The 72,089-nt window shown below is 42.4% G+C and overlaps 2 protein-coding genes and 3 long non-coding RNA genes across 21 annotated transcripts; 3 read left to right on the top strand and 2 right to left on the bottom strand.

The window, feature by feature from the left end:
* The first annotated feature begins 11,606 nt into the window (after positions 1–11,606).
* Positions 11,607–19,980, top strand: LOC127307952 (uncharacterized). 10 transcript variants are annotated; one of them, XR_011743539.1, is made up of 9 exons: positions 11,607–13,202; positions 13,275–13,382; positions 13,460–13,525; positions 13,648–13,721; positions 13,979–14,041; positions 15,396–15,449; positions 15,539–16,367; positions 16,453–16,618; positions 17,378–19,980. It is a non-coding gene; the product is annotated as an uncharacterized lncRNA (long non-coding RNA). The 10 variants fall into 10 exon arrangements; XR_011743542.1 differs by having other exon boundaries at positions 13,648–15,449; positions 15,539–15,634; positions 16,167–16,367; XR_011743536.1 differs by having other exon boundaries at positions 13,648–14,041.
* A 1,145-nt stretch (positions 19,981–21,125) lies between these two features.
* Positions 21,126–26,380, top strand: LOC127308000 (uncharacterized). 2 transcript variants are annotated; one of them, XR_011743550.1, is made up of 9 exons: positions 21,126–21,671; positions 21,976–22,029; positions 22,120–22,179; positions 22,619–22,697; positions 22,880–23,382; positions 23,474–23,568; positions 23,722–23,762; positions 25,307–25,485; positions 25,980–26,380. It is a non-coding gene; the product is annotated as an uncharacterized lncRNA (long non-coding RNA). The 2 variants fall into 2 exon arrangements; XR_011743549.1 differs by lacking the exon at positions 22,619–22,697 and adding an exon at positions 22,281–22,356 and having other exon boundaries at positions 22,880–22,963; positions 23,242–23,762.
* Positions 26,381–44,040: 17,660 nt separating this feature from the next.
* On the top strand, positions 44,041–51,071 carry LOC127307908 (uncharacterized). Of its 3 annotated transcripts, XR_011743553.1 has the most exons (9): positions 44,041–44,301; positions 44,441–45,480; positions 45,625–46,134; positions 46,622–47,341; positions 47,493–47,764; positions 47,859–47,963; positions 48,681–49,214; positions 50,067–50,176; positions 50,746–51,071. It is a non-coding gene; the product is annotated as an uncharacterized lncRNA (long non-coding RNA). The 3 variants fall into 3 exon arrangements; XR_011743551.1 differs by having other exon boundaries at positions 47,435–47,963; XR_007856010.2 differs by having other exon boundaries at positions 47,493–47,963; positions 50,746–51,070.
* Positions 51,072–56,033: 4,962 nt separating this feature from the next.
* Positions 56,034–58,591, bottom strand: LOC139832786 (uncharacterized). Its single transcript, XM_071822646.1, has 2 exons — positions 57,362–58,591; positions 56,034–56,491 (listed from the first exon to the last, which is right to left on the bottom strand). Exons 1-2 carry the CDS (start codon positions 58,574–58,576, stop codon positions 56,474–56,476), a joined length of 1,233 nt encoding a protein of 410 aa, XP_071678747.1. The 5' UTR covers positions 58,577–58,591; the 3' UTR covers positions 56,034–56,473.
* Positions 58,592–66,043: 7,452 nt separating this feature from the next.
* On the bottom strand, positions 66,044–69,469 carry LOC127308025 (uncharacterized). 5 transcript variants are annotated; one of them, XM_071819143.1, is made up of 9 exons: positions 68,928–69,469; positions 68,367–68,595; positions 68,185–68,277; positions 67,981–68,082; positions 67,662–67,874; positions 67,064–67,104; positions 66,673–66,772; positions 66,371–66,512; positions 66,044–66,284 (listed from the first exon to the last, which is right to left on the bottom strand). In XM_071819143.1, exons 2-5 carry the CDS (start codon positions 68,416–68,418, stop codon positions 67,810–67,812), a joined length of 312 nt encoding a protein of 103 aa, XP_071675244.1. In that variant the 5' UTR covers positions 68,419–68,595; positions 68,928–69,469; the 3' UTR covers positions 66,044–66,284; positions 66,371–66,512; positions 66,673–66,772; positions 67,064–67,104; positions 67,662–67,809. The 5 variants fall into 5 exon arrangements, with proteins under 5 accessions (XP_071675244.1, XP_071675238.1, XP_071675245.1 ...); XM_071819137.1 differs by having other exon boundaries at positions 68,367–68,639; XM_071819144.1 differs by having other exon boundaries at positions 66,371–66,492; positions 68,367–69,469.
* Positions 69,470–72,089: the final 2,620 nt, after the last annotated feature.

Consider the following 72,089-nt stretch of genomic DNA (forward strand, 5'->3'; position numbering starts at 1 on the left):
GAGGCGGCGCAGGAGGGCTTCTGGGGGGCCCACACCATAGGGCGGCGCGGCCCCCCCTCTGGCCGCGCCAGGGTGTGGTGTGGGGCCCCGGGGCTTCCCTCGGCGGCTCTCGGGTGTTACGGATGGTTCCGGGAAAAATAGGAACCTGGGCGTTGATTTCGTCCGATTCCGAGAATATTTCGTTACTAGGATTTCTGAAACCAAAAACAGCGAAAACGAGAACCGGCACTTCGGCATCTTGTTAATAGGTTAGTTCCAGAAAATGCACGAATATGACATAAAGTGTGCATAAAACATGTAGATAACATCAATAATGTGGCATGGAACATAAGAAATTATCGATACGTCGAAGACGTATCAGCATCCCCAAGCTTAGTTCTGCTCGTCCCGAGCAGGTAAAACGATAACAAAGATAATTTCTGGAGTGACATGCCATCATAACCTTGATCATACTATTTGTAAAGCATATGTAGTGAATGCAGCAATCAAAACAATGTATATGACATGAGTAAACAAGTGAATCATATAGCAAAGACTTTTCATGAATAGCACTTCAAGACAAGCATCAATAAGTCTTGCATAAGAGTTAACTCATAAAGCAATAATTCTTAGTAAAAGGTATTGAAGCAACACAATGGAAGATTAAGTTTCAGCGGTTGCTTTCAACTTGTAACATGTATATCTTATGGATAGTTGTCAATGCAAAGCAATATAACAAGTGCAATAAGAAAGTATGTAAGAATCAATGCACAGTTAACACAAATGTTTGCTTCTTGAGGTAGAGAGAGATAGGTGAACTGACTCAACAATAAAAGTAAAAGAATGGTCCTTCAAAGAGGAAAGCATCGATTGCTATATTTGTGCTAGAGCTTTTATTTTGAAAACATAAAGAGAGCATAAAAATAAAGTTTTGAGAGGTGTATGTTGTTGTCAACGAATGGTAGCGGGTACTCTAACCCCCTTGCCAGACAAACCTTCAAAGAGCGGCTCCCATTTTATTTTATTTTTGGATGGCACTCCTTCCAACCTTTCTTTCACAAACCATGGCTAACCGAATCCTCGGGTGCCTGCCAACAATCTCATACCATGAAGGAGTGCCTTTTTATTTTAGTTTTATTATGATGACACTCCTCCCAACCTTTGCTTACACAAGCCATGGCTAACCGAATCCTTCAGGTGCCATCCAACAATCACATACCATGGAGGAGTGTCTATTTTTGTTAATTAATTTGGGACTGGGAATCCCATTGCCAGCTCTTTTTGCAAAATTATTGGATAAGCGGATGAAGCCACTAGTCCATTGGTGAAAATTGCCCAACAAGATTGAAAGATAAACACCACATACTTCCTCATGAGCTATAAAACATTGACACAAATCAGAGGTGATAAATTTTGAATTGTTTAAAGGTAGCACTCAAGCAATTTACTTTGGAATGGCAGGAAATACCATGTAGTAGGTAGGTATGGTGGACACAAATGGCATAGTGTTGTTTGGCTCAAGGATTTGGATGCATGAGAAGTATTCCCTCTCGATACAAGGTTTAGGCTAGCAAGGTTGTTTGAAGCAAACACAAGTATGAACTAGTACAGCAAAACTCACATAAAAGACATATTACAAGCATTATAAGACTATACATCGTCTTCCTTGTTGTTCAAACACCTTACTAGAAATTATCTAGACCTTAGAGAGACCAATTATGCAAACCAAATTTTAGCATGCTCTATGTATTTCTTCACTAATAGGTGCAAAGTATATGATGCAAGAGCTTAAACATGAGCACAACAATTGCCAAGTATCACATTACCCAAGACAATTATAGCAATTACTACATGTATCATTTTCCAATTCCAACCATATAACAATTTAACGAAGAGGAAACTTCGCCATGAATATTATGAGCTAAGAACACATGTGTTCATACGAACCAGTGGAGCGTGTCTCTCTCCCACACAAGCATGATGTAATCCAATTTATTCAAACACAAACAAAAACAAAAACAAACAGATGCTCCAAGTAAAGTACATAAGATGTGACGGAATAAAAATATAGTTTCAGGGGAGGAACCTGATAATGTTGTCGATGAAGAAGGGGATGCCTTGGGCATCCCCAAGCTTAGACGCTTGAGTCTTCTTGATATATATGCAGGGGTGAACCACCGGGGCATCCCCAAGCTTAGAGCTTTCACTCTCCTTGATCATGTTGCATCATACTCCTCTCTTGATCCTTGAAAACTTCCTCCACACCAAACTCGAAACAACTTATTAGAGGGTTAGTGCACAATAAAAATTAACATATTCAGAGGTGACACAATCATTCTTAACACTTCTGTACATTGCATAATGCTACTGGACATTAGTGGATCAAAGAAATTCATCCAACATAGCAAAAGAGGCAATGCGAAATAAAAGGCAGAATCTGTCAAAACAGAACAGTTCGTATTGACGAATTTTATCGAGGCACCAGACTAGCTCAAATGAAAATGCTCAAATTGAATGAAAGTTGCGTACATATCTGAGAATCACTCACGTAAATTGGCATAATTTTCTGAGTTACCTACAGAGAATTAGGCCCAGATTCGTGACAGCAAGAAAACAGTTTCTGCGCAGTAATCCAAATCTAGTATTGACTTTACTATCAAAGACTTTACTTGGCACAACAAAACACAAAACTAAAATAAGGAGAGGTTGCTACAGTAGTAAACAACTTCCAAGACACAAATATAAAACAAAATACTGTAGCAAAATAACACATGGGTTATCTCCCAAGAAGTTCTTTCTTTATAGCCATTAAGATGGGCTCAGCAGTTTTAATGATGCACTCGTAAGAAATAATATTTGAAGCAAAAGAGAGCATCAAGAGGCAAATTCAAAACACATTTAAGTCTAACATGCTTCCTATGCATAGGAATCTTGTAAATAAACAAGTTCATGAAGAGCAAAGTACCAAGCATAAGAAGATAGAACAAGTGTAGCTTCAAAAATTTCAGCACATAGAGAGGTGTTTTAGTAACATGAAAATTTCTACAACCATATTTTCCTCTCTCATAATAACTTTCAGTAGTATCATGAGCAAACTCAACAATATAACTATCACATAAAGCATTCTTATCATGAGTCTCATGCATAAAATTATTACTCTCCACATAAGCATAATAAATTTTATTAGTTGTTATGGGAGCAAATTCAACAAAGTAGCTATCATTATTATTCTCATCAAGTGTTGGAGGCATAGTATAATCACAACAAAATTTACTCTCCATAGTAGGTGGCACTAAAAGACCAATATCATTATAATCATCATAAATAGGAGGCAAAGTATCATCAAAGAAAATTTTCTCCTCAATGCTTGGGGGACTAAAAAGATCATGAAAATCAGCTTCCCCAAGCTTAGAACTTTCTATATTATTATCAACAATGGTGTTCAAAGCGTTCATACTAATATTACTACCAGCATGCAAATAAGATTCCATAGGTTTTTTAATTTTCGCATCAAACAATCCATGTTTTAAATCAGGAAATAGAATAAGAAGATCATTCTTGTCCATTATGCCAAACTAGTGTAAACAAGAAACAAAAAGATGCAATTGCAGGATCTAAAGGAAATAGCTTCGAGTACTTACGGCACCGGGAAATAGCTTAGTAGCCGAGATCCGGAGTGTGAGTACCTTTTACCTTTCCTCCCCGGCAACGGCGCCAGAAAATAGCTTGATGTCTACGTTCCCCCTCCTTTCCTGTAGACAGTGTTGGGCCTCCAAGAGCAGAGGTTTGTAGAACAGCAGCAAGTTTTCCCTTAAGTGGATCACCCAAGGTTTATCGAACTCAGGGAGGAAGAGGTCAAAGATATCCCTCTCATGCAACCCTGCAACCACAAAGCAAGAAGTCTCTTGTGTCCCCAACACACCAAATAGGTGCACTAGTTCGGCGAAGAGATAGTGAAATACAGGTGGTATGAATAAGTATGAGCAGTAGCAACGGTGCCAGAAAATAGCTCGCTGGCGTGTAGTCGATGGTGGTAGAATTGCAGCAGTAGTAACACAGTAAAACAGTAAACAAGCAGCGATAGCAGTATTTAGGAACAAGGCCTAGGGATTACACTTTCACTAGTGGACACTCTCAACATTGATCACATAACAGAATAGATAAATGCATACTCTACACTTTTGTTGGATGATGAACACATTGCGTAGGATTACACGAACCCTCAATGCCGGAGTTAACAAGCTCCACAATAATGCTCATATTTTAGTAACCTTTAGTGTAAGATAGATCAAAAGACTAAACCAAGTACTAGCATAGCATGCACACTGTCACCTTCATGCATATGTAGGAGGAATAGATCACATCAATATTATCATAGCAATAGTTAACTTCGCAATCTACAAGAGATCATGATCATAGCATAAACCAAGTACTAACACGGTGCACACACTGTCACCTTTACACACGTGCAGGAGGAATAGGACTACTTTAATAACTTTGCTAGAGTAGCACATAGATAGTAGTGATACAAAACTCATATGAATCTCAATCATGTAAAGCAGCTCATGAGATTATTGTATTGAGGTACATGGAAGAGAGATGAACCACATAGCTACCGGTACAGCCCCGAGCCTCGATGGAGAACTACTCCCTCCTCATGGGAGCAGCAGCGGTGATGAAGATGGCGGTGAAGATGGCAGCGGTGTCGATGGAGAAGCCTTCCGGGGGCACTTCCCTGCTCCGGCAGGGTGCCGGAACAGAGACTCCTGTCCCCCAGATCTTGGCGTCGCGATGGCGGCGGCTCTGGAAGGTTTCTGTGGTTTTCGCCGAACGCATCAGGGTTTTTGCGACGGAGGCTTTATATAGGCGAAGAGGCGGCGCAGGAGGGCTTCTGGGGGGCCCACACCATAGGGCGGCGCGGCCCCCCCTCTGGCCGCGCCAGGGTGTGGTGTGGGGCCCCCAGGGCTTCCCTCTGGCGGCTCTCGGGTGTTCTGGATGGTTCCGGGAAAAATAGGAACCTGGGCGTTGATTTCGTCCGATTCCGAGAATATTTCGTTACTAGGATTTCTGAAACCAAAAACAGCAGAAAACAGGAACTGGCACTTCGGCATCTTGTTAATAGGTTAGTTCCAGAAAATGCACGAATATGACATAAAGTGTGCATAAAACATGTAGATAACATCAATAATGTGGCATGGAACATAAGAAATTATCGATACGTCGGAGACGTATCAATCACTCACGTAAATTGGCATAATTTTCTGAGTTACCTACAGGGGGATTTTTCCCAGATTCGTGACAGCAAAGAAATCTGTTTCTGCGCAGTAATCCAAATCTAGTACTTACTTTTCTATCAACGGCTTAACTTGGCACAACAAAACACAAAACTAAGATAAGGAGAGGTTGCTACAGTAGTAAACAACTTCCAAGACACAAAATAAAAACAAAGTACTGTAGGTAAAAACCATGGGTTGTCTCCCATAAGCGCTTTTCTTTAACGCCTTTCAGCTAGGCGCAGAAAGTGTGTATCAAGTATTATCAAGAGATGAAGTATCAACATCATAATTTGTTCTCATAATAGAATCAAAAGGTAACTTCATTCTCTTTCTAGGGAAGTGTTCCATACCTTTCTTGAGAGGAAATTGATATTTTATATTACCTTCCTTCATATCAATGGTAGCACCAACAGTTCGAAGAAAAGGTCTTCCCAATATAATTGGACAAGATGCATTGCATTCAATATCCAAGACAAAAAAATCAACGGGGACAAGGTTATTGTTAACGGTAATGCGAACATTATCAACTTTCCCCAAAGGTTTCTTTGTAGAATGATCAGCAAGATTAACATCCAAATAACAATTTTTCAGCGGTGGCAAGTCAAGCATATTATAAATTTTCTTAGGTATAACAGAAATACTTGCACCAAGATCACATAAAGCATTACAATCAAAATCTTTAATCTTCATCTTAATGATGGGCTCCCAACCATCCTCTAACTTTTTAGGAATAGAGGCTTCGCGCTCTAGTTTCTCTTCTCTAGCTTTTATGAGAGCATTTGTAATATGATGTGTGAAAGCCAAATTTATAGCACTAGCACTAGGACTTTTAGCAAGTTTTTGCAAGAACTTTATAACCTCAGAGATGTAGCAATCATCAAAATTCAAACCATTATAATCTAAAGCAATGGGATCATCATCCCCAATGTTGGAAAAAATTTCAGCAGCTTTATCACAGGCAGTTTCAGTTTTAGCTTTAGGCGGTTTCTCGCGCTTTGCATTAGAAGTGGAAACATTGCTAACACCAATTCTTTTATTAGTATTAGTAGGAGGTGCAGCAACATGTGTAGCATTAGCATTACTAGTGGTGGTAATAGTCCAAACTTTAGCTACATTCTTCTCTTTAGCTAGTTTTTCATTTTCTTCTCTATCCCATCTAGCACGCAGTTCAGCCATTAATCTTATATTCTCATTAATTCTAACTTGGATGGCATTTGCTGTAGTAACAATTTTATTATGATGATTCTCATTAGGCAAAACTTTTGATTTCAAAATATCAACATCGGCAGCAAGACTATCGACTTTAGAAGCAAGTATATCAATTTTCCCAAGCTTTTCTTCAACAGATTTGTTAAAAGCAGTTTGTGTACTAATAAATTCTTTAAGCATGGCTTCAAGTCCAGGGGGTGTGTTCCTATTATTGTTGTAAGAATTCCCATAAGAATTATCATAGCCGTTGCCATTATTATAAGGATATGGCCTATAGTTGTTACTAGAATTGTTCCGGTAAGCATTGTTGTTGAAATTATTATTTTTAATGAAGTTTACATCAACATGTTCTTCTTGTGCAACCAATGAAGCTAATGGAACATTATTAGGATCAATATTAGTCCTATCATTCACAAGCATAGACATAATAGCATCAATCTTATCACTCAAGGAAGAGGTTTCTTCGACAGAATTTACCTTCTTACCTTGTGGAGCTCTTTCCGTGTGCCATTCAGAGTAGTTGATCATCATATTATCAAGAAACTTTGTTGCTTCACCAAGAGTGATGGACATAAAGGTACCTCCAGCAGCTGAATCCAATAAATTCCGTGAAGAAAAATTTAGTCCTGCATAGAAGGTTTGGATGATCATCCAAGTAGTCAGTCCATGGGTTGGGCAATTTTTAACCAGAGATTTCATTCTTTCCCAAGCTTGAGCAACATGTTCAGTATCTAATTGTTTAAAATTCATTATGCTACTCCTCAAAGATATAATTTTAGCAGGGGGATAATATCTACCAATAAAAGCATCCTTGCATTTAGTCCATGAATCAATACTATTCTTAGGCAGAGATAGCAACCAATCTTTAGCTCTTCCTCTTAATGAGAAAGGGAACAATTTTAATTTTATAATGTCACCATCTACATCCTTATACTTTTGCATTTCACATAATTCAACAAAATTATTGAGATGGGCAGCAGCATCATCAGAACTAACACCAGAAAATTGCTCTCGCATAACAAGATTCAGTAAAGCAGGTTTAATCTCAAAGAATTCTGCTGTAGTAGTAGGTGGAGCAATAGGTGTGCATAAGAAATCATTATTATTTGTGGTTGTGAAGTCACACAACTTAGTATTTTCAGCGGTAGCCATTTTAGCAACAGTAAATAAAGCAAACTAGATAAAGTAAATGCAAGTAAACTAATTTTTTTGTGTTTTTGATATAGCAAACAAGATAGCAAATAAAGTAAAACTAGCAACTAATTTTTTTGTATTTTGATTTAGTGCAGCAAACAAAGTAGTAAATAAAACTAAGCAAGACAAAAACAAAGTAAAGAGATTGAGAAGTGGAGACTCCCCTTGCAGCGTGTCTTGATCTCCCCGGCAACGGCGCCAGAAATTTAGCTTGATGGCATGTAACTCACACGTTCGTTGGGAACCCCAAGAGGAAGGTATGATGCGCACAGCAGCAAGATTTCCCTCAGAAAGAAACCAAGATTTATCGAACCAGTAGGAGCCAAGAAGCACGTTGAAGGTTGATGGCGGCGGGATGTAGTGCGGCGCAACACCAGGGATTCCGGCGCCAACGTGGAACCTGCACAACACAACCAAAGTACTTTGCCCCAACGAAACAGTGAGGTTGTCAATCTCACCGGCTTCTTTGTAACAAAGGATTAACCGTATTGTGTGGAAGATGATTGTTTGCCGAAAACAGTAGAACAGGATTGCAGTAGATTGTATTTCAGTAAAGAGAGTTGGACCGGGGTCCACAGTTCACTAGAGGTGTCTCTCCCATAAGACAAACAGCATGTTGGGTGAACAAATTACAGTTGGGCAATTGACAAATAAAGAGGGCATGACCATGCACATACATATTATGATGAGTATAGTGAGATTTAATTGGGCATTACGACAAAGTACATAGACCGCCATCCAGCATGCATCTATGCCTAAAAAGTCCACCTTCAGGTTATCATCCGAACCCCCTCCAGTATTAAGTTGCTAACAACAGACAATTGCATTAAGTATTGCGCGTAATATAACTAGTGACTACATCCTTGAACATAGCACCAATGTTTTATCCCTAGTGGCAATAGCACATCCATAACCTTAGAGGTTCTTGTCACCCCTCCAGATTCACGGAGACATGAACCCACTATCGAGCATAAATACTCCCTCTTGGAGTTACTAGCATCAACTTGGCCAGAGCATCTACTAATAACGGAGAGCATGCAAGATCATAAACAACACATAGACATAGCTTTGATAATCAACATAACAAGTATTCTCTATTCATCGGATCCCAACAAACGCAACATATAGAATTACAGATAGATGATCTTGATCATGTTAGGCAGCTCACAAGATCCGACAATGATAGCACAATGGGGAGAAGACAACCATCTAGCTACTGCTATGGACCCATAGTCCAGGGGTAGACTACTCACACATCACACCAGAGGCGACCATGGCGGCGTAGAGTCCTCCGGGAGATGATTCCCCTCTCCGGCAGGGTGCCGGAGGCGATCTCCTGGATCCCCCGAGATGGGATCGGCGTTGGCGGCGTCTCTGGAAGGTTTTCCGTATCGTGGCTCTCGGTACTGGGGGTTTCGTCACGGAGGCTTTAAGTAGGCGGAAGGGCAGGTCAGGATGGGGCACGAGGGGCCCACACCCTAGGTCGGCGCGGCCAGGGCTTGGGCCGTGCCGCCCTATGGTGTCGCCACCTCGTGGCCCCACTTCGTTTCGTCTTCGGACTTCTGGAAGCTTCGTGGAAAAATAGGCCCCTGGGCGTTGATTTCGTCCAATTCCGAGAATATTTCGTTACTAGGATTTCTGAAACCAAAAACAGCAGAAAACAGCAACTGGCACTTCGGCATCTTGTTAATAGGTTAGTTACAGAAAATGCACGAATATGACATAAAGTGTGCATAAAACATGTAGATAACATCAATAATGTGGCATGGAACATAAGAAATTATCGATACGTCGGAGACGTATCAGTGGCCCCCATTGTTGTTGGTGTTGTTTCGACGGTAAGTTTGAGTAGTTGGCTTGTTGTTTCTTGGGGCAAATCCTCCAGCTGAATTGTTGCGGTACTTCTGGGCATTGCTGGGCCGTAGTCGCTCTTGTGGCGCCAAAGAGTTTCATCGTCATTTCTGTGCCTCCTCGCGCAGCGACAGAACCTCGCACGTCACCGGTAGACCAAGTGGCTCCTACATCTGGGGCAGCCAATCCCGTGAAGCCGAAGAGACAAGGTGGTCTGAGGCTCCTTGGAATACGAAACAAAGCAATAATTATTAGGGAAATCCTCCCGTAGTCAGTGGGAGCAGTTAGTAGGGAAATTAAACGTACTTGACCTCAGCAGTCACCGGTTGTGCTCCTCTGGACGGTGAAAACAGGGAAGAAAATAGCGGTAACATGGTGGAAACGAAAAAGTGGCGCCAAGTTTTTGAGATTAGAACGAAAAGCTCTAACATTGGCATTCCATCTAGTCTATAAATACTGAGAGGGGTGTGACTTACGCGTGCGTCGCGTGTGACTTAGACTTTGACTCTTGCTCGGAGAGGAGAGGAGAGGAGATAGGGCTTACTCCATCCTTCTTTTTGTTGATCTCATCGTTGCTGGCCATGGAATGAATAGAAGAGGAGCCATTCAACAGCTAAGTAATCAATCTCGTACCTGTTTTCGTCGGTAGATTTGTTTCTTCTGCTCCTGCTATTACACATAGTCTCTTCTGATGTTATAGATTGACTAAGGGGAATGGGATCCGGCGGCAAGCTGATGGTGTGGTGGACTATGGGCGTGTGGGAGGTTCAGATGCGGCAGCGTCAAGGCATCTTGGTATGCATGCATGAAGGAAACTGTGGCGCTAGCTCTAGCTCTGAATCGGCCAGTTGTTCTTTTCTCTTATATATCTTCTTGAAACCATATATAGGAAATTAGCGCATCTTGGGTCTCAGCTAGTCCCCTTCTGTAAATTTTTATGGTTTTGGCGCAAAAAGTTACCCGAAATAGATGGACCAAAGATGGCCTTTATCCCTTTTCGTATCACGAGAGGCATATCATATCAGCTTCCTCCCTTCCCGCTTCGCGCCACCTCCGAACCTCGCCCAATCTCGCCTTGTGTCATCGTCTCGCCACGCAAACACCACCATGACCTCTACCGAATCGACTGCCCCTTGTCGCTCTCACATCTAGGGAGGGTCCCGCCGTAGTCGCTCTTGTGGCGCCAAAGAGTTTCATCGTCATTTATGTGCCTCCTCGCGCAGCGACAGAACCTCGCACGTCACCGGTAGACCAAGTGGCTCCTACATTTGGGGCAGCCAATCCCGTGAAGCCGAAGAGACAAGGTGGTCTGAGGCTCCTTGGAATACGAAACAAAGCAATAATTATTAGGGAAATCCTCCCGTAGTCAGTGGGAGCAGTTAGTAGGGAAATTAAACGTACTTGACCTCAGCAGTCACCGGTTGTGCTCCTCTGGACGGTGAAAACAGGGAAGAAAATAGCGGTAACATGGTGGAAACGAAAAAGTGGCGCCAAGTTTTTGAGATTAGAACGAAAAGCTCTAACATTGGCATTCCATCTAGTCTATAAATACTGAGAGGGGTGTGACTTACGCGTGCGTCGCGTGTGACTTAGACTTTGACTCTTGCTCGGAGAGGAGAGGAGAGGAGATAGGGCTTACTCCATCCTTCTTTTTGTTGATCTCATCGTTGCTGGCCATGGAATCTAAAGGTGTATATGATGCCCCCCATAGGGGGTCTCACAGCGCTTTGGATTTTCGGCCGTCAGATCGAGCTGACGTGGCGCGATCTCCGCCGTCGATTTCGTCCAGGGCGTGAGGCCCTCCCACAAACCCGCATTTTATCCATGGGTCGTGTGAAAGCCCGCTCGGCCCAGCCTCTCGCGTCGCGCGTGGCTGCAAGCTGAGGAAAAAGGGCAGTCGCTCCCCTTCTCCTCCCACGGCGCCGCTCGCCGCCCCTCTCCTTCTCCTCCCAGCGCGCCGCCGTCTTGGCCGCCGCGGCACGAGCAGGTGGTGGCCGGCGAGCAGCAACAGGAGGAGGTGCTGCTGCTACGTCTCCGGACGAGCAGGTGGTGGGCTGCGGGAGCACCGCCACCGAGCACTGGAGTAGGGCGAATCTAAAGGTATAATAGATGCAACCCCATAGGGGTCTCACAGCGATTTCAGCTTCTAGACCGTCGGATCTTGTCAGCAGTTGTCAGCCAGTGAATCTCGTCCGTTCCTTTTGGGCAGCAACCCGTCCTCTGGTTGGCTGCGTGGGCGTTTTCCCACTGGTTCCCCTCACTAGAGAAAGCCATGGAACGGTGCTGGTATACCCACTATGGCTGTATCTAGGTCCCACGTTCGGTTGGGTCCGCTCGCCAGTCGCTGCGTGTGGATTTTGGGTTAGTCGTGCCTAGCTTTGACCCGTGGAAAATATCTTCTCGCCAAGGGGTCATTTGGGTTTTTCGTCTCTCTACATCCTATCCCCACTCCGCCGATCTCCCCAATCCCCGTGTCCCGCAGCTCCCCCAATGCGCGCCTCCTCCAATCCCATCCTCCTCCAATTACCTCACGCCGCCGGCACCAGTTTGCCGCGCCGCCGCCGTCGGGAGGAAGCACTAGACTACCTTTCCCCCAACTCGCAGCAGCCGCCTGGCTCTCCCACATTCATCACCTCCCCTGATTTCTTCCTCCTCCTGGCCCAAACCATTAGCCTCCATGTTGCTGTTGCACTCGTCCCCGTCGAGCTCCGCCTCCTTCAGCTTGGTAAGGGATAAGGGAATCGGCCGTTGGAGAAGGATTCGGCGGTGCCATGGTGGGGATTCATGGCAACCTCACAGAGGCGGGAGCCGCTACCGGCGATGGAGAGGTGGAGCTCCACCGGCAATGGCATGTTCAGATCGTTAGCAGAAGGTTCGTCTCTCTCTCTCTCATAGGATCCCGTTTACCCTGCATCAGTTTGGAAAGAAAGACTCTGGTGGTCAACCTCGTGTAGATCTATGTGTGGATTTCCTGAATTGGTTTTGGTGTCCATCTGCTTGCTCCTCAGCACACTTAGCAGAGATCTATGGTGACCGACAAGGAGGAGAGGGACAGGACGGGGAAGAAGCCCCGCATCCTCAATGATGAAGAAAATGGGGAGGATGCAAAGATTGGCTTCATCCAAGAGCTGCAGGTTTCTCTCTCTCTGGATCCCCTTCTTCCTGATGAACCAACTTGGTGCAGATTGTTGTATCCTTGGCCGGGAAAGGAGATGTGTGAAGGTGCTTTTGCACATATTTGGGTTTGGCATGTGATTAGCTGTGTCCACTTCGACAGCAGTATGAGGAGTGAGGTGTGCAATTGCTCCTAGGTCCTAGCGGTTCAACTCAGAGAATTGCGGCTGCAACAGGCACGCCGAGCCTGATGGAGAGGGCTTGTTGTCGGATGATTTGGTTAGTGGGGTGGTCGACCAGCCTGGTGCCGAGAAGGCTCTACATATCATATCCTCTCCTACATCGTTCTTCATGGTGACGGTTGAAGAAGCAAAGGTGTCGGTTATGCTGCCAGTAGCAGCAGGTGAGTTGTTCTGCTGCCAGTAGCATCAGGTGGATCACTAGCGTTGCTGGTTTGGCTGGAGATGGCAGGGGCACGAGGAGGAGTGAGTGGTCGTGGCCAGCGTTCGGCCACTATCAGCGCAGGCGAAGGTGGAGCAATGGTGGAGATTGCGGCATTGCATGAAGTGAACTCTAAATGTATTTTCTATGAAATAATTCCTTTCTACATGAGTACTTTGCATACATGACCTAAAATAATACCTGTTGCAGGCTATTATGTGCCATCAGCCTTCTCATGCCCACCAGAATAGAAAGTTTGATGTTATCGTACAAACACAAGTTCCTCCATGTTGAAAGTTGCTTCAGGAAGGATAACAGGTTTGCTGCTAATTTTTCTCATCTATTGTACATTGCTGGTCTGCTGCAACTTTAATCATAATTTGGGTGCATTCCAGGTTTGCTATGAACTTTGTCAACAGTTAAATTCATGCCTATTGAACTTGCTTCATGAAAAATAGCAGGTTTGCTACTAATTCTGGTCTTCTTGGTGCATCACAGTTGTGTTGATTTTCTTAATGCATTGCAGGTTTGCTACCAAATTTCTAAAAAGAATTAATCCCTTTATGAATTACCATCCGTGCAGGTATTACCTGAAACTAGGGTATTCAGAGAACACCTAATATATATGTGGACCAGTACTTGTTCTGGTGATACAAGGTAAAGTTATTTTTCAGTAACCCTTTCAGAGTAGCTTTTATGCTTTTCTAAATATATGTGGACATCTAAAGAATCAGTGTTTTATATATTTCTTAGTTGTAATCGTGCATCATTGTATTTCAGTACCATAGTAATCAGTTTGTTGTTTAATTTTTGCTACATAAATATATGTTATATATATGACCTAGCGCTCGCAGATTATAAATTCAGAATCTTTTTGTACTGTTCATTCTCTTATCTTCTTCCAAGTTTTCCAGAAAAATAGTCTACTTTCATGTCTCGAAGGAGATACCCAAGCTTCCCAAGAAGGTTTCATAGAGGTGAGGTATTTGAACTAGAGATCTGATTATATGCTTTTATACAGTCCACAGCCAGTAGCAATGCAAGTTTTGTGTCTGCATTTTTTTTTCTATATTTCCATAGAGTTATACTTTAGTAGTGCGTCTGCCTTATGTGCCATTCAGTGTTGATGATCATAGTATGAAGAAAATGACAATTCTTTTAGTATGGATTAGTTAAATTAAACTCATAAGAATTTATTTCAAAACATGTCTGACAACATTTTTAGTAGCTGCTCGGTGCCTCCAAAGATAAACTCATATGAATTTATTTCCATTCACACAAGAAAATGAGGCATAATCTGTTTATCTTCATGTATGTAGGAAAAAAAACATGATTGCTTGATTGCATAATGTGTCTTTGCGAACAAATCTGTTACCATGTTATGCATGAAATTATTTGTAACTGCAGTTCAGATGTGATAGTACCAGGAGCACTTCCGTCAGTAATCACAAATGGTTTAGTTGTACTATTTATATGTTAAAAATCCTGTTCTATATCTTGCTTGCTCACTCTTTGGCTAGGCTCATTTTTTCCCTTGATATATAGATGCATGACTCTGCATAGAACTCATTACAGACCCTACTGTATCTTCCATAATTACTGCAGCCCATATACAAGGTCATGGATTTGTTGTCCATTATTTGACTATCTTGACATAGCATTAGATTCTAACGAATTATAATTGAATTTATGGTTTTCTCTGTTGCTAGGTCTGGGCAACCTATCTGATAAGTTATTTGAGGAAATGCCCATGAGAGATTAGAATGCGAGTATACACACTAATAATACTATGCTTTATATCAAGTTATCAACTATGTTTGCTCAAATGATCCAAGAAATGAATGAACAACTGGAATGCAAAATATTTGCTTGAAAGCAGTAGAATTTTAATAAATAATTTACCTCCTCTAGGTATAATCTAAATCACTGGTTTATAAAATGGTTAAAACCCAAAATCCAATATCAAAATTGGTTGGTGTGTAGCTTCATTATGTGCAACCTGATTGCTGTTCTACCATGGTGATGACGTGAAATAGACCACCTTTTACTAGGCTTTATTGTTCAATAGGTATACGTAAAAGGATATTAGTTTCTTGAGGCATTAATTCTTGCTGACAGTGGTGAGTTGAGAAAAGTAAGACATGTGGGCCATGAGCTCCAAGGTAATTTTGGGGGAATTTACAGTGTGTGAACCCCGCCCATTACTTATTGCAGTTATAGGCTATCTTTCTATGTAGGCTATTTTTGTGCCAGCTTTAAGCATTATTTCTCTTTGTGTTGTGCCTATAATGTGACAATATATGACACTCTACGGTCTCCACTATTATGCAGATCAGTGTCTTATTGGAAACAAATGCCCCTACAGAAAACTCAATTGGCAAATAGGCATATATTCTATTTTATGACTCCTTTCTCATTATATTTCAATTGTTTTTTTAACTGATCTACTCTTTTAACGTGGTTCCATTTTGTAGGTTCCGATAAATTTCTGTCTGCCATGTCTGTCTGTCTGCCGAGTGATATTGAAACTTGAATTTTCAAGTTTGGTGGTTCGGATTTTAGAATATGATGTGGGTGCTTATCAGTGATCTATGCCTTGAATCCGTAAAGCATATTGTTTGGCAAGTAAAACTGGGGATACTCCCATATTTTCTTAATTTTCATCCAATTATTTGTTGTATTCTAATGTAGTTTTGCAGATTGAGCTAGAATTAATAATCTATCACCAAACCTGAGTTCTGGAGCATGTTTGTTGCTAGCAAGACCAAAACATGATTCAAATGAAACTGTAAACTAACTTACAGATAACCTCCTTTATTTCTTCATCGCTTTGGAAACTCAAGTTGTAAGTGCATAGTTATTTACTCGGTGAAAGAAATTTAGGTCTTCCTTCAGATTTCTTTTTTGCTTTCTCACTAATTATGTCATGACTTACATCATGGTACTTCTGCTAGGTCTTCTAGGACCAAATCTACATTACATTATTTACAAGTGGCTGTTAATTAATATCGTGTACGACTGTGCTGAGTCTAAATTATAGTCAGATCCAAATGCATTGTTTCTTGTTACCGTTCTGATGCCCCTGTTTTTTACGGCTTGCAGACATTATAATTTCATTGGTTTACCCCATTAGGAGTTCTTGATTTGGCAAAAGTACTGTTTGGTCCTTCTCTTGTATTCATGTGACCTGGTACGTTATCCATCGAACAGCAACATCAAAGATGTCCAGGATTCATCCGTGCCGAGAGCTCTCCTCCTGGTTTGATCTGGAGAGGTATTTTTTCAAAATGGGAATCTAGAGAGGTAACTTGCATACTATGTACATTTTCTCATGCTTATATGTAATAAATCGGTTTATTTCTTAAGGTTTTCTTAATTGTCATGTCAGCTTGGTTCAACTGTAATTGATGATCCAAATGAACCACCCACATCATCTACCACAGCTTCAACAGATAAGAGGTGATAAGATTGGGCGAGATAGAAGAGATCATGAGAAACATGATGAATATTACTGCGCCGCTCTTCACCTTCAACTGCGACCTCGCTGAACTCAGGTGCCTCTACTATCTTATATGCATTGTCTGTTGAAGCAATTTCAAATATGGATCACTTCCTTGATGTACCCGTGTTTAAATTTTAGTTGTCTATTGGGAGCAGAACCCCAGTATTTTTCACCGTAGTGGCAGATTGTTTGATTCTTTGTTCAAGAGGTGATATTTTGTAAGCAAGACGCCCAGCCCTTTGTTTTCTTACTGGCTGTTAAGTTTGGTCAATTTTGGCAGTAATGTCATACGCTAGGACCAACTATTTCTGCACCTCACGGACCGCTCTAGGATTCTTATCTTCACTACTATGAAGATGCGGATGTGGTACAGCAAACTACAACGGCATATTGTATCAATGGAACTGCCGTTTGAATTCGCCAATCGATATTTTATTTTTAAAAAGGCCATGCTATCTATATTCACACAAAAAGTTACGCCATAGTTCATATATATGAGTGTGGCACTACAGTTTCTGCAATTGATGTTCCAGTTCGAACTTTTTCGCTTGGGAGAAGGGCTATAAACAAGGAACGAGTTATACTGATTTAGGCCAAATGTTTTCTTCATTAAAATTTATCTTTTTATTGTGTTTTTTTTTCTTTGAAAGAATATATGTAGCTAAGGAAAATATTATATTGCATATACGACATGCTTGCTATGTCCGTATCTTTGTAAATTCAACAAAGTTCTTTGATATAAAGATGATATTGATGTGTGGTGTGTCTTCATGTCCTGTGCTAATTCAGGTTTTCTATCAAACATTTGTAGACGCATGCCGCTGTCGCAGAAAGCTCAGGCTCAGCAAGATGCGCAGGGCAAGAAGACCTAGGTTAGGAGCATGTATGTTATCCTGAGATGCTTTAGGCATATCTTTTTATCCTCATACCTAGACTGTAAAGAAAAATCTAAATGCTTAAAGCGGTCTCAAAAGAACCTTGCAAATATTACGCAAGCTATCACGGAAGATGATGCTTTCCTAGCGGTTATATGCTCATTAGGTTGTCTCTGTATGCTTCCTACAAGTTATAAAAAAATAATAAAGTTCTGCAACCGCTGATTTACTAATTGGCCTTTGCAAGTTCGCATACGCTGGCATTCCGTTGTTTTTTTCTTCAAGGCTATTATATACTATGTGCCATGCTCTAAAATAGATACTTTCTCCAATCTAAATTAATTGACTCAACTTTATTTAGATACAAATGTATCTAGACATGCTTGTTGACTAGATACATCTGTGTTAGACAAAATTAAATCAATTAATATGAATCAAAGAAAATATTAAAATTGTTATCTTTACCGTCTGTTTTGTTTCAACTTCACGTCTTATAGAGTTTCACCATGGGGGAAGGCAGTGAAAAAATCAACGGCTCGGATCGGCTGGTAGATGAATTCGATGTAAAGTAATATGTTTATGCAATTATACTTTTTATGTATGTTTTATCTTTGAGGAGTCTAAAAATGTATTTATATTATGTGGAGGCAAATTTTCTTTTGATATTCTCACTTCCACAGCTGATTGGAACTCATGGTCTCACCTGTTTATCTATTGGCCATGGTGAACCCGATTCGGATCATCCGACTGTTTTATGCAACTTTGTTGCATGCAGCCCTGTTATCAAACCTTGACTCAATTTATGTAGATTGTACTTAGAAATTCCATCATTATGTTATGGACTTAGGAGTTAGGACAGCATTAGTATTAGATGAACAATACCTGTTTTTATCCATTTATGTTGAAATCTATGCTACAACATTAAATTTATACACCCTCCATCAGACGTCTTCAGAAGATAGTGTCAAATAACCTAACTCCAAAATGCAGTTACATGTACACTCAGTGGCAACCTTGACCTACACAACTTGACACATACCAAGACTTGAAGCTAACTAGAGTTAGATTTTGTGTGGACACTTTGCCAAATTGATTAAGTTCTTTTGAAGAGAACTGAAACAATTCCAAGTCAGCGTTAGAAATACCAGTCAGATGAGTAACTAAAATAAGCAATATATCAAACTCTATCGTCCTTTTAAGATTGTATCTTGCATATACAGAATAAGTTGAGTCAAAGGGTAATGCACATCGGTCCAATGACCCATGTCATTTTTTAACCTTTCATTTGTTGATCTCCTGTTCCGGAGTCAAAATTACCACTCCAGGGATGCCCTTGCAGCCAAATATTTATTTAATAAATGATGCGTGTATTTTGATTGGGTCACTGCGGTTGTTCATGGTCTGTAGCTGTGCAATGACCTTTATGATTCAATGTAACAATTCAGCCATGTACTTCTTGGCTTACAGCATAAGGAATTATTTAGGCAGCTCTAGAGTTTGGCATGCTCCATCATTTTGAATTATTTACCATCAGTCTTTGGTCATGTGTTTACAGAAGAAGAGCAATCATAGATCCTTTATGTTCTTAAGTAAGTATATTAATCTATCTTCCTACATATTTTTTTAGTGAATCCTTGTTGCATAATACTGGTAACATATATGGTTTGTATGAACTGACAAAAGATTGTGAAATTATCTTTCTGCTCTAGGTTCAGTGAACTGCACATTAGTGTGTCGTGGAAGAGCAATGTGCTTTGCTCTAAATTTGTACGGCTGATGCTATATGAAATATATTTCTCTACATTCTATATGTCTACTTATTTGCCCGAGTACTTATTTTCCATGTTATATTAATGATGTTTAACATAGTGTTTTACCATCCATTTGTGAGCTGATAATTCTTCTGTGTATCCAGTAAACTGAAACGGATAAGTGTTTGTGCTTCATTTGATGTTTCCTTATCATTATGCTTAATGTAGTGTTTTCTTATCATATTTAATGTGGTGTTTTCTTATCATCATATTTAATGTAGGTATCGCAGTCCAAGGGAGTTTGCAAAATGTTGTCAAGTTAGCTTGCCACTACCAACACCGGAACTCACTCTGTTAGGCTCTTTGACCGTGCAGTTGTGCTTCTTTGGAAACTCCATATTAGCAATGTCACTGGCATCTTATCTGATTCCTGCAAGAGGCCTTTTTTCTTATAGACTATCATGTTGTTCTGGGGAAAATCTGAACATACTCTTCACAGCATATAGAGGAAATGCCCGTTGCATGGTCTAAGGGAAGTGACCCTGGTGAAATTTTTATTTCGTGTAGATGACATGCTTGCTGAAATTATACTTTTTTTCCTCCGGTCGGTGAAAGTCTATACATTTCAAACAGACCAGTTCACAATTCTTTTCCATCACTTTACAAAACAATCGTCCAAGTGAATTAGTGTAAGCTACTTTGTCTTGGAACAATTTTATTTCTACTGTAGTACATTTCTCTGTTTCCTACACGGTTGCTTAATATGTTCTCTATTTCACACACATACGTCCCAGCACGTGGTTGCACATAACATCTCCATTGTATTTGCTGACTAATGAATGATTTGTATGAATGCTCAACATGGTGTTTGACCATTTTGGTTATTATAAAGTGTTCTACAAACCGTTAATCAGTACGAATGACTGGGGCGTGCTCCAACCCAACCAGGTGATAGAGGTCATCATTGTCTCCCATGTTCGCAGTGAGAAGGGTACTCCGTATTTGGATCAGAAGCTTGCATCCAGAAGATATTTAGGAGAACTTAATTCCAAGCTGCGCTGTGCATGTCAAATGCAACATCATTTTGAGTTACACCCTATTTATAATTAGAGACCAAACATTAAACGAAATAATCAGCTCAACTCTAACTAAGAAGGGACTGTAAAAAAAAAACTAACAAAGAAGTATACATGTTCCAGCAAGAGAGAACAATCATGCAACAACCAGGTTTTAAAATACATGCTAACTACCTTCCGTATGTTTCTTATGAACTAACCATGCCATTCGTGATTTCGTGTGTTTTATCCTAATTTCATCTGTTTGACCTTGTTCTGTGAAACCTAAAAAAAATGTATTATCATTACCTGCCTGATTTTTATCATTATCAAACTAACTGTAAATTGGTGTGAATTCTAAGGGGTCGTGCGCCAAGGCGCACATCTAAATCTAGTCTAAAGGTGTATATGATGCCCCCATAGGGAGCCTCACAGGCGTTTGGATTTTCAGCCGTCCGATCGAGCTGACGTGGCGCGATCTCAGCCGGCCGTTCGTCTAGGACGCTGAGGCCCTCCCGCAGACCCACTTTTTATCCATGGGTCACTAAAAAACCCGTCCGGCCCGGAAGGTCGCGCCTGACTCTCGTCCGCTGGAAAACCTAGTGCGCCGCCTCCAGCTCCTGCGATTCTCCCTCTCCTCCATCTTCTCTTTCGGCTTTCCCTCCCAGTCCACTCCGCTGGAGTAGCGCCGCCGGTGGAGTGCGGGCTGCCGGCGAGCCGGCGAACAGCGCAGCGGCCAGCCCTCAGCGAGAGCGCCGCCGCCGATGGAGCGCGAGAACACCGATGGAGCGCGAGAACCAGCCGAGCGCGCGCGGGTGGCGCCGCCGGCGGAGCGCCGTCGGCCGGTGGAGCGCCGGCCGCCTAGCCGCAGGTACTCCCTATGTCCTCCACCCTCCTCAGCCCCACCTATTCTTCTCTTTGTATCCTCCGGCAGGCTCCGCCTCCTCCAGCCGCTTACTTTTTCCCTAGGCACGGGAGCAGAAGGTGGAGTAGGTGTTGATGTGTAGTCGCAGAGATTCCCAGTAGGTGCAGCCAATCGATGCCCAGCCCCGAGCGTCCAATCCCCTCCCCTTCGCGTCCTCCCCATGCCCATCCTGCTTGGCCGCCGCCGCCATCGCTGCCGCTCGCGCCCAGCTACTGATCTTCTCCATGGCTCGAAGAAAGAGATGCTACGAGCAGCAAGGCAATTTGGCTGGAGCAGATGGAGCACGACGTGTGGAAGCTAGCAGGAAAGATGAATACCGATGGGGGCTCTTCCTCCACCGCCGCCCTCCTCCCCCTTGCCGCCGAGATCGTGCCGCCACAGCAGCTCGCGGGTGAGACGTAACTCAGCAGTGCGTGGCTTCGGTTTGGCCGGAAAGACGCCGGCCAACAGAACAACGGCCGGCCCTCCTCTGCCTCTTCATTTTTTCGGAGACCTACAGGTTATTTCTCTTCTCTCCTAGATCTCTCTATCCTCGAGGCTGAGCTAAAAGTGGAGATGTAGCCCCTAGAACATATCATCTTAGTTTGTCCAGATCTATTTTTATGTGCGCGTGCAAAGTGTTTGACGAAAATCCTAGCTAAGACTAATGTTGGTAATACCTTAGATGCATCTAGCCGGTTGCAGTTTTGTAGTTAAGGTACCATGATGTTAAGGAGAGAGATTTATATGCGCTTAAGTTGGTTACTTCTATCCGATTTCACTGACCGATCAACGTATTGTTCTTTGTTGCTTGGTTCTGCTAGGCATGGAGCACATGAATGATTGAGCAAAGAAACATGTCCATGTAATGACCAAAGGCGAGAAATTATCTGAGTTTTTGTGTAAAGATGGTCTGACAAAGCAGTTATGCCCTCTCTTTAATTCGAATTATTTTGTTTGATGTGCAGCTTCTGTTTTCTAGAGATTTCCCCCCTTCGACTATTGTGGAAATGTTTTGTGCACGCAAGGTATCCATCCTCTTTCTTATATTCTCTAAATTGCTACAATGTTTTCAGAACTTATAGACCATAACATGGTGGAGACACATAACAGGAATGTTTGTTTACAGATCTTCAATAACAGTTCAAAGCTTGGATGAAGTTTTATGTATATTATGATAGGAAGGTGCTTCAACGAATTATTAGGTCTGCATTTTTGTGGAACTCATCTTACTTCTGCTCCATTTATTTGACTACTTCCTTTGATTTGCTTGTGTGCACATAATTGGTACTCCACTCTTTTCTGAAATGGTTGCCCGTCATTTTTTTTGGTTAAGGTTGTTTGTATGCTTCTTTCAACCAATAGTTGGCATATAGCCTCCCTTTCTTTATGACACCATTTTTGTGCTTTCGCTTGGTTATGGGGCTTTATATGCAATTATAGTCAATTTTATTATGGTGGCAGTAGGTACTCCAAATACCTTTTGTGCTGGTTAAGAGCAGGGCCAACAGTGTATTTAGAACATCTGCGCGCATATTATCCTTAGGTAAGAATAGGATGTATCTGGTTATTTTCAGCTATGACGAATAATTAAAATTGAGCACTTTCTTGAGTTTATGGAGCTGAGGCATTTGTGTCTCTTATGAATCTGATGGGCTTATTTTCTAATGAATATTTTAGAAATTACATCTCACGGCAATATACTCATATCTATAAATTTTATGTCAGGAGCATACAGGCGAGACAACATCACTTAATGCCCTCCAACAACTAATGCAGAAGCTTACAGGCCTTGGATTTGGAAACGACAAGGTATTAATACAATGCTTACTATCCATGTGCATATCATCAATGTAATATTACAATGTATGTTGATGTTTTGAGGAAATGAAGACTGGGGTTTCCTACACGTTGTCAAGCCGAGTTTAGATCTGCTAATGTACATGCTGACATGAAAATTGAAATATACCTGGAGATTTATTAATATTAATTTAAGATATTAATCTGCTGCATAGTTAGAGTTTCATCGCGTATGGTCAATAGTTGGCCTGACGAGTGTAACTTTTGGCTTCAAATTGTTACTTTGTTAGGCCCTGCATTCAAGTGGTGGAATTCACACATGTAAAGTGATGGATCCTCTTAGTTCTTCCATATAAAGGCGTGTGATGGTTGGTCTGCCTGTCTCGCAGCGCTTTGCATTCTCTAGAACCTGATACCAGCTATAAGTCAGTGTAGGACCTCTCTTCTAATTGACATGCCCTGTAACTCCTTTTGTTGATGCAATCTAAAAGATTATTTACAAGGTTTTGTTTCCTGATGAAGTGCACTCAATTATCAGTCTAAGAGAGATCTGGATATCATAGAGGGTTATTGTTGATCCATGGATACAGTCCAACATCCATGATTAAAAGAGAATGGTAAGGTTTCGACTTCAGTTACACAAATCTCATTTGCCTTTCTCGGGTAGGTTTGTTGGTGCTGGGCACCATTCTTTTTCCTACTTACTCTGGCTTGGCTACAGCTTGCAACACATCTATTTTTCTGGTTGTTGACGTATTACACTAATGCAGTTGTTCCTTTACGGTGTGTGGGAGACGCTACAGTCTATCAGGTGTGTGTCCTTCCCGCAAAAAGAAGCACGTACCTATTTGATCTATGAAAGAAAGCACATTACCTGCTCCCCATTTTTTAGTGCAAAGGTTGCCTCGATCAAGGGGATTTGTCAAAACAATGTCTATGCTGAAATAGGACCTGGTTTGCTAATCCGTATACTATATAGCATAGATGAATCATCCCCCGTTGATCACAGTCTTTAACCTTGCTTCTGTAATATGACAAGCTACGCCTGTCAATAGTGAGATAGCTATCTCTCTTAGTAGTTGCCTAGATATTTTAATTAATTACATGAAGCCAACTTTGCTTGTTCGAAGATGTGTTAGAATAAGGTTTCCTCTTAAATATAGCTTATTATCCATCTATTTGATTTTCTGCAATCTTTTTAATCTATGGTTAAGCAATCTATGGTTGAGCAGAGATAAGAAAATATCAGAATTGAGTTGTTTCAAATTAGCCCATGTCATGGCTTCACCTCGCTTTCCCATGAAAGTGAGACACCTCTGTCAGTTCTAAGTTCTATATTAGACCTGATTTGACATTTGGGACATTGTCAGTGACAAGAATGTCCTCCTTAGTGAAGTGTGTCCCAAGTAGGAAATCAGCTCGTTGTTGTGACTAATTGCAAGCTCTCCAACATATCCACTCTAAAATATATCATAGCAGTTGCCTTCGTGTAGAAAGAATTATAAATAATGTATTTATGTACTTTTGGCATGCAGTTGTATCAATATTCCTCTCCTTTAGATATATGATTTACACATTTACTGTTTAATTTTACCTACTCTAGCCTTAAATTCTAATCTTGTGGGATCACAAATTTATATTGGACTGCCTCTTTATTTAGTCTTCAAGTAGCGGCAACTCTCCTTAGTATATAGTACAAGTGTGTTTGCTTCTTATGTCCCTGACAAGTGTTTGGTTGATTACTAATGGATATAGCTAATTTTCTCTTTTTCAACACCCCTACTTAGTCCCATAGTCCTCTCCCTTCTTGTACATCAGTGTATTTTATTTGAGCGTTTTCCCCTCTCTTTGCCTTAGATAAGGAGATAAGCTAGATGTAGATGTGGAGATACAAAGACAGAACCATAAGCTCGATGACACTATTGGATTTAAGTTATACTTTGAATGCTTCTTTCCATTTTGTTATGCATATGCACAATGATTGAAGTTCCCAGATCCATAATGATTTACCGTTGTTTTTAGGATTTACGATGCAATGAGATGTAATTAGAAAATTAGTTTGTTGAAATTATCTACATCTCCACTCTATACAAACTAGACCCAGTACTTGCAGCTAGGAAATGAGTTACTTGATGCATGTGTTAGTCCGAAGGTTTGTATTCCGGGTTGAGCACTTCATCTCAACAACTCAAGGCAAAGGCTTATGGCTTTATGCACTTTGTTACCACCTGCAGGTTAGAAGAGGTTCAGATTGTGTGCACTAAGACATAATCAAGTCGTTTTTTTTTTTGAATGCTTTCTTTGTCAAGTGCAAATACTTGCTCTTCATGACATTTCGTCCATGTCTATTTACAGGAGGTAGAAACTAAATTTTTTAAGGAAGATAATTGATACCTTCAGTGGCACACTTGGAGTATGAAAATGCCTCATTTGGATCTATGCCCCTCCGTTACTGCCCAACAGCTGGTGAATTTTTTGTTTTAAGGAGGACCGGTACTGCGTTCACCAATATATGTTCTACCTCCATGTGTCCGGTAACTGTCAATCAAGGCAATTAAATTAATCCTATTGATAAATTTTACTCTCTGTTCACACAAATAAGACCCATATTCGAATGGTGTGCCATGAGGTATTGGCAAAAAATTATTGAATTTAATGATTACTCACTAAAAATGTATTGCCAAAAAAGGAAGAATTTCATTGGACCAAACTTATTGAAACCTTTATCTGTCATGGAGTAAGGTTTCTGGTTCTACAGTGTTGAGTATAACTTGACCGTTGTCATTTTTGTCCTTCGTTAGCGCTTAGCTATGCCTGTGATGTCTTTGCTAGCTATTCTGATTCATGATCAAGTCATATAATTAGTTTTACTTTCACAGATGGTCTAAATAGATAAATCTTCATATTGTTTTCTGTTGCAAGGAGTGTTCTTTCTTCTAGGACAAGATATAAGCAAGTTAGGACAATTTCTATAACGTGTATGCAAGCTGTAACTGAAGTTTATCTGTTCATTGCTTTTATTTTGCAGATCTTGCAGCAGGGAAAGGAACGGACCATGCATCATTAGTTCCCTAATACATTTTAAATTGTTTTATGGTGTAACATGTGTCATTATGATATATTATATCTTACAAATAGGCATAGGTGACGTGCTCCATTGACAACAATTGATTCACTATAATAATGTTGCAGATGAGCTTTGCAGCAATATTACCTAAATATAGCATGCAGTTTTTCATACTGCCATTGCACAATGCCATTGAATTGCTCTTCCTTTTTGTGTTTATCTATATATGTATTATGTTGCCTCATACAACTCACACAATCAGATTATGATGAGAAAGAATCTCCTCGATCCAAATGAATTATTCACACAATAGAAACTGGTGCGAGAGCCACGGGATCGTGCGCCAAGGATTAAGATTTGAACTCATGCATACTATCTATGCATCCGAGATTCAGGTGAACCAGAACAGTCTAAGCCTCACTCTATCAGACTTACAGTGTAGATCAGTTTATGATGTACATATTTTAGTATTAGACTGAAATAGCCTGTCAGGATATCATAAGCATAGGATTTATCTTTCTGCAAGTTGTTCTTACATCCTATCAAAGACTGAGATGACGAGGATCAAAGGGTATCAATGTATTTTTAATTTCCCCACTATTATTTATTTGGGGTTAGCTATAGTTCTGTTTCTGGAGAAAAATAATGCGTTGCTGTCTTCTGCTGGTTGATCTGAACAAGGTACAATAGTTTGTGTAAGATGCATCCTTTTTTTCTCAAATATTTAATGTTTGGGAATACGTCGAGCTTTTCTTACTTTCTGGTTCTGTTATTGTTAATGTTAAAAGGAACTTACATCATCATCTAGGGATATCAGATTTGTGGGAATAAGTGAGATTTCAAATGAAGTTACCTTCAATAGATACCATCATATAAACTTTTTTGGATATCAGTAAAACCCATAACTATATGGACATTGTGTTGCTCTTTTCCAAGTTTGAGTCTTTCCTTATATTTATTTAAATATTTGTGCCATCGACTTGTTCATTCAGATGCATGTTTTTTAGATTATGCATAAAATCTGAAGTCTAAAAAGATAACACATTATAATACTATACGGGCATATGCATTGTTCTTGGCTGACCTTTTTCTTTTAAAAGCTCACCCATGTCCTGTTGGACATCATCCATGCAATGTTTTGATGCATTCTCTGTACTTGACACTAACCACACAATCATCATTTAGTAGCATTTTCTTTTTCCTTGACTTCATTCAGAATAGCCTGCAACTGTTTTTACTACTGTACAAAATCACGACCCTTCAATAGAAGCAAATCTAAAACAAGAGAAGATGTGAGGCACCGGTTTTTATGGCATCATCATGGTGCGCTGGAAATAAAAACATAATTGATCATTTCTGTCTTTCCATGTCTAATTTTCATTCTAAGAGTATTCTACAGGAGAAAAATTCTAGCTTGGATAGGCAGCTGGAAGATGCTAAGACTAATATGCAAGAGATCATTCTGTTACAAGAATAGAAGGAACACGCCCTTTATTATTTAAAAAATTCAAATGCTTCAGTCAAGAGCCTTGAATGTGAGTTAGAGCAGCAAAGAGAAAACAACTATATTCTACAGCCTACCAATGAAGATCTGCAGAAGAGTAACTCTGACCTGAAAAAACGATCTGAAGAGGCCATGGTTAGTTTACATGCTGAAATTGTAGCATTTCAAGACAAGATAAAACCCTCTTAGAGTTGCAGCAGTATGTGGTTTCAATTGAGAATCTTAGAATTGAGGAGCAACTTGCTGATGAAGACAAGAAGAATAGCAATGCTAGCTTGAATAAGAGATGGGAGGAATCAAGGAGCAGATTGCTTGAGAAAATTGTAACACTACGTGAAGAGAAGGACACAGCTCTGTCAGACTTACAACAGTCTCACGCTTCCACCAGGAACCTTGAGACAGAGGTAGAAAAGCAAAGTGCGAGTATTTCATTTCTATAGCAATCTAATGATGACTTACAGAAGAGCATTTGAGGCCTGACCGAACAGTTTGGAAAATCCAAGGCTGAGTTGCAGAAAGAGATTAAAGTGACACAAGAAGAGAGATAATGTATTAACCCAACTGAAACAATCAGAGTTTTCCTCCAACATGGCCTCCGAAGACCATTTGTAGATAATGCTTTGGTTGTTCCTTTTCTATTTCTGTTGCTTTTGACATAGTCATTGAGTGTTTGCTACTATAAGATATTTCTTGGTTCTATACTCTGTCCGTTATATAGAGTTTACATTGACACGAGTTCCACGGGATCGTGCGCCAAGGCGCACATTTAAATCTAATCTAAAGGTGTATATGATGCCCCCCATAGGGGGTCTCACAGCGCTTTGGATTTTTGGCCGTCAGATCGAGCTGACGTGGCGCGATCTCCGCCGTCGATTTCGTCCAGGGCGCGAGGCCCTCCCACAAACCCGCATTTTATCCATGGGTCGTGTGAAAGCCCGCTTGGCCCAGCCTCTCGCGTCGCGCGTGGCTGCAAGCTGAGGAAAAAGGGCAGTCGCTCCCCTTCTCCTCCCACGGCGCCGCTCGCCGCCCCTCTCCTTCTCCTCCCAGCGCGCCGCCGTCTTGGCCGCCGCGGCACGAGCAGGTGGTGGCCGGCGAGCAGCAACAGGAGGAGGTGCTGCTGCTACGTCTCCGGACGAGCAGGTGGTGGGCTGCGGGAGCACCGCCACCGAGCACTGGAGTAGGGCGAAGCAGGTCGAGCAGGATGGCACTTGCGGAGCTGTGCTGCGCGGGAACCTCCACAACGAGCCACCGACCCTCACGGCCTGCAGGGCGAGCACCGGTCAGATCTGCCAGGTCCAGATGCGTCGTCTCCATGGTCTGCTCCGCCCAGCCGGCCGCCGCCGCCCCATCCAGCGAGCCAACACCTCCGCCACCGGTCTTCCATTTGTAGGATAACGTTGCATAGAAAACAAAAAATTTCCTACCGCGAACACGCAATCCAAGCCAAGATGCAATCTAGAAGACGGTAGCAACGAGAGGGTATCGAGTCTCACCCTTGAAGAGATTCCAAAGCCTACAAGATGAGGCTCTTGTTGCTGCGGTAGACGTTCACTTGCCGCTTGAAAAAGCGCGTAGAAGATCTTGATCACGATCGCTTCCGGCGCCACGAACGGGCAGCACCTCCGTACTCGGTCACACGTTCGGTTGTTGATGAAGACGACGTCCACCTCCCCGTTCCAGCGGGCAGCGGAAGTAGTAGCTCCTCTTGAATCCGACAGCACGACGGCGTGGTGTCGGTGGTGGTGGAGAAATCCGGCGGAGCTTCGCTTAAGCGTGCGGGATGTGGTGGAGGAGAGAGACCGCTAGGGTTTGGGGAGAGAAAGGGGGTTGGGCGCCGGCCCTCTAAGGGGTGCGGCCAAGGCTGAGCCAAAGAGTGGCTGCCCCCCTCCCTCTCCTCCTCATTATATAGGTGGAAGCACCAAGAGTTCTAGTCCAAGTCTTCGAATAAGACCCCAACACTAAAACCTCCCATATGTGGGAAACCTACTCAAGGAGGGAGTCCTACCCAAGGTGGGACTCCCACCTTTCCTTGAGGTGGGTTGGCCGGCCACCCTAGGGGAGTCCATCTTGGACTCCTCCCCTTTAGGGTTGGCTGGTCATGCAAGGTGGAGTCCCTCCGGGACTCTACTTTCCATGGTGATTTCTTCCGGACTTTTCTAGAACCTTCTAGAACCTGCCATAAATGCACCGGATCATTTCCAAATTTGGAATATGACTTCCTATGTATGAATCTTATTCTTCGGACCATTCCGGAACTCCTCGTGATGTCCGGGATCTCATCCGGGACTCCGAACAAATATTCGAACTCCATTCCATATTCAAGTTCTACCATTTCAACATCCAACTTTAAGTGTGTCACCCTACGGTTCGTGAACTATGCGGACATGGTTGAGTACTTACTCCGACCAATAACCAATAGCGGGATCTGGAGATCCATAATGGCTCCCACATATTCAACGATGACTTTAGTGATCGAATGAACCATTCACATACGATACCAATTCCCTTTGTCACACGATATTTTACTTGTCCGAGGTTTGATCTTCGGTATCACTCTTATACCTTGTTCAACCTCGTCTCCTGACAAGTACTCTTTACTCGTACCGTGGTATGTGGTCTCTTATGAACTTATTCATATGCTTGCAAGACATTAGACGACATTCCACCGAGAGGGCCCAGAGTATATCTATCCGTCACCGGGATGGACAAATCCCACTGTTGATCCATATGCCTCAACTCATACTTTCCGGATACTTAATCCCACCTTTATAACCACCCATTTACGCAGTGGTGTTTGATGTAATCAAAGTACCTTTCCGGTATAAGTGATTTACATGATCTCATGGTCATAAGGACTAAGTAACTATGTATCGAAAGCTTATAGCAAATAACTTAATGACGAGATCTTATGCTACGTTTAATTGGGTGTGTCCATTACATCATTCATATAATGATATAACCTTGTTATTAATAACATCCAATGTTCATGATTATGAAACTAATCATCCATTAATCAACAAGCTAGTTTAAGAGGCATACTAGGGACTTCTTTGTTGTCTACATATCACACATGTATTAATGTTTCGGTTAATACAATTATAGCATGATATATAAACATTTATCATAAACATAAAGATATAAATAATAATCACTTTATTATTGCCTCTAGGGCATATCTCCTTCAGTCTCCCACTTGCACTAGAGTCAATAATCTAGTTTACATTTGTAAAGATATAACACCTTGGCCTTCTGGTGCTTTATCATGTTTTGCTCACAGGAGAGGTTTTAGTCAACGGATCTGACATGCTCAGAACCGTATGTATTTTGTAATTCATTTGCGTCTCAACGCATCACTCATTTCCAAATGAGTCGGCATTAAATATGTTTGGTCTTCTGGTGGAACCTTAATTCCGCGGTCTGAAATATGTCACTAATATTGTCACACACAATATAGCTTCAAAGTTCTGACTCTGTCGGAAATACACCAAGTTCTCAAAGAACCTCTTGACTTAACATCCTTTGTCATTGTCAAAATAATGACATACTCTGCCTTCTTTTGTAGATTCCGTCACAATATTTAGAACTCTTCTAAATCTAGCATAGACAACTTCTAGCTCATTGTGCTACCTTTTAAACAACACTTAGTCTAATTGGAGATTGAAATTATATTTTATATGTGATAAAACCAATATCGGTGTAACACCTTACAGCGATTTGTTTGTCATTTCTTCATACAAAAAAATATATATATCCTTAGTTCTTCTAAAGTACTCAAGGATATTCTTACTGTCGTCCCATGATCATCTTATGAATCATTCCGGTATATGCTCATAACATTTTAGAGCACAAGATATATGATTTTGTACATATTATTCGTGATCTAAAATCACTCATGTGTTTTTACTCATCGAGTGTCAGATACACTCAAGTCTTGTTAAACCTTCACATGACAAGAACATTTTCTTAATATTTCTATATTGAACTATTTCAATATCCATTCTATGTACTTTGACTTAAACTTATTATGTGTTTCAATCTATCTTCATAGATCTTGACACTAAATATGTTTTAGTCCATATCCTTTCATTGAAGTTAACTTTCAATGAAACATTTTAATCAAGTATATAATTACATTATTTATAACCAACTATATGTCATCTACATAAAGTATTATAAATATGTCTCAGCGCTCCCACTTAATTTCTTGCAAATGCAAGCCTCTTCATCATTTCTGATGAAATCAAAAACTCTTTGACTATTTCATCTGGTGAAGATTCCAGCTCCGTAATACTCACTTCATCCAATTGAAGTTCGTATACCTATCTAGTATTCTACGGACTAGCAAAACAATTGGTTGTATCTTGTATACATACTTCTGTTAAGTAGTGTATTTTGCCATCCTACTAGCATATCTCATAAAAGAAATATGTAGTGATTACTAGAATAATCCACATAGACTATAAGCATTGCTACGGAAGATCTAATCTTATCGTAATCAACTCTTTGAACTTTGTCGTAAACAATTTTTCGACAAGTCGAGCTTCTTTAAGGATATTTCATCCAAGTCTATAGATCCATTTACTTTCAAAAAGTATTCATCTTTTATGGATTTCATGGTGTATGGCCATTTTAACGGAGTCAGGGCCCATCATAACTTCTTTGTTTGTAGTTGGTTTATCATTGTTCAAAATCAATCCTTTGTCCACAAATCATTTATTTGATCACAAAGTAAACCATACCTACAAGGTCCAATATGTACTTCGATCTCCATGGCTAAAACACTTTGTAGTCATGGGAGCCATGATTGTCGTGGCCACTTCCGAAACCAATTCCGATCTTTGTGCTACTCGATCATTATGCTCAGGTTCATAAACCTTATCAAGTTCTATTGTCCTCCCACTCAAATACTTCGCTAGAAACAATTTCTTGGAAATAAGAAACATTGACAAACACTTTTGTCTTTGTCTACATAGTGGGAAGAATTCCCAATCAATTCTCTGGGATAACCAACAAAGACATTCATCCGATTTTGGTTGTAAACTTATTTACTTATGCTATGCACACCAAAATTTTAAGAAAAGACTATTAGGATTCATACCCATACCATAACTCGTATGGTGTCATTTCAACGGATCATGATGGTGCTCTATTAAGTGTAAAAGCGGTAGTCACTAAAGCATAATCCACAAAATATAATGGCATCAATATTTTATCTCATCATTGATCCAACAAGGTTTGGATACGTCTTTTGGATACTTCATCATCACTATGATACTCCAAGAAACGTGAGTTGTAGAACAACTTCATAACTCTCTTAGATGTTCGCTAAAACTCGTAATTCAAATATTTCCACCATGATCCAATCATAGATATTTGACTTTTCTATTACGATGATTTCCACTTCATGCTGAATTTATTTGAATCTATTCAAATGTTTCAAACTTCTTCCTTATCGAATATATCCACATATATATACTCAATTCATTGTTTGAAGTTTTCATGAAGTAGAAGAATCTCCCGCACACAACTATGCCTAGTGAACCACATACATCATCATGTATTTTTCAATAAGTTTGTTGCCCGTTCAACTCTTGGCCTATGAACGGTATTTTAATCATTCTCTTTAGAAAAGATTTGCAAGCGCCAAATGATTCAAAAATCAAATGACTCCAAAAATCCATTTGCATGGAGTTCCTTCATGCGTTCCTTTCAAACATGACCTAAATGGCGGTTCCACAAATAAGTGGAATTCAAATCATTTGCCTTATGGCATTTTAGCGTCAGTGTTATGTATGTGTGTTTCACCATTAAGATTTATAATAACTTATCCATCGTACATGGAGTAATGTCATAATTTGAACAACTCATTGTTTTTAATTGACCAGAGCAAAATAACAATTTATTAAGCTCTTTATTATAAATTCTAAGGGCTAGATAGAATGCCAACGACGAACATAATAACACTTTATTTTTGTTTCTGACGTGCATTCCTATCATATTCCTTGTCGATCACTTAGGCCATTGTATTCTTGTATTGCGTTGTTTTGTATGACACTTCATACCAACTAATATGGTACTAATACCCAAGAATTTCATTGTGTGACCTAACTAGGAATATAACCATAACATGTATATCATTTATATACACCTGAGCTAGACCTTCTATTCTTTTCTTTTCTTTTTGCCAAAATATCTTTTGCAGTTTCTCTTTTAGCTTTCCTCATTATTCAGAAAAACACTTCAACATCAATAACTTCTAGGTTTGTTGGTCTAATACCAATAACCTTGAGGTTCTTATTTTGAAGTTGATCATCATATGACAAGTGTTCTAGATTCCACTATTAGTAACTTTGTAATATGATGAACAATTTCACTCATAATTTTATCCATCAATTCATGACAACTTTCTGAGACCATGTCTGTACATGCTAGGCTCATAAAGTTTAACCTTAGTATTCGCATGTGCAAATCTGGCTTGCACCCGTTGTAAGCACACGTAGAATCTATAACACCCGATTATCACGTGATGCTTCGAAACGACGAGTCTTAGCAACGGTGCATACTAAGGATGATAACTTCATGGATATGCGAATATCATTAGTGCCCCAATAGTTGGAGGATTGTGACGTCTGGCGTCTTCAACCTTCATACATTCCCATAAAACTTATGAGTTTATGTAGTCTCACCAAATTATATTCTATCATCTTGCAATAAGGTCTTAGATATCACATATATCTCATACCTTGATTATTTCTGAAAACTAAATTTTCAGCTCCTTACTTTTCAAACAAATTTGAACTTCAAGTTTTACGGAGACAAGATAATTTTAGGTACTAATTGAAACCATAACTCTTTGAATCAACAATGTGAGGTTTACTAAAAGTTTGCAATAGGACTTAATTAATTCTTGATTCTTTAACAATATGGTACCAAACCGTAAAGTTTCTTGTCAGATTTTAACAGTATTTCTATCTCAATTACAAGACTAGCGCATAGTAGTAAACGGATGCCAATACTACAAAATTAATTCAAAATACTACTCAAACTATGTTTATGATAATTAGTTCATGTTTGATACGTCTCCGACGTATCGATAATTTCTTATGTTCCATGCCACATTATTGATGTTATCTACATGTTTTATGCACACTTTATGTCATATTCATGCATTTTCTGGAACTAACCTATTAACAAGATGCCGAAGTGCCAGTTCCTGTTTTCTGCTGTTTTTGGTTTCAGAAATCCTAGTAACGAAATATTCTCGGAATCGGACGAAATCAACGCCCAGGTTCCTATTTTACTCGGAAGCATCCAGAACACACGAGAACCGCCAGAGAAGGGTGGCAGGGCCACCACACCACACCCCGGCGCGGCCTAGGGGGGGGCGCGCCCCCCTAGGGTGTGGGCCCCCCTTCGACCTTCCTGCGCCGCCTCTTCGCCTATAAGAAGCCCCTGGATCAGAAAACCCTATACCGATTGACGAAACCCACGAAAACCTTCCAGAGCCGCCGCCATCGCGAAGCCAAGATCTGGGGGACAGGATCTCTGTTCCGGCACCCTGCCGGAGCGGGGAAGTGCCCCCGGAAGGCTTCTCCATCGACACCGCTGCCATCTCCACCGCCATCTTCATCACCGCTGCTGCTCCCATGAGGAGGGAGTAGTTCTCCATCGAGGCTCGGGGCTGTACCGGTAGCTATGTGGTTAATCTCTCTACTATGTACTTCAATACAATGATCTCATGAGCTGCTTTACATGATTGAGATTCATCTGAGTTTTGTATCACTATTATCTATGTGCTACTCTAGTGATGTGTTATTAAAGTAGTTCTATTCCTCCTGCACGTGTGTAAAGGTGACAGTGTGTGCACCGTGTTAGTACTTGGTTTGTGCTATGATCATGATCTCTTGTAGATTATGGAGTTAACTATTGCTATGATATTATTGATGTGATCTATTCCTCCTACATATGCATGAAGGTGACAGTGTGCATGCTATGCTAGTACTCGGTTTAGTCTGTTGATCTATCTTACACTAAAGGTTACTAAAACATGAGCATTATTGTGGAGCTTGTTAACTCCGGCATTGAGGGTTCGTGTAATCCTACGCAATGTGTTCATCATCCAACAAAAGTGTAGAGTATGCATTTATCTATTCTGTTATGTGATCAATGTTGAGAGTGTCCACTAGTGAAAGTGTAATCCCTAGGCCTTGTTCCTAAATACTGCTGAGTTACTACTGCTTGTTTACTGTTTTACTGTGTTACTACTGCTGCAATACCACCACCATCAACTACACGCCCGCAAGCTATTTTCTGGCACCGTTGCTACTGCTCATACTTATTCATACCACCTGTATTTCACTATCTCTTCGCCGAACTAGTGCACCTATTTGGTGTGTTGGGGACACAAGAGACTTCTTGCTTTGTGGTTGCAGGGTTGCATGAGAGGGATATCTTTGACCTCTTCCTCCCTGAGTTCGATAAACCTTGGGTATCCACTTAAGGGAAACTTGCTGCTGTTCTACAAACCTCTGCTCTTGGAGGCCCAACACTGTCTACAGGAAAGGAGGGGGAACGTAGACATCAAGCACTTTTCTGGCGCCGTTGCCGGGGAGGAAAGGTAAAAGGCACTCATACTACGGTCCCAGGTAAAGTATTTTTCTGGCGCCGTCGTGTGTGTGCTCGAAGCTATTTCCTTTAGATCCTGCAATTGCATCTTGTTGTTTCTTGTTTACACTAGTTGGCATAATGTACAAGAGTGAGCTTCTTGTTCTATTTCCTGATTTAAAACATGGATTGTTTGATGCGAAAATTAAAAAACCTATGAAATCTTCTTTGCATGCTGGTAGTAATATTAGTATGAACGCTTTGAACACCATTGTTGACAATAATATAGAAAGTTCTAAGCTTGGGGAAGCTGGTTTTCATGATATTTTTAGTCCCCCAAGCATTGAGGAGAAAATTTTCTTTGATGATACTTTGCCTCCTATTTATGATGATAATGATAGTGGTCTTTTGGTGCCACCTACTATGGAGAGTAAATTTTGTTATGATTACAATATGCCCCCTATATTTGATAATGAGAATAATAATGATAGCTACTTTGTTGAATTTGCTCCCACTACAACTAATAAAATTGATTATGCCTATGTGGAGAGTAATTATTTTATGCATGAGACTCATGATAAGAATGCTTTATGTGATGGTTATATTGTTGAGTTTGCTCATGTTGCTACTGAAAGATATTATGAGAGAGGAAAATATGGTTGTAGAAATTTTCATGTTACTAAAACACCTCTCTATGTGCTGAAATTTTTGAAGCTACACTTGTTTTATCTTCCTATGCTTGTTACTTTGCTCTTCATGAACTTGTTTATTTACAAGATTCCTATGCATAGGAAGCATGTTAGACTTAAATGTGTTTTGTATTTGCCTCTTGATGCCCTCTTTTGCTTCAAATACTATTTCTTGCGAGTGCATCATTAAAACTGCTGAGCCCATCTTAATGGCTATAAAGAAAAGAACTTCTTGGGAGATAACCCATGTGTTATTTTGCTACAGTACTTTGTTTTTATTTTGTGTCTTGGAAGTTGTTTACTGCTGTAGCAACCTCTCCTTATCTTAGTTTTGTGTTTTGTTGTGCCAAGTAAAGCCGTTGATAGAAAAGTAAGTACTAGATTTGGATTACTGCGCAGTTCCAGATTTCTTTGCTGTCACGAATCTGGGTCCACCTCCCTGTAGGTAGCTCAGAAAATTATGCCAATTTACGTGCATGATCCTCAGATATGTACGCAACTTTCATCCAATTTGAGCATTTTCATTTGAGCAAGTCTGTTGCCATTTTAAAATTCGTCAATACGAACTGTTCTGTTTTGACAGATTCTGCCTTTTATTTCGCATTGCCTCTTTTGCTATGTTGGATGAATTTCTTTGATCCACTAATGTCCAGTAGCATTATGTAATGTCCAGAAGTGTTAAGAATGATTGTGTCACCTCTGAATATGTCAATTTATATTGTGCACTAACCCTCTAATGAGTTGTTTCGAGTTTGGTGTGGAGGAAGTTTTCAAGGGTCAAGAGAGGAGGATGATATACTATGATCAAGAAGAGTGAAAGCTCTAAGCTTGGGGATGCACCCGGTGGTTCACCCCTGCATATTTCAAGAAGACTCAAGCATCTAAGCTTGGGGATGCCCAAGGCATCCCCTTCTTCATCGACAAATTATCAGGTTCCTCCCCTGAAACTATATTTTTATTCCATCACATCTTATGTGCTTTTCTTGGAGCGTCTGTTTGTTTGTTTCTATTTTTGTTTTTGTTTGAATAAATGCTTGTGTGGGAGAGAGACACGCTCCGCTGGTTCATATGAACACATGTGTTCTTAGCTTTTAGTATTCATGGCGAAGTTTCTTCTTCGTTAAATTGTTATATGGTTGGAATTGGAAAATGATACATGTAGTAATTGCTATAATGTCTTGGGTAATGTGATACTTGGCAATTGTTGTGCTCATGTTTAAGCTCTTGCATCATATACTTTGCACCCATTAATGAAGAAATACATAGAGCATGCTAAAATTTGGTTTGCATATTTGGTTTCTCTAAGGTCTAGATAATTTCTAGTATTGAGTTTGAACAACAAGGAAGACGGTGTAGAGTCTTATAATGTTTTCAATATGTCTTTTATGTGAGTTTTGCTGCACCGGTTCATTCTTGTGTTTGTTTCAAATAAGCCTTGCTAGCCTAAACCATTGTATCGAGAGGGAATACTTCTCATGCATCCAAAATACTTGAGCCAACCACTATGCCATTTGTGTCCACCATACCTACCTACTACATGGTATTTTCCAGCCATTCCAAAGTAAATTGCTTGAGTGCTACCTTTAAAATTCCATCATTCACCTTTGCAATATATAGCTCATGGGACAAATAGCTTAAAAACTATTGTGGTATTGAATATGTAATTATGCACTTTATCTCTTATTAAGTTGCTTGTTGTGCGATAACCATGTTTACTGGGGAATGCCATCAACTCATTGTTGAATTTCATGTGAGTTGCTATGCATGTTCGTCTTGTCTGAAGTAAGGGCGATCTACACTGAGTTGAATGGTTTGAGCATGCATATTGTGAGAGAAGAACATTGGGCCGCTAACTAAAGCCATGTTCCATGGTGGAAGTTTCAGTTTTGGACAAACATCCTCAAATCTCTAATGAGAAAAGAATTAATTGTTGTTGAATGCTTAAAGCATTAAAAGAGGAGTCCATTATCTGTTGTCTATGTTGTCCCGGTATGGATGTCTAAGTTGAGAATAATCAAAAGCGAGAAATCCAAATGCGAGCTTTCTCCTTAGACCTTTGTACAGGCGGCATAGAGGTACCCCTTTGTGATACTTGGTTAAAGCATATGTATTGCGGTGATAATCCGGAGTAGTCCAAGCTAATTAGGACAAGGTGCGGGCACTATTAGTACACTATGCATGAGGCTTGCAACTTATAAGATATAATTTACATGATGCATATGCTTTATTACTACCGTTGACAAAATTGTTTCATGTTTTCAAAATCAAAGCTCTAGCACAAATATAGCAATCGATGCTTTTCCTCAATGAGGACCATTCTTTTACTTTCAATGTTGAGTCAGTTCACCTATTTCTCTCCACCTCAAGAAGCAAACACTTGTGTGAACTGTGCATTGATTCCTACATACTTGCTTATTGCACTTATTATATTACTCTATGTTGACAATATCCATGAGATATACATGTTACAAGTTGAAAGCAACCGCTGAAACTTAATCTTCTTTTGTGTTGCTTCAATGCCTTTACTTTGAATTATTGCTTTATGAGTTAACTCTTATGCAAGACTTATTAATGCTTGTCTTGAAGTGCTATTCATGAAAAGTCTTTGCTATATGATTCACTTGTTTACTCATGTCATATACATTGTTTTGATCGCTGCATTCACTACATATGCTTTACAAATAGTATGATCAAGATTATGATGGCATGTCACTCCAGAAATTATCTGTGTTATCGTTTTACACCTTCGGGACGAGCAGAACTAAGCTTGGGGATGCTGATACGTCTCCGACGTATCGATAATTTCTTATGTTCCATGCCACATTATTGATGTTATCTACATGTTTTATGCACACTTTATGTCATATTCATGCATTTTCTGGAACTAACCTATTAACAAGATGCCGAAGTGCAGTTCTGTTTTCTGCTGTTTTTGGTTTCAGAAATCCTAGTAACGAAATATTCTCGGAATCGGACGAAATCAACGCCCAGGTTCCTATTTTACCGGAAGCATCCAGAACACACGAGAACCGCCAGAGAAGGGTGGCAGGGCCACCACACCACACCCCGGCGCGGCCTAGGGGGGGGCGCGCCCCCCTAGGGTGTGGGCCCCCCTTCGACCTTCCTGCGCCGCCTCTTCGCCTATAAGAAGCCCCTGGATCAGAAAACCCTATACCGATTGACGAAACCCACGAAAACCTTCCAGAGCCGCCGCCATCGCGAAGCCAAGATCTGGGGGACAGGATCTCTGTTCCGGCACCCTGCCGGAGCGGGGAAGTGCCCCCGGAAGGCTTCTCCATCGACACCGCTGCCATCTCCACCGCCATCTTCATCACCGCTGCTGCTCCCATGAGGAGGGAGTAGTTCTCCATCGAGGCTCGGGGCTGTACCGGTAGCTATGTGGTTAATCTCTCTACTATGTACTTCAATACAATGATCTCATGAGCTGCTTTACATGATTGAGATTCATCTGAGTTTTGTATCACTATTATCTATGTGCTACTCTAGTGATGTGTTATTAAAGTAGTTCTATTCCTCCTGCACGTGTGTAAAGGTGACAGTGTGTGCACCGTGTTAGTACTTGGTTTGTGCTATGATCATGATCTCTTGTAGATTATGGAGTTAACTATTGCTATGATATTATTGATGTGATCTATTCCTCCTACATATGCATGAAGGTGACAGTGTGCATGCTATGCTAGTACTCGGTTTAGTCTGTTGATCTATCTTACACTAAAGGTTACTAAAACATGAGCATTATTGTGGAGCTTGTTAACTCCGGCATTGAGGGTTCGTGTAATCCTACGCAATGTGTTCATCATCCAACAAAAGTGTAGAGTATGCATTTATCTATTCTGTTATGTGATCAATGTTGAGAGTGTCCACTAGTGAAAGTGTAATCCCTAGGCCTTGTTCCTAAATACTGCTGAGTTACTACTGCTTGTTTCTTGTTTCTTTGTGTTACTACTGCTGCAATACCACCACCATCAACTACACGCCCGCAAGCTATTTTACGCTTATGCGTTACTCGCTCATACTTATTCATACCACCTGTATTTCACTATCTCTTCGCCGAACTAGTGCACCTATTTGGTGTGTTGGGGACACAAGAGACTTCTTGCTTTGTGGTTGCAGGGTTGCATGAGAGGGATATCTTTGACCTCTTCCTCCCTGAGTTCGATAAACCTTGGGTATCCACTTAAGGGAAACTTGCTGCTGTTCTACAAACCTCTGCTCTTGGAGGCCCAACACTGTCTACAGGAAAGGAGGGGGAACGTAGACATCAATGTTTTAATCTAATTACTAATGAACTCCCACTTAATACAACATCCCTCATAGTTGTTAAGTGGTACACGATCCAAATTCACTACACCAAAAACCGATCATCACGTGAGATGATGTAGCTTCAATGGTGAACATCAACATGTTGATCATATCATCCATATGACTCGTGTTCAACCTTTCAGTTTCCATTGTCCCGAGGCCATGTCTGTACATGCTAGGCTCGTCAAGCAAACCCAAGTATTCCGCGTGTGCAACATGGCTTACACCTGTTGTATGTGAATCGTTGAATCTATCACATCCGATCATCACGAGATGCTTTGAAACGACGAACTGTTACAACGGTGCATACGAGGGGAGAACACTTTATTATCTTGATATTAATGTGAGGGATCATCTTATAATGCTACCGTCGCGTTCTAAGCAAAATAAGATGCATAAAAGGATTAACATCACATGCAGTTCATATGTGATATGATATGGCCCTTTTGTCTTTGCGCCTTCGATCTTCATCTCTAAAGCACGGACATGATCTCCATCATCAACGGGCATGATCTCCATCATCGTCGGTGTAGCGTCAAGGTTCATGGCGCCGGCTTCATGGTTGTTCACCTCATGTAGCAACTATTACAACTACTTTGAAATACTACTCAACATGAAAATTAAAGACAACCATAAGGCTCCTGCCGGTTGCCACAATACAATAATGATCATCTCATACATATTCATCATCACATTATGGCCATATCACATCACCAAACCCTGCAAAAACAAGTTAGACGTCTCTAATTTGGTTTGCATATTTTACGTGGTTTAGGGTTTTCGAGTAATATCTAATCTACCTACGAACATGAACCACAACGGTGATACTAGTGTTGTCAATAGAAGAGTAAATTGAATCTTCACTATAGTAGGAGAGACAGACACCCGCAAAGCCTCTTATGCAATACAAGTTGCATGTCGAACGAGGAACAAGTCTCATGAACGCGGTCATGTAAAGTTAGTCCGAGCCGCTTCATCCCACTATGCCACAAAGATGCAAAGTACTCAAACTAAAGATAACAAGAGCATCAACGCCCACAAAACCATTGTGTTCTACTCGTGCAACCATCTATGCATAGACACGGCTCTGATACCACTGTAGGATAACGTTGCATAGAAAACAAAAAATTTCCTACCGCGAACACGCAATCCAAGCCAAGATGCAATCTAGAAGACGGTAGCAACGAGAGGGTATCGAGTCTCACCCTTGAAGAGATTCCAAAGCCTACAAGATGAGGCTCTTGTTGCTGCGGTAGACGTTCACTTGCCGCTTGCAAAAGCGCGTAGAAGATCTTGATCACGATCGCTTCCGGCGCCACGAACGGGCAGCACCTCCGTACTCGGTCACACGTTCGGTTGTTGATGAAGATGACGTCCACCTCCCCGTTCCAGAGGGCAGCGGAAGTAGTAGCTCCTCTTGAATCCGACAGCACGACGGCGTGGTGCCGGTGGTGGTGGAGAAATCCGGCGGAGCTTCGCTTAAGCGTGCGGGATGTGGTGGAGGAGAGAGACCGCTAGGGTTTGGGGAGAGAAAGGGGGTTGGGCGCCGGCCCTCTAAGGGGTGCGGCCAAGGCTGAGCCAAAGAGTGGCTGCCCCCCTCCCTCTCCTCCTCATTATATAGGTGGAAGCACCAAGAGTTCTAGTCCAAGTCTTCGAATAAGACCCCAACACTAAAACCTCCCATATGTGGGAAACCTACTCAAGGAGGGAGTCCTACCCAAGGTGGGACTCCCACCTTTCCTTGAGGTGGGTTGGCCGGCCACCCTAGGGGAGTCCATCTTGGACTCCTCCCCTTTAGGGTTGGCTGGTCATGCAAGGTGGAGTCCCTCCGGGACTCTACTTTCCATGGTGATTTCTTCCGGACTTTTCTAGAACCTTCTAGAACCTGCCATAAATGCACCGAATCATTTCCAGATTTGGAATATGACTTCCTATGTATGAATCTTATTCTCCGGACCATTCCGGAACTCCTCGTGATGTCCGGGATCTCATCCGGGACTCCGAACAAATATTCGAACTCCATTCCATATTCAAGTTCTACCATTTCAACATCCAACTTTAAGTGTGTCACCCTACGATTCGTGAACTATGCGGACATGGTTGAGTACTTACTCCGACCAATAACCAATAGTGGGATCTGGAGATCCATAATGGCTCCCACATATTCAACGATGACTTTAGTGATCGAATGAACCATTCACATACGATACCAATTCCCTTTGTCACACGATATTTTACTTGTCCGAGGTTTGATCTTCGGTATCAATCTTATACCTTGTTCAACCTCGTCTCCTGACAAGTACTCTTTACTCGTACCGTGGTATGTGGTCTCTTATGAACTTATTCATATGCTTGCAAGACATTAGACGACATTCCACCGAGAGGGCCCAGAGTATATCTATCCGTCATCGGGATGGACAAATCCCACTGTTGATCCATATGCCTCAACTCATACTTTCCAGATACTTAATCCCACCTTTATAACCACCCATTTACGCAGTGGCATTTGATGTAATCAAAGTACCTTTCCGGTATAAGTGATTTACATGATCTCATGGTCATAAGGACTAAGTAACTATGTATCGAAAGCTTATAGCAAATAACTTAATGACGAGATCTTATGCTACGCTTAATTGGGTGTGTCCATTACATCATTCATATAATGATATAACCTTGTTATTAATAACATCCAATGTTCATGATTATGAAACTAATCATCCATTAATCAACAAGCTAGTTTAAGAGGCATACTAGGGACTTCTTTGTTGTCTACATATCACACATGTATTAATGTTTCGGTTAATACAATTATAGCATGATATATAAACATTTATCATAAACATAAAGATATAAATAATAATCACTTTATTATTGCCTCTAGGGCATATCTCCTTCACCATTGCCTAGCATCCTCCACCGAGCCTTCTAGGTTCGCTCTTGATTTCTCCCCCTCCCCCTCTCTCTCTTTCTCTCTCTCTCTGATTTCACGTTTTATTCCCTTGTATTGTTCATCTTAGAAGTGGCGTGTGCACAGAATGCAACTCCATCATGAGCAGCTCTGCTCATCTAGGTGGTTGCTTTGTATACATCAGGAAGCAGCTCCATTGTTTGCATCTGGAGTATTTTTTAGGCTACAGATGATCTCCATAGGATACTGAATGAGGTAATGCACTAGTGTGGTTTAAGTTGTTTCCAAGTTTTTCGGTTTGGCATGATGCTGATGCTTAGATTAGCGAGCCCCTTTCCAGGCCACAAACCCCAAAAGGCAGCTGGGAACGTCCTTTTTTGCCTAAAAATTACAGTTATGTGATGGCATGGTGCTGGTGCTTATGTGAGGATGAACCCAGCTGATGTGTTAGAGAGACAGAGAGGAAAAAGACTGTCGTTTGTTGGTGATTCACTCAACATAGAACATGTGGGAATCACTTGTTTTGTATCGTGAGGAATTCTATCAAAGACGAGAGAAAGCTGTTCGAGGTATCCGGCAACCGCAAATTCAGGGATGAGGTCTCCTACTCTTTCTTGTTTCAGGTAGAGATTTAATGCTTTTCACATCCCATTATTTTGGCTCCCTTTCACTGAAAGTGCAGAAGGTTATGCTTGTTATCTGTGCATGTTTGATCATGCAGGACGAAAGCTTATGTGCTAAATTCAGGTTGTCTAGGATTACAATTACACCTTGGAGTTCTTTCGCTCCCCTTTCCATTGGTCATGAATGGGACTTGTATTAATACCAATGTGCTTTTCAGATATCTGACTGGTACTTTCCTTGGATCTTTTGTATGGCCAGCTGTTTTGATTACTGATGTGCCTTAAGCAATGGGGTCTACAAAAGGCAGAAATATCAAGATTTTCATTGGTACGTGTTGGAATAGCTACAAAAAAACAAATCATTACTTTATTTACAGGTTATTTTACATGCATTATATGTCAAAACCTCCTGGTTGAAGCAGCCATCCTGCTTTATGCTGATTAAATGGTGAAAGTTCTAACAAGTGATGTTGTGGTCGTACCGTATTACTGCCTGATGATGTAGCTATTTGAGTGCTATAGCTTCTAATAATGGAGCAGGTGAAATCTTGATCTATCATCACTAATCTTTTATCCTGTATTGCTAATGACAAGCTAACCTTTTTATCTTCATGAATTTTAGTACTGGGCTTAACGGCATGTTTTTTTGGGGTAAAAGTATCGAATAGAACAGGAACTTGGGGACCAAGATAAAACCTATATCTCCTCAGATAGACCGGATGATATATTTCCAATGGTTATCTGGCAGATTAATCTTGTATGCCCAACTGAAAGTAACATAGACAACTTGCGTAAAGTAGCAGCTCATCAGGTACCTTTGCTCATTATTAGGTTCTTTTGCATCATTCGAGCTATTAAAAATTTAAATAGAAAATGGCTTTCCAATCACAGACCATTTCATATAGCGGATATAGAGACTGAAACAGGATCACATTCGCATTGTTTCTCAATTTAGGGAAGATCACCTAGGAAAAGAAAGAAGATATCACACCTAGGTATACCCTCTCATGCAGATCAAAGGAAACTAGGTGACCTGAATTTAGGGAAGAGCAATAGTTAGTGGAGACAAAGAGACCCAATGCCACCACCACCAGATCTGGCGTTTTGACATCTGAAGCCAGTACTAGGTAATGGTTCTTGGAATAAATGGATAGCTCACTTGTGTATGCGTTTGTGTGATCTGATGTGTGGGTGAGATAAATAACATTTTAATTGGCACAGGGAGTGTCCATCTTCTATTTTCGTTGAGCATCCAAGGGTCTTTGTTAGTGCTTTTTCCGCACCCGCTATGGACATGTGCACATTTATGCCTTCACAAATGCACCGCTGTCTTAATCAGGTTTCAGTAGATACTGTCATACTCATGTAAGAATTGACTTGGTTCCACGAAACCTTCAGGTTACTCAGGTTCAGAGGTGTTTCATAGTAGTGACCAAGTCTTCAATATGGCATCTGAATTAACAAGGTGTGTACTGTAGCCATACTTGTATCTCCAGGTTACCAATTCTGCAATTCACATTATTCCTGAACTTTCGTGAACTGTGTAGTTTGGAACAGCAAAGTAATACTTCACTTTGAACAGTGCTATTCCTCTACTGACAGTACCATTTAGCTGAACCAATAGATTAACTCAGGTTTTGTTATCCAATTATTTTTACAAAAAGCTAATGCAAAATCTGAAAACCAAGTTAACCCAAATATTCTATTGACCCCTGTGAACTAAAATCTGTTACTGAACTGAAATAAGATATCAGTGAGCATCTATAGTTACAGCTGATTTGAAACTAAATCAAAGTGAATAAAAAATACTCCTGTCAAGTGCATAAAATCAGGAGTATTTATTTTCTCAGGCTACAAACAAGAAAGCACAAATGTTCTTTATGTGCGAAGGCAAGGCAGATACCTTTTACCCTTGGCTAATATGATCTCCCGTCCTTTCTTACCAAGTTTAGGCCATGGACGCCGTTGAGATTCCATCCATGGTCATGATCAAGGCAGCTTCCTACGACAGTATACCCACCAAGAGCGAAGTGACGGTGATATTCTCTCCGTCATGTGCATAAATTCTATTGGAGAAGTCTCAGTAGTCAGTCATGTGTATTGGTTGTTGAATATACAGTTAGCACAATATATTAAGACATGTACTAATGACGATTTCAGTGTTCACCCATCAGATAGTTTTTCATTTGGTGTTCGACTACCATCGATTCTACAGATGCTTAATATATTGTTTTACAATCTGTTGACCAAGTATATAGGCATGTGCTACTTTGTTCGTGATTTCGTGTGTTTTATCCTAATTTCATTATATTGACTTTGTTTTTGGAAGACGTAAAAAACATATAATCATTTTCTCACTTTTCATTGTTGTTATACCAATTGTAAATTGGTGCAAATTCCACATGAAAATGGGCCAAGGTGCACCAGAAGTGTCTTCATTCCTCCATATTGTCCATAATTGGGTTATAATCCTCGATACTATCCATGATAATCCTCCATATTATCCATAGTACATAGCGATTTTTACAAAACAATTATTGATGTGAAGTACCGGGGCTGCGCGCCAAGGCGCGCATCAAAATGGACACGGTGGAGGTTATGGAGAGATGCAGGTCTAGGATCCTTTGCTTCTGTCGTGCACGAAAGCCGGCGTAGGAATTCGCTAACCATAGGTGAGCCGTCGTCAATTCGCTGTAGTTTTTCCCTGTTCATAATTGTGTGCTTTACTTAATTTATTTATGCTTCAATGGTTTCTCTAATTATAGGATACATTTCAGTGCAAGGTTACCTTGCATTCTGACCCTATGATTTACTTAACCCAAGGTGAGGCGTTGTCCATTTCCCAAGCCTGTGCAAGGTTTGAAGCGTCTGGCGAATTCTGATCCTATGGTCATGTGCTCCATGGAGAAGTGCTGAGCATATTTATTGGTGGAGCTGGAGAGCTGCACCTTGAAATTCGTTTAAAGGATCTGCAAGAGGACTTCATGGATGGTGCTGAAATTACTATTTTTTCCTCTTGGAATCTCACTTGGATTTTTCTGTGACATCCAAGAAAAATGAAGCTTGATGATTGTGTACCTCAGAAAAGAATCATAGTGAAGTTACCAATATGCTCCATATATAAATTTCTTTTATGTGTTTTAGCTTCTCTGACTCTACAATAATTTGTATCCTTGCAAAGTTTTGCAGACTCTACCAGTTGAGCTAACAGTTTGTCATATGAGTCGGTTGGCACACCACAGGTTAATTGCGTCATCAAATGACTCTGGTGTAGAACTAAGGTTCTTTTCTCAGGTACTTTATTTTTCTCCTACCCATGTCAATATTGTGCAACTGGTTCTTTTGCATCTCTAGAGACCTATGAATGTTTGCTACCTCAAGCCTCTTTGGTGTAGCTGTTATTGTTCACTGAGACCATTTCACTCATTAATTTATTTAAATTTAGGTGACTATATCAATGTGAATCAGAATTACGATGCATTACTTGTCCATTTTTATATTTAGTATTTTACATGATCCACATTGCTTTAGTGAGCTAATAGACTGCAGCTCAAGATTCTGTTTTGCTGCTTTGGATGGTTTATCAAATCATTGCTCTTCATTCTATAAATTCATAGCCTTCCCGGCAATGACACCTTTCATCTATGTTTGCTTTAATAACTTCAGAAAATAGAATTTGAATTTGCTAATTATTTAAACTTGGTCAGTGAATAGATTGAGCTATTTTATTTCCTACCTCCGTAGCTTTTGTTGTGTATATGGCGTTGTTGTCAGTGATATTGTACCTATTTTTTTTTGCTTTTTGAAGGAACACTTCTCATCTGATAAAGTAAATATCCCAGTAGGTCATAGTTTTGTCTCCTTTATGATGCATATATGGTTCTGTTTTGTTGCATTCCAGTGTTAGTATATCTATTTACATTTGATGTGATATAGAAAGTTAGCACACCAGTTTGCCGGGTACCGCCTAGAAGATGTCAGAACATTGATTTGATTTTATTTCATGATCAGGTACCACCTAAAAGATGTCACATGAAACTACATGAAAAGTAGTTCTGGGCAATGGCTCTACATGCAGAACTGGCTAAACTACCCGCGATAAAACAGATGACAGTGACACCGTAGATGAGCTTGGTGCTATATACATATTGAGTCCATTATCGAGGAGCCTATTATAGGTGTTCCTGCCATCGAGTCTATTATCAGAGTTCCATTGTCGACTCTTATCCTCTGCATAGACAAGATTGTTTGCCTATAATCGCATTCAGAGATAATAGCACCCACCTCCCCCTTGTGCGAACTCGTACGTCTTCTCATGTTGGCTTCCATGGATGAAGACTCCTGCGATGAAGAGTCTATGTCCACCCCAACTACTGTTGTGAACAACCATTTCGGCAATCCAATTCCTATCCTATGATGTCGGTGTTTCCGCATATCAAATTAAACATATTCCGTCTATGTTTGATTATATTATGCAGATGCTCCAAAAGAAACGCGGCGGAGAACCATGTCTACAGAAATAGGGAAGAGAAATAAACATATGAGGTACTATCAGATCTAGACCCAAATATATATGTATGATGTTGTTCTTGAAAGACTACTTTGAACTGAGATACCCTATCTGCGATTTTTCTGCATCTCATGTACTGTGGTTTCAACCGAATAAAACAGACTCTTCATCGGATTCACTTACACCGCATTCGCATGTCTTAGATAAATTCTGAAATATAACTCGGCTTTTGAATTGTAAGGGCATTATACTACTACGAAATTTATACAGGGTTTTTGTTTGGTTGCGCCACCTATTTTTCGCTGTCAAAACCCATTGTTATATTTTTCTTGTGGTTATCCAATAGAGTCACTGTCATCTTAGTTAGTAGGGAATTACTGTGTAGATGAACACTGATGGCAATGTATAATATATTTACCGGTTCACTCTACACTGCATGACTTCATTGCCTATGGTTTGTTGAGGCTATCCCTATTTGTTAGTCAAGTATGTAAGGTTTATTGTTTGTCCAATTCATTTGCCTCTGAAAACACATGATGATCTATCATTTTCAACCTACAAAACGATCACGACAGTGAGCCTTCTGGATAGTGGGTTGCCTACACTTTTGTTTTCATCTTGGATTAGCTTTAAAATATAGCAGATTATTCTCTCTTCTTTGATCTTATATTGCTTTTATACTTTTTGATCTTTTGGTTAAGCAGAGATAATAAAGAATCATATTTGAGTTTGCTCAACTCACTTGAGCTTTGGTGTAGCCAAAGTGAGCCTTCTAGATAGTGGGTTGCTACATTTTTTGTTTTCATATTGGATTAGCTTTAGAATATAGCAGATTATTTCTCTGTTCTTGTATTGCTTTTATACCTTTTGATTTTTTTGTTAAGCAGAGATAATAAAGAATCATATTTGAGGTAGCTCAACACAGTTGAGCTTTGGTGTTGGGGTTCCATGGTGTTTCCTAGGGCTCGCCTCATTGTGAGACGTGGTGAAACCTAAGGTATACACTATCTGCTCTTCCTTTTCTTATGTCCTCTGCTTCTAGACCATTTTCTTTTTATTATCCATCTTCAGTTCTTCACTAAATCAAAGTGACTAAAAATTATTGCTTTACCACCCTCTGTGTAGTTAACATAGCTCGTGTTTTTTTTCAGATAATGTTGATAATTTTCTCCATAACTTCTTTCATGCAACATTATCATGTGTTTTCAGAGGAAAATTATCATGTGTTTTCAGAGAAACATTATCATGATCTTTGCTTCCTGTTTTGCTTGACCATCAAAAACTTGGATCTTCCATGACGGCCACATTATGGATAAGTGCATTTTATACATGACATTGTTTAACCATTTTCTGTATTATCCAAGTTACCCCTTAAAAAGTTAATTTATCTTGCTACAACCTACAGTTCATTTTTACTGTTGCAGATGCCCAAAGATCGATCTTGTGATATTATATAGAACTAGAAGCACAAACTGTAATATCAAAACATGTTCCTAGGAGTACAGAATACGAAGTTTGTACCTTCCATTGGACTCACTTCAGCTTATTTTTCCTGAGATTCTGCAGGTAACATTAGGCACCCGAAAATTTGAGAAAATGGCTCCATAAGAGGAACCGAAGGGGAAGTCTATGAAGCCAGGGAAGTGGTTGGCTAGGGGAGGGCCAAGGAGAGGCCACCTCCTGTCGCCATCACCTCTACCACCGCCGCAATTCCCCTTCAGCTCAAGCGCATCTAGGGGCAGGCTTACCGGAGGGTTGGAGCAGAGCCGGGTAGGGGTCAGTGAGATGATGGCTGGGAAGAGGAGAAGCTCATGTTCGGGTGCCCGTAAGCTTTTGGTGAATTGGTTCGAGGGTGGTATTTTTTCATGTTATGTCCCTATCCTGGGCTCTGATGCAAATATTCATGTGCCCGTCGTGACAATGAACTTCTCCTTATGGATGAAAAATACGTGCTCATATTCATGTCCACATATGGATGCTGCTTATACTTTGTACGGTAATTCTCTTGGGTTGTCATGCGATCAGTTACTTACCTACTTGTGTAGTTCATTCCAGCACAATATGGCTACCTCAGGAAAAAGATAGTTGTAAATTTCTTGTTCAACGCCGTTATCTACTTATTAGTATGTGCTTTGTTCTAGGCTCTGGCCAATCGTGGCTTGCTTAAGAAAAAGAATTATAAAATCCTTGCTCAATGCTATTATCTATCTAATAACATGTTTTTATCCATGGTTGGCAAGATGTTGCTCTTCTAAGCTTAAACCTACCTGGTACATGTCCAGTTTGATCTACATATATTTGTGGTAGTTCATATGTTAACATATCTTTTTTCAGTTCAAATGTTGGGCATCTCATCAACATATCTTATTTCATGCATTCTTTGTTTCTTACCGTGCATTGTACTTTGCAAGGTTTACATCATCAAAGTTTGCATTTCTTTTGATCGACGATGGATGTTTCTCTGTTTATTTGCTTTATTGAGTTGAGGTTATGATCTGCGAATATTAGAGGTGTCTTCATTTCAAAGATTTTGTAAAGATATTTAAGAAATTTAATGATTTCGTTGGATGGTTGCTCTACTACAAGTTAACTCTATAAATGCATATTCTTACTTATTATAGGTTTCAATGCGAAATCTGGGGGTTGATTGCTCAAAATTTTCAACCTATTTTTCTGATTGTATATAATCGTCATGATTTTGTAAATTTAATCCTATCAACTTTGTTTTGCAAAACCGAAAAACATATTATCATGTTCCCTCATAATTCTTATCGTCGCTATACAAAATGTAACACCAGAAGTAGTGAGACAACATCAGCTTCATGAGTTACATTTTGCTTCTGGTGTTACAATTAGTAAGACACCAAAATGCAACTATTTTATCTTAATTCCTTTCCATAAAACTTAAAAATATATTATCATATTGGTAAACATTTTTTTATCATTGTTATATAAAATAAAATTGGCATGAGCTTCACGGGATCGTGCGCCAAGGCGCACATCTAAATCTAGTGAATAGAAGAGGAGCCATTCAACAGCTAAGTAATCAATCTCGTACCTGTTCTCGTCGGTAGATTTGTTTCTTCTGCTCCTGCTATTACACATAGTCTCTTCTGATGTTATAGATTGACTAAGGGGAATGGGATCCGGCGGCAAGCTGATGGTGTGGTGGACTATGGGCGTGTGGGAGGTTCAGATGCGGCAGCGTCAAGGCAGCTTGGTATGCATGCATGAAGGAAACTGTGGCGCTAGCTCTAGCTCTGAATCGGTCAGTTGTTCTTTTCTCTTATATATCTTCTTGAAACCATATATAGGAAATTAGCGCATCTTGGGTCTCAGCTAGTCCCCTTCTGTAAATTTTTATGGTTTTGGCGCAAAAAATTACCCGAAATAGATGGACCAAAGATGGCCTTTATCCCTTTTCGTATCACGAGAGGCATATCATATCAGCTTCCTCCCTTCCCGCTTCGCGCCACCTCCGAACCTCGCCCAATCTCGCCTTGTGTCATCGTCTCGCCACGCAAACACCACCATGACCTCTACCGAATCGACTGCCCCTTGTCGCTCTCACATCTAGGGAGGGTCCCGCCGTAGTCGCTCTTGTGGCGCCAAAGAGTTTCATCGTCATTTCTGTGCCTCCTCGCGCAGCGACAGAACCTCGCACGTCACCGGTAGACCAAGTGGCTCCTACATCTGGGGCAGCCAATCCCGTGAAGCCGAAGAGACAAGGTGGTCTGAGGCTCCTTGGAATACGAAACAAAGCAATAATTATTAGGGAAATCCTCCCATAGTCAGTGGGAGCAGTTAGTAGGGAAATTAAACGTACTTGACCTCAGCAGTCACCGGTTGTGCTCCTCTGGACGGTGAAAACAGGGAAGAAAATAGCGGCAACATGGTGGAAACGAAAAAGTGGCGCCAAGTTTTTGAGATTAGAACGAAAAGCTCTAACATTGGCATTCCATCTAGTCTATAAATACTGAGAGGGGTGTGACTTACGCATGCGTCGCGTGTGACTTAGACTTTGACTCTTGCTCGGAGAGGAGAGGAGATAGGGCTTACTCCATCCTTCTTTTTGTTGATCTCATCGTTGCTGGCCATGGAATGAATAGAAGAGGAGCCATTCAACAGCTAAGTAATCAATCTCGTACATGTTCTCGTCGGTAGATTTGTTTCTTCTGCTCCTGCTATTACACATAGTCTCTTCTGATGTTATAGATTGACTAAGGGGAATGGGATCCGGCGGCAAGCTGATGGTGTGGTGGACTATGGGCGTGTGGGAGGACAGCGGGAGATCCTGGTGTTGGCGGCACTTCGGCTGTGGTAGCTCCCAGATCGTGGTTTGGGAACCTTCCTAGGGGCAGCGGGCGGCTGAGTTCTCGGGCGTGGTGTGAGGCTACTTCCGGGCGAAAGCTCAGCGCCGAGGCGCCAACGACGGCGATGCCCGCGGGTGTCGTAACCCTCTTGGGGGCGTCGTTGTGGGTACCCTCCCCGCGGTACAGCTCCGGGTGAAAACCCTAGACCTCGCGGTCTCGACGACGGCGGCGTAATGCCTCGTTACCCTCTTGGGGGCGTCGTTGTGGAGCCCCGACTCGACTCAGTCTGTTCCAATGTCGTCGCTAGTTTTGGTTTTCCTTGTTCTTTTTTGTTTATCCTTTGATCTGCTTTGTAAGAGGTTCTCCTCTCCACCATGTATCGGTTCGTCCGTTGCGGCTTTATTTATAAAGCGGGGCGAATGCCTATTTCGAGGAGGTGGGGATTTCGGCTTCTTCGGCAGCGGCGGCGGGCAGGTCATAGGCCATGGCGCGAGCGCGACACAGCGTATGAGGGAACGAGCAACCAGCAAGGAGAAGGAAGAGTGCCGTGGGCCTAAGAAAGCCTGTGGAAAAGGGAGTAGCTAGCTCACGGGCCCAGTATGGTAAAAGGGCCTGCTAGGTGGGATACATGTGATTTGATCCTATTCTTGTACCTCCAAATATCTTTGATTAATAAAGAAGGATCTTAAGCTAAAAAAAAGATATGCTGTTCACAAAAAACAAAATGTGATTTTTATAGAGCAAACAAAATGTGATTTGATATGCTATGCTTCTCTTCGTATAAGTATTGCAATGATGACATTCAAAATGAAACAAGGCAACTTAGCTTGATGGCAAAATCGGCTACCAAACTGTCTTCACAACATAAAAGTTGCCACTCTTACATTGGTTGTCTAACTTTTAGCTACATGAAGACCAAGCATATACACTAAACCGTAAAACTGTCAGAACCTTAAATAACTGCTATTTTATGGTTTTGGCGCAAAAAAATACCCGAAATAGATGGACCAAAGATGGCCTTTATCCCTTTTCGTATCACGGAGGGGCATATCATATCAGCTTCCTCCCTTCCCGCTTCCGCGCCACCTCCGAACCTCGCCCAACCTCGCCTTCTGTCATCGCCTGGCCGCGCAAACACCACCATGACCTCTGCCGAATCGACTGCCCCTTGTCGCTCTCACATCTAGGGAGGGTCCCGCCGTAGACGCTCTTGTGGCGCCAAAGAGTTTCGTCATCATTTTTGTGCCTCCTCGTGCAGCGATAGAACCTCGCATGTCACCGGTAGACCAAGTGGCTCCTGCATCTGGGGCAGCCCGTGAAGCCGAAGAGACAAGGCAGCCGCGTCATTCAAAAGTGTGAACCGTCTATGCTGCCACTGGCGCGAGCTCGGGGTGTGAAGACGAAGACGGTGGTTCATCATAGCGCAACATGTAAAAACTATAGACTGTTACATCTATTGTCTAGCTAGCCATTATCATATTTGCTCAGAATTTCAAAAATCCTGATTTACAGATTCACACGAGGTTTTATGCAGGATTTGTTCGGCGGAAACCCGCCCTTATCCACATTTTCAAGGGGCGAGTTTGACGGTATCTATTAGAATTTCTCTTAAAAACTTACACTTTGAAAGCCTGGATTAAATTCAATTGAACCAATGGAATCATACGTCTAGCAAAATATGCAACATATGCAAAATAAGAAAGTAAGGGTATTTACGTGTAATTTCGTCAACAAGTTCCCCCTTCCTCAAAACAAAGATAATTCATGTTGTTTTACATGAACTTCCAAGATGACGGGCCTTTAGGGAAAATTCAGCAATGATTCTCAAACTTCTTATTAGAAAGCTATAAAACATTTGGGATGACGATAGAGTATGTCAATAGATGCAAGTATGGAGGTTCTGCCTCAATTAAATGTTTGCTTGCCACCTCACGGGGTGATGCTCCCATTTCGAAGAAAAAAAAGGATCAGTAAGAGATTCTTCCTGTGGATAAACTATACAAAACGCTGCACCAACTTGCAAATTTGTACCTCTGGTCGTAGTATTATATCTCCATAGACTGCAAGAACTTTTGCAACTTGAATTAAATGGAACACATGATTCTCCTTCAGGGACCAGGAGGCCTATGATATAGTTCACTGAGCACATAGTATTGGGAATTTTATTGTATTGGTTGCTGCAAAACAGATAATGATGCAATCAGAAAACGTGGATAAGCTGGATCTTAATCTACTATTTAGGAGAAAGGGGATTATAGCATGGGATCTAGCTTTCTGCTGGAATGCTCATATAGGAGCATTAGTACTCACCGTGCACAGCACCCAAATCTGAAACTGCTCCAGATTGTTGGTTAAATATTACAATGTAAATTACAATTTCATACTGTAGATACTTTCAGCTACCTTCGTTGTTTAGTAATCATGTGATTTGTACAAAGTTGAGAAACTAATGAATCATGTCACAAACAAGAAAAGAGGTTGGCTCTAGAAGAAACAAATATGTCTGGTGCTTCCACTTCCGGTTTCACATAACATTCATCAAGACTTAAATCTCTCTTTTCTGCATGACCTCCAAACACAACATATTTCTACTTCTCCAACCGGAAAACTGAGCAATTGTGTCAACCCCAGTGCTTGCGATCATTCATTACTTCGTTACAGATATGTGGAAGTTTTCAAGATATATTAAAATTTCTAAAAAATAATTTATATCATCGCTACGAATCAACCCAGTCTGCCCCAATCAAACTCCGTAGCATGAAAGAACTCGAACATACTTTCTTCACATGCGCCTCTGGAGGCATATCAATGATTAAAGCCCCAAGAGAATATATCACTTCAGTAGTTTTATCAAACTCTGCAGCCTGAAAGAACTTGAAAAGAAGTTTCTTCTACTGCTCGGCACTCCTCGGAAGGCATATGAATGATGGAGCACATTGAACAGATATCACTTCAGTAGTTTCTGGTAGCTCACTCAGACTTTAACTCGAGCTGGTGGGCTGCAAAAAAGATACTGATGCAATCAGCCAACCTAGATATGCTGGTGTTGCAAACAAAACAAAACTAGTTCCTCGTTACATAATTCTTGTCGTGGTTTTAGTTCAACTGGTGTTGCAAAAAAAAAGTACTCCCTCCATTCCATAATTCTTGCCGTGGTTTTAGTATTCTAGATCAAATTTGAACTACAATCATGACAAGAATTATGAAACGGAGGGAGTATATTAACATGGAATTTAGCTTTCTTTTGGGCAATCCATATAAGAGCATTAGTTCTCAGTTTCCCATCCTGCCTGCTCATTATCGCAAGTCAAAATCTGAATGAGCTCTAGAGATTCTGTGCCAACTTGGCAACATGTTACAATGTACTTATCCATCTAAAGATCCCCCAGCAGCCCAATTGCACATAAGATGGAAAACAGAATCTAGCTAATTAATTTAATTTCATCCCCGTAAATTGTACATAAGTGCGTCGAGCTTTTATGTTTTCTAGAGAAAAATAATCATCAGTTGTCAACTAATCTTGTACACGGTCTATTTTACTGACACCGTGTGGAGAATACAGATATGTTGTCAGGGTAAATGTGCAGCTTAACATCTGTACTAGAATCCATTTTCTGCATAGGAGAGAGAGGTAATCAATGGTATTTGCTGAAGCTACACGAGAAACAAGTAAATTCCCACTTGAGCCGATTCCCACTAAACACGTACTTTCTTCAACACATGGAAGGAAGCTCAATTTTATTTCTAGTTTCCACAAATACTACTATCATGTAAGATTTTTATCAGATATAATGCGACAATAAAAATAGGGAAATTTGTATATATCTGCAAAAGACTACCGGTGAACAACCTTCGAGTCGAGGGCTCACCTCGTTGAGTACCAAAGAAGGAGGCCACGCCATGATGTAGGGATACATATCGTCAGCGTGAAGGATGGGACATAGCCAATTAAGATCTTCCGTGTCAAGGCAGAAGGATAGGAACCAGCCAGGTAACTTGGGATCCACCTGACAGTAAGCAGACAAGTAGACAAATCCATTTTCAACCGCCATAACCTTCAGAATAACATCATCACCCGTGAAACGGTGCCTGAGCTCATCAATCGCCTGCTCCAGCGGATATCTCTTGTCCAGCATCCATCTCTCCAAACCATCACCATCGGTTCCCCAGAGCCAAACAACCAGCGTGAGTTTAATGGTGCACACGATACAGAGCTTCCCGTCCCTGCTGGCCTTGCCGGCGGTAAGTGCTTCTTGCCCTTCTACATGAGGCAGATCGATCCGAGAGAAGTGCAATGTAGCAATGTTGAGCACGCGCGCGGTGGCTAGACTCTCTGCTATCCAATAGATGGAGCCATTTACCAGCTTTCCATCGTCAGGGCTATACTTCTCGTTATAGCCAGGCTGCAACGCAGGCTGCAGCATACTTGTAGCGTCCACCCATGGTAAAATCTGCCACTCTCTGGTTTCTGACGAGAGGACAGCGGCTTGCGCTCCGTAGTCTTCGTGACAGACGCAGATAACGCGGAACGGACGTTGGTCTTCTTCGGGGGAGAGGACATGGTACTCAACGCGCATGTCTTGGCAGATCTCCTCGGGCGGCTTGGGGAAGAGATGCAAGGCACGTGTGAGGGGGTTGTAGACGGCTATGTGATCGCTGCTACAGCTAAGGAGAAGGACGTACCCATCGTGGCAGTCGCTGATTAACCACGCGGGGGCGGAGCCATTGTCGCCGCCTGGAAGGCGGGTGAGGAAGAAATTAGAGCCGCAGATGGCCGCGGTGAGGCCCGGATCGGAGCGCGGGCGAAGCGGGCGAAAAGCAGGGGTGTCGGACTCGAAGATGTGGAGGAATATGCCGAGGAGTGGGGGCGAATGGAACTCGCGGAAGCGGCGGCGGAAGGCGGGGGATGAGCGGACGGCGCGGAGGGAGGAGTGGCAGGTGAGGGCCGCGCGGACGAGAGTAGGTAGTGAGGGGAGGCGGAGGAATATCTCGCGCAGGAGGTCGTCGCCGAGGGCGGATATGGTGGTCGGAGCGGCTGGTCGGGATCTCGGCTTCTTCGGCAGCGGCGGCGGCTCGCATGCCATGGCGCGACACAGCGAATGAGTAGTTTCCACCAAGAAGAAGAAAAAAAAAAGGACCGTTAGCCCAAGAAAGCCCGTGGAATAGGGAGCAAGTAACACGGGCTGGCGCACAGTACACAATGTTAAAGTAAATCTATATCTATACCTAATAATAAAGAGAGGATTGTTTACCCTCCCACCAAATCCAATAATACACGTGACGCCACAATACCGTTTTGTTTAGTTTGTTTCCTTTTCTCTGTCAAACGAACTCCGCCCTATCCTCTCGCGCCGATCCTCCAAGGCGAAGCTCCCACGAGGGAGCGAGGAGACCGGCCCCGGGCTTGATTTGATTGCCGCCTCCGAACTCAATAGATTCTCGAACACCGCCATGTACGCCAGAGTGCAGGCCTGCTACGCCGCCCGAGCTGGAGGTTTCAACAGAGCAACTCCCCTCATCCAATCCAACCAGGATAAAGAGGTGGCAGAGACCTGACTCCACGGCGGCCACCGGTCGCGGTCGGCACGGTGATGTGCCATTCTCGTGCTTGCGTGTGGCCAAGAAAGGCTTTCTGTCAACGAACAGGGCATCGAACGAGGAGAGGAACTGGGTTGCAACCTGTAGGGGTTGCCAGACAACAAGAAAAAGATGGAGATTGGGTGAAGAACAGAGCCCCAACCTTGCAAAGATTGATTTGACTGAACAACTGTTTTCTTCCCAATCTCAGGCAGAATCAAATTACTCATAGGTTGATTTGATTGCAACAACTGATTGTTCCCCACAGATACAGCGTGATGAGGTAGAAGCTACAACCGACCGGATCTGGGTGTGGAAAGAATACGAGAGAAGATAAACACTCGGTGATTGTGCGCTCTTGCAAATTACCTTTACATGAGCGTGTGTGCGCAGGGACTCAAGCTAAAGTCGTGGGGAACTACTCACGCTTACACTGGACGGATGCATGTAGTGAAGATTCAACTCTGAACTATGATCTGACTTTCTTTTGTTGAAGTGATACTCTCTTTTCTTATCGACAAGATCAAATACCGGAAGAGCAAATTTTGCTTTCCAGAAATACAGAGGGATAGAAAAGAAAGATACTCAGGATTTTTTACACCTCCTATTGCCAGCGTGGAGGTAAGACTTACTTTCTAATATTTGTTAACAAGTGAGTCGGATTCTCTCTATGACAAACAAATATTCAAGACATATCACGTATTATATTTATGGGTATAAAGGCCTTAAGTGAATGGAGTGAGATGGCGATAGGAGCGCGTGTCTATGCTGCTACACATTTAAGGGTGACATGGTTGAAGCGACGGTAAGCACTGGACGATACGATTGAGTGCGATGTTTTCATCGACACGCTAAAACTGGCTGAATTCTACGATATGTCGTGATTTTACCTACCTGAGATTATTTTATATATCTCTGTAATCTTTTTCTTTTTCTTTCTGGTTGCAACACAACAAGGAAATTCGGGTGATTGTGCTCATAATTAATATCAAGGAGTTTTAATATTAGTCTATGTATCTAAATCTATATTTATTTAGATTTATTATATTTATATCTCAAGTTAAATATACTATATATTTTGTGTGTCTAACAAATACTAAATAAAATATGCAGTCCATGATTTATTTAACGTGGTGCCGTAGCAACGCACGGGTTTTATGCTAGTCTTTGCTTAATTAAGAAAATCGTTGATCTCGAAAGCAAAATTATTTTCTTCGTAGGAGTATTTTGCAGTGACATTTCAGACTGAACAAGGCTACATGGTTTGATGCAAAAAAAAAAATGTTACCAAATTGTGTTCACAACATCCAAAGTTGTTGCTAATTCTTCGTTCGACAAAAACATTGGATAGTCTCATGTCGCGTCCTCAAACCGTCTCCCAAAGTGATTTGGGGCGCGGCGGATAAAAAAACCTTCCCAGCCGCGTCCTCCAAAGCCGTTTTTTGTTCGACGCGGCTCGATACGGTGCCCGGTGTCCGGTGCCCCGAGCCCGTCCTCGCTACACAGGGGACGCTCCTGGGACGCTGGACACACCGAAAAGCGAGGCGAAGCGATGCGGGCCCGACGCGTCAACGGCACATAAAAAATTCGTCCACCGCTCCAGCCTAATCGCGCCTCTCCCGCCACATCGCGCCTCTCCCGCCGCGCATTTCTGCCATCCCAACATATTTGACCTATCCCGGCCGCCGATTCATTTCTCCCTCCCGCCGTCGCTACGTTGTTCCTCCCGCTGCCACCCTCTCCCCATCCATGGCGCCACCGACTGCACCCAAAAAATGGCCAAAAAAGCGGCTGAGAATCCGCCGGGCAATGAGATGAAAGGGGCGAAGGCGCCCTTCGCGAAGCCGCGGAAGGCGCCGGCTCCGAAGAAGAAGCCGGAAGGCTGGACCGATGATCAGTGGCATCAAGACTGTCTGAGCCGAAAGATGTCGACGTCGGAGTGGAAAGGACGGAGGGCGGCGCAGCTGGAGACGAAGGTGTTGGCGGCGCGCGCGCTGGTAGCACGCGTTGGCCGGGTGTATCGCTGCCACCAACGCGAGCCCATGGAGTACGACGGTGCCACCGTACATTCCGGGAGTGCTGTCCCCGTCGACATCCGGGTTCTACAACGACGGCCCCTCCGCCACTCCTGGGTGCGTGACGCCAAACTTGTCACCGCGGTACGAGGATGCGCTGCCTCATGGCGGCTTCAACCCCAACGCTATGTTCTACTCCCCGACGTATGAGGCAGGAGTCGGTCCGGAGGGCGCCCCGTTCAATGGCCGCAGGGGCCGCTCGAATTCGACGGCGCCGGTGCTGAGGAGGAGGAGGAGGAGGTGGAGGAGGAGGGGGAGGGGTGGAGGAGGGGGTGGAGGACGACGAGGACGAAGAGGACGACGAGGGTGCCGGTGAGGATGCTGATGATCTCGTGGAGGTTGACGCGGACGGCGTGAGGAGGAGGAAGAATGTCTATGCGAGTGGGCGACTGTGAGTCATGACTCCATCATCGACGCCAACCAAAAATACAGGAAGTATTGGGCGGCGCTCCGACTACACATAACCAAACCGAAAATGAAAACCGAACCGAAAAAAACCTAACCGAAACCGAATTTCAGTTTTTATGGTTTTATGGTTAGGTTTCAGTTAGCAAAACAACAAACCGAAAGGACTTCGGTTAATTCGGTTTTTAACCGAAAAAACGCGGTTAAACCGAAAGAAACCGAACGTCTAGCCTAGCATAGAATCGCGCACTCTAGGCCAGAATAACTTCGCTCATATCGTTAATATAGCACGTAAAGTGAGTTAATTACACGTTAGCTGCTGTAGCGTGTTGGTCTGTTCCCTAGTTCTTCTCTCCATAGGTTTCTAGTTTGAATCCTACAAACAGTATGCCTCATCTTGGTCATTTTTTTGTTTTGTTTTTTCTATCCCTCTTTTGCAAAACCTTTAGTATGGTCATACAAAATACATATATATTATTATTTGTCCGAAATTTCTTTATTTCTTGTTTCCCTCTTTTCCAAAATCTTTAGTATGATCATACAAAATACAAAAATGAAACATATGACCATAAAAGTTAGTTTTTATTCTAAAATTCGCGTCAACTTTGATTAATTTGGTTATTACCGAAACCGAACCGAAGTTTAATGGTTATTACCGAAACCGTACCGTATTTTTATACGTAACCGTATTAACCGAAGTATTGAAACTGTATTTACCGTATAACCGTATTAACCGTATTAACCGAATTAACTGACATTTCAGACTGAACAAGGCTACAACGAGGCCCCAAGTGGACGCCTTTGGAGGATCAATGTCTATGTGAGTCGTGGGCGATGGTGAGCCATGACTCCATCATCGGCGCCAACCAAAAATACGGGAAGTATTGGGTGGCGCACAACTTCTTCAAAGGCCAGATCCTCGACGCCATCGAAGCCAAAATGGCGGCGGCCGAGGCGGCCGCCCAGGCAGCGGCAACAGCCCCAACCCCGGAGCAAGAGCCGGCAGATGCTACTACACCTGCGTCGGCCTCTGCCTCGACGTCGACGACGGAGCATGCACACCGGTTAGATCACGACGAGTTCATCATGATCGACGGGCCTACGTCGACTTAGGATGCGCCGTCGGCGTCGCCCAACCCCTTCTTCTAATTTACATTGGTCTGTAATATGATCGCGCGTCTAGTATTTTGATCGCCGTACGATTTTGGCGGGAATGATCTCTTTTGAATGCAAACTATTTGAATTCCTCATTGGGGACAGCCTTTGGGGGACGCGACTGGGGAGCGACATCCCCCAAACGCGGCACGAATAAAACTCGTCTCCCAAACGCTCGATCCGGCGCCGTTTGGGAGACGCGACTGGAGATGCTCTTATACCCTAAAATTCTGCTACACTTTGAAAGGTTTTAATTCAATACATCTGAAATACAAAGATATAGTTCAGGGTATTTGCATGTAATTTCGTCAACATGTTATTCCTTCTTCAAAACAAATATCACCTCTGTTGTTCTACATGGACTTCCAAATACGACATGTCATTAGTAAAAAACATTGAGCAATGATTCTCACACTTTTCAGACTGCTATAAAACATTTTGGACGATGATAAAGCACGTCAGTAGTCGCAAGTATTTAGCTTCACTGTAATTGTCCATCATTTCCTTCCCTCAACAATATATTTGCTTGCCACCTGACAGTTAAAATAAAGTTCACTGAAAGAGATTTTCCTATGAAAGTATGAAACAACTATACAGGATACATTATGCTGCACCAGCCTGCAAGCTTGCAACTCCAGTTTCTACCCTGTGTAGCTTCATAGTTTGAAAGAACGTTTGCTACTTGCATCGAATGGAACGCATGATATTCTTTCAGAGCATCAAGAGGCCTGTGATATAGTTCAATGAGCACATATCACCTCAACAGTTTTGGGCAGCTTACGACAATTTTAACTGGATAAGCTGATTGCTTGGCTGCAAAACAGATACTGTTGCAATCAGAAAACATGGACAAGCTAGATCTGAATTTAGGGGAAAAAAAATCTAAGCATGGGATTAGCTTTCTTCTGGAATATATGAGCATTAGTTCATTTTCACACCGTACCTCACATCACACATCCAAATTGCTCTAGAATATTGGCCAACATATTACAGTGTAAACAATTGCATCGTTATTCTTAGCTACCTAATTGTCAAGTAATCATACGATTTGTTCATTTTTTCCTTAGCTGGTATAGTGGAGATTACACATATACTAGGATACCATGCTTTTTACTTTACAATAATTATCATTTTTCACATATGGAAGGAAAGCTATTCGATTATAATTGCTTACATACATGCATGACAATCAGAATAACTTACAAAACATTGCCAATAAAATCAAATGAGAAAACATCAGACTCATGTGACAATTTAGAATTCTCGTTAGAGAATTTTTCCTGGGGCTATGGAAGCAAACTGGCCTTTCTTGAGTTTCATATAAACTGTCACGAGCAATATGAATTAACATACTTGTGTAGGAGAGCAGCTGCATCTTGATTTGTGCAGAACTTTGGAACCATGTGAGGCTAGGTATGAGTGCAAAAATAAAGTGATATTACTCCCAGAGATGGCCCTGAGAAAAATCTAGGCAATGTAACTAAAAAGTCTATGTACAACCTGTTCCCAGTATCACCAATGCAGTGTTTGTGGTAGTTATTGTACTTAACTAGCAGGCATTGGCGCGGCGCACGCCGCGCCCGTGACATGTTGCTTGTAGAAAAATTGAGTAGTTTTGAATTAGTGCGGTGTGTGAAGTAGTAAGAGCGAGTAGGACTAAATTAATAGTGAGTAGAACAAAATTAACGTAATGTATATGTTGGAATTGTGTGTACATCAAGCTGTGCCGACTAAAGGAGTATTTCATATTGATCACCGCCAGTTTGTTGTTTCATAGGGTAGTACATAAGTAGTATTATTGCATGGAATGGTATATAGAGTATTTTTTAGGCTTAGAGATAAGTGGCGGCTAACTTGGATTGATGATAGTACATTGCTTGTGGGAGTCTGGGAGAGCATATAAAAATTTATAAATTATTAGGATGGAGGGAGTAATAAATAGTCATGCGTTCTTTTTGCCATCTTGCAAGAGAATCCTTTTGAGAGAGAGATTACGTATGCAGTTAGTCGTTTGCCTGAAATATATGCATTGGTTATTCATGTCGCCCCGTGTTGCCAAGTAATTTCCTTTGCTTCGTCTCGGTTCAGATCAGAGGTGAATGCTTACGTAGTTCCCAGGAGGCGCGAGGTGCCAAGACAGCCTCACGTGTACTGCCAAGCTAGCTGACCGATTCCTTGGATTTTTTTTCAGTTCGATCTAGTCAGGTATTCAAGTATGGATGTTAAGCGTGGAGTATTAATTGGGCCAGGCCTAGATATTGTGGGAGGATTAATGGGCGAGGCCCGGCGCAGACATTCGGTCCCTCAATAGGTGAAAAAAGGAATTGGGGTCGGTCGTCGCTATCGCTTTGTTGTCCCTGCTCCCGTGCTCTGCAGCTCGTTCTGGGCGTATCAATGGTGCTACACACAGCCAGCTTAGGGCACTGGCTAGTGGGGCAGCTGCCAACCTGCCGCCGGTGACTGAGCGGCGAACGGACGGAGATAGCAGTTGGAGACACCCGATCGAGCGGCGACCTCCTCCAGCAGAGCCCAACGGCCACCGGCCTCAGCTCATCCCCACTCCCAAGTAAGCGAAGGCGAGTTAGAACCTTAGTGTCAGTATCAATTTTCGTTAACAAATTGGTATCACGAATAATTTAAATTTAATCTATTGTTGTTCACAAATTGCAATTTAGATACCATGGGCAAAGCTAAGTATCGTATATGGTTCAGAGTTACAGTTCTTCGTGCTTTCTTTAGCTTGGCTCACCCAACGTTTTTTTGTAGCTCCGCACAGTAGGCAGATGAAGGGGGGTGTTGACATTTTCGAACCCTTTCTGCTTCTCCCGGGTGTTGTTATACCTTCTGCTTCAGTAGCATGATTGTGGTGTGGAAGAGGGCGCACTTGCTATATGAATGGCGGATGAAGGGAGGGAATGAGAGTTTGGAGCCTCGAGGCGTGCCCGAGCGACCGATTGAACAACTCGAGCAAGCGCGGATTAAGATGATAGAAACTGGTATGTTATTATATGCTTGAATTTTCAATTGTAGGTATATGACACCATATATGAATTGTGTTTCTATTTAGCTGTGGTCGAAGCTGCGCTGTCCTAGGTAGATTTTAACTAAATTTGTGGCACTAAGTAAATCAAGGAGTAGAAGTAGGAAAAGAACAACCATGCCACTCTGAAGCATACTTTAACTCTGGAACATAATCTAGGACTGTTCGTTCAACTCAAGTTTTCCTTTGTTAGTCTGCTTGGTAAATAAAACCGAAGAGTTGTAAACAGAGCAAATCTCGTAGACGCAACAGATCGCTATAAAGCAACTCTTCTGGAACAATAATAAGAACATAAGGGCAAAAAAAAGAAAGGGAGAATCCTGATATACTTGTTCTCTACAGCCATGTACAACAACACAGAATACAGAGCATAGCTAAAAAAGTACAGAAAAGAGAACACTTGTGTATATGGTTATTCTGTCTAGCCTAAGTCTATTATGTTTGCAAGGGATCTATTACTCATAGATCGTTTAAGCACCGAAAATCTGTACCCATCAGTTGCATCAGCTTCGGGCCGAGGCCTTGAACATAGTTCTGATTCTACAATTAATACCGAGTAGTTAGGTTATGCTCTGCACATAGTAGTGGAATTTTCCAATCTAAGCAATGAAGATGTAGACACACACATTGACTTATATCGTCCGGAGATTATCATGCACCTCTTTGTACACTTATGTTTCTTGTCTTTAAAGTTTGTTCTCCATTTTCATCGTGCTCAATGGTTTTCATCCCTCTCCTAGAAATTATCCTTGAGACCACACCATAAAGCTGCCCATGAGAAAAGGTAGGTTTTGGCAAATAGACACATCATGTATGTTACTAATTGTACAGTTTAGTATATTTGTCAGGCAACATTAAGATCTCAAGATAGCTATGTCATATGTGTAGCAAAAGAAGAAAACAATTTATGAAAACCACTACGCCATACCTGAGCTTCTGTAGGAACTATAGCTTCAGAACTTATCCAAATCACTACAACTTTAATAGTTTTGCCTTGCTCATTTGAGATATGCACTTCTCAAGTCAAGCTGACAAAGAGTAGATGACACACAACTTAGTGCGAATATCATACTTTACAATAACGTACCATCTTCCTACAAAATTACATCAATAAGTGGATATGGCTAAAGGATGCGAGTAGATTTATCCGTACACACCCTGTTGGCAATAACGCATAGTGCTAAAAAGAAACAGGGAAGACAACCTAACAATAATTTTATTCAGGTAACTATGTATGGTAAAAATAACTTGGAACAATCAAAGATTCAGGATCATAGGAATAGCTGTTATGAACAATTAAAGTTGTCAATAAACAGTACCTATTCTTCTCACATAGCCTGCAAAATATCTTGAGTTCGAACTGTCAAGAAAATAGAGTCAGCAGGGCAATTAGAAGAATTTTAGGCTCTAAATCTTGATCACAAATCCCTTTATGCCCTTTTAATTTAAGAGGTGACTTTTGTCAGTATTTATCTTTGTGGATGCTATTCCCATCTATGTGCTAATGGTACATGTACAATTACAGAAAAGAAATGATTATGAAGTAGCCCTTGAGTAAAGTCCTGGACCATCCAAAGTCAGTTGTCTTGGCCAAGTAAATTACTGCAAGGGGCATTTCTAAGATATGAGTTGTTCACATGCATGTCACACACAATCTCGAAAGAAAGGGTAAAAGACGACATACATACCTAGAAAAAATGATACTTCGCATATAGGGAAAAAATTGATAATGAAGACCGAGAAACATATAGAGACACGATTCAATAGATATAAAAAGTTTCAGCTATCTGTGAACTCTATAAAAGACTCATATGAGAGAAGCCTCCGGTGTTGTTTATATTCACTTCTAGAAGAAAGATGTGTGAAGAGATAAGGAGAAGCATAAACGAAAAGTTTTATGGCAACCATTCAACACACCTATCTATCGTCCTCCACAGACGTTTCCTCATTTCTTTTTGTTGGGCATCAGGCATGCTCTTGCATACCATGTCTATCAGATCAGGCAACTCTAGTCCAGCATCGTTTGGCCTTTGCATCGTTCGGCTTCTTAACAATAATATTATCTCTAATGAATTCTGTCTTGGCTTGATCCAGTAGAAGGTATAGTTACTTTGGTATGTAGAACCTTACCTGCAATGGTTTCGTGCAGTAAGAATAATGTGATCATTTATACATAAAAGCGCACAGATTTTGTACAATAAGAATAATCGGGTAATTTTCCAGTTGAAATGATTACCATTAGCTGTAAACGCTAATTTGATAATGTTCCAGTGGAAAGACAGGGAAAGGGGCTCTGGCCGAAAAAGAGGACATAGATGTACAGAGCTCGCTAAATAACCTGCAAACCCACAGTACCATTAGTTTGTGGGCACCGTATTCTTACTAAATTTGATTATGTTTGTATAGGTGGTAGAAATTGTCATGTAGGTGGTAAACATACCCGAGAAATACGACGGGTTAACATCCAAGAATTTAGTTCTGAATAACTGGGGAAGTTTTAATGCCCACCCACACAATATCCATCCTGACGAATCTGCATGCAAGTCACAGAAATAAATGAAAGTAGGGTGGCTCAATCAGTAACAACAGCAGGAATGCAAAGGGTAAAGAGGAGAGCAGTACCATCAGAGCAGCCTAGCCCTACCGGGTTCTTGCTAGGACAGATCTCTCGCATGTGAGCATCTCATCGGATAGAACAACAAACGGATAGGAGCGGGCGTCGCATCTTGATGTGCTACCATGCCAAAGACCACCTCCATCTCGTCGCCCCTCACCATGCCATCATCAGCGGCACTCTTTCCTGTCACCTCCTCTGCCGGCACACACACTGTTACCTCCCTCCTCTTCCCGTCTTTTGACTCAAAGTTTTGGTAAATTTATGTCAAATAGGGTCATCTAAAACACAAAAACGAATTAACCATCTCCAGCTTTGCTTCCTAATGATTAAGTATCTTCTCACATCTAATAGCTTGGAAATGATATTTTATCCCATGGTTGAAACAAAACAATGAGACGAACAATATCACACAAAGAGGCAAAGGTAATAATCAAAACGGACATATCTGAGGACAATTAGAGGGGTAATGATAAGGAAATAGATCAGCAAGGAGAGACAAAAAGAAAGGGCTCCCGCACAGCCGCACCCTTGCACCAGGCGTTCACTTGTGCGGGATCCGCGCCTACCTTCGATGAACCAACAGAAGCAGCTCGCCCATCCACCACGCATTCACCGCGGCGGGATCCCCGTGGAGACTGCCATGGATGAAGCAGCAGCAGCCTTCCTGCCGACTCATTGTTGAGGAGGTCGCCGGCTTTGCCGGGGATAAGAGATGACGCCGCAGCAGCATGCCCCGCCGTCTCTACCATAGAGGAGGCCGCTGACCCTGCTGGCAGCCCCGTGGAGGCCCTCTTCCTGCCTCCAGCACCGTTGTCGGCCCCGCGGCGCAGGCGGCGCGAGGAACGCGCAGGGGCGGCCGGCTGGCCAGCGCGCAGGGTGAAGGTCGCGCGGCAGCCCGTGCCAGCCGGTGAAGCGCGGCGCGAGCGTGGAAAACAGCCAAGGCCGGAGAGGATGCTACCGGGAAGAAGATTTGGGGGGAGGCAGATGTAGGCGGAGATAGTGGAGAAACGTCCAGATTCTTGGGGACGCACACGTAGATCCCACGTTCTAATCCGGAACTGCTGTATTTCTCTATGGTGGGATCAGCACCGCTTTGACCAAATTAAACAAACCAAGAAAAGGAAACCGGTAGGAGACGGGCGAACAAACACGCTACAAATCTGTTTGCCGGTAGCCGGTCACTTAGCTCTCGAAAAAACTGGAGGAAAGTTACTGCCCAACGCAAAGAAAAATAATGGTATGAAATAAACAGATACGTGTCTCCCCAGTATAGGATAAAAATAACCCATGAACAGTGCCCGAGTTAATAAGGAGACGTGAATGTGTTTAAACTTTATATAGGGTATAATTAGCTCACACACCTACTGGTAGAATCTAGGGTTCTACCAGGACGGGGGCGTAGATTGTAGGGGTGGAAGTGCTGCGAGCGAGAGGAAGAGAGACGGCGCCGGCAGCAGGGCGCCGTCGCGGGCGCGTGGGAAGTCGGCGGCTAGGGTTTGGGGCGGCGCGGACAGGAGAAGGCCGACTCCTCTGGGAGTCGGCAATAATGACATTGATTATTGCTTGATCGATATAGTCTATTACAACTTGTATTTATAAGAGAATTGCAAAACCCTAATCTGCTAACTGGGCTAAGCCCCTAACTAGGCCTGGCCGGTTGGGCCAGTGGGCCCCCTCCGGCGGTAGACCAGACCGGTCATAACATCTCTCCCCGCATGCGCAAACAGCTCGTCCTCGAGCTGGTAGTCTGGATAATGTTGCTGGAACTCCTCACGTGGTTCCCAAGTTGCCTCTTCCTCGGAGAGGCCCTCCCACTGCACCAACACATGCCAAACATCACGACGTCGCTGAGCGCGGAGCACCTTGGCTGGGCTGGGTAACAGACGACCCTCTGCCATCGGCGGAAGTGGCGGAGTGGCCACCGGCGGATCACCGCGATAGGGCTTCAGCAACCCCACGTGGAAGACGTCGTGAATGCGGGTCCCCTCGGGCAACTGAAGTCGGTACGCCAAGGTCCCAATCCGCTCCATGATGACGAAGGGCCCGGCATAGCGCGGACCAAGCTTGCGCTTGGCACGCGGGTCAAGGGACTGGTGAGAGCGGTGCAACAGGTGAAGCCACACCCAGTCACCCACCGCGTACTCAACCTCGCGGTGACGCCCGTCATAGTAGTGCTTGGCGACCTGCTGAGCTTGGACAAGACGCTGCCGCACCTCGGCCAGCATCTCATCGCGGGCGCGGATGAGCTCGCCAGCTGCCTCCGTCCGCGCCGTCGCCGGGTCTACCGGCAGAATAGGCGACGGGGTCCGACCATAGACCACCTCGAATGGCGTAGCGCGCAGGGCGGAGTGGTAGGAGGTGTTGTAGCAGTACTCCGCCCATGCAAGCCAATCCACCCAAGCACGAGGACGATCACCTGTAACATAGCGCAAATACATGGCGATCACCTTATTGACCACCTCGGACTGGCCATCCGTCTGAGGGTGGAACGCCGTGCTGAATCGGAGTTGGACCCCGGCCATGCGGAAGAGATCCCGCCATACATGCCCCGTGAACACCGGATCCCGATCACACACGATGGAGGAGGGAAACCCGTGTAGGCGGACGATGCCGTCGAAGAAGGTGCGGGCCACCGATGATGCCGTGTAGGGATGGCCAAGTGCGATGAAGTGGGCGTACTTGGAGAAGCGGTCAACCACCGTTAGGATGACAGACTTGCCGCCCACCTTCGGAAGGCCCTCGATGAAGTCCATGGAGATGTCGGCCCACACCTGCGAGGGAACGTCGAGTGGCTGCAAGACACCGGCTGGGCGCAAAGTCTCCGTCTTGTTGCGCTGGCACGTCTCACACGAACGTACCCAATCCTGGACCATGGCCTTATCGCCAGGGACGTAGAAGTCCGCGCGCAGACGATGGAGTGTCTTCTGGACACCCTCATGACCCGCGGAATGCGCCAAGAGCAGCACCTGGTGGCGGAGGTCATCGTGGTCAGGGACGAACACGCGGCGGCCGTGGAGGAGAAGACCGTCGACGAAGCGCCAGGGGTCGTCCAGCTCGCCCGCGTCGAGCTGCTGCCGCAACAGCTGGGCGTCCGGCGCGGACGCGGTCGCCTGGCGGATGTGGTCGAAGAGGGCGAATGAGGGCCCCGAACGGATGCATAGGAGGCGTCCGTCCGAGACGCCCTCAGCGGCGTCGGGGTCGGCGTCGCGGCGGGACAAGGCGTCGGCCACCGTGTTGAGGCGCCCAGGACGGTACTCCACCGTGAAGTCGAAGCCAAACAGCTTGCTGAGCCACTGGTGCTGAGGCACCGTCGACAGCCGCTGGTCCAAGAGGAACTTAAGGCTGTAGTGGTCTGTACGTACGCAGAACGAGCGCCCCCATAGGTAGGGACGCCAGTGGCGGACGGCCTGGACCAAGCCAATGAGTTCCTGCTCGTACGCCGCCAGCTAGAGGTGGCGTGCAGCAAACGGACGGCTGAAGTAGGCGAGCGGCCCGGCGCCTTGGTGGAGGACGGCGCCGAACCCCGCCTCGGAAGCGTCGCAGTCGACGATGAACGACTTGTCGAAGTCCGGCATCTGGAGGACGGGGCCCGTCGTCAGGGCCCCCTTGAGGGCCTCTAAAGCCGCGGTAGCCTCGTCATCCCAAGCGAAGGCCTCGTGCCGCAACAGGCGCGTGAGTGGCGAGGCGATGAGGCCAAAATCCCGGATGAACTTCCGGTAGTAGCCGGC

The sequence above is a fragment of the Lolium perenne genome, chromosome 1 (assembly GCF_019359855.2).
Source record: "Lolium perenne isolate Kyuss_39 chromosome 1, Kyuss_2.0, whole genome shotgun sequence".
Taxonomy (NCBI): Eukaryota; Viridiplantae; Streptophyta; class Magnoliopsida; order Poales; family Poaceae; genus Lolium; species Lolium perenne.

Excerpts from the sequence above, each read along its gene's own strand:
- LOC139832786 (XM_071822646.1), bottom strand. The coding sequence starts at position 58,576 with ATGGCATGCGAGCCGCCGCCGCTGCCGAAGAAGCCGAGATCCCGACCA.
- LOC127308025 (XM_071819143.1), bottom strand. The coding sequence starts at position 68,418 with ATGCGAGAGATCTGTCCTAGCAAGAACCCGGTAGGGCTAGGCTGCTCT. Across the intron at positions 68,278-68,366 it reads AGGGCTAGGCTGCTCTGATG|ATTCGTCAGGATGGATATTG; the intron begins GTACTGCTCTCC and ends ACTTGCATGCAG. Across the intron at positions 67,875-67,980 it reads ATTAGCGTTTACAGCTAATG|GTAAGGTTCTACATACCAAA; the intron begins GTAATCATTTCA and ends AAACCATTGCAG.